The following is a 72,089-nucleotide window of genomic DNA, read 5'->3' on the forward strand; positions in this document are numbered from 1 at the left end:
ATTAACCATATTTTATTACCTGATCAGAATAGTTCTTCTTATAGACCACAGATGCATCAGAGAATGTATATTAAGACATGTTATAGAGTTCATGATCCAATAACATTCCATATCAAATCATAAAGTCGTAAGTGCAGGATATAATGTTCAGGGATTTTAGAAAAGCCTCAATATTTCAATAAACAAAAGTGATGCATGTAAGTAATTTATGCTTTTTCTATAAGGATGGAGATGAGCTCCTCTAAATGATGATTATGTTAGGATGAAATTTAATATTTAATTAGTTTTCACTCATCCTTTCAAAATATTTTAGCATTCACATCTTTGTACAAGATTTTATTTTGGAAAAATTTCTGTCAAAAATTCGGCAGCATGCCTTCTGTAAGTTGGACATTTTTCATACTTGAAAATCACACAAATCATAGAATATATGCACCAGTATCACGCAACACTACATCAGCCATGCAAGTGGCGTTCCAGATATAATCAGTAAAACAAAGATTGCAGTGATAGTAGATACATGATCAAGCAATATAGGCATAACTATCATTAGTCCAAGATAATTAGTAAACAACGCAGGATAGTAAAGATATTGTGATAGCTAATCATATAAAGACCTGCATTCAATATTGCTCCCTCTAGGCAGTAGTTGTCGATAATAAGTAGTGTGCAAAATGGATAGTGGGTGAATGTATAGAGGAGTGATGCAGTCAATGAAAAGATGTATGATGTATAGAGTTACAAACCCAGATGAAAAGTATGTAAGCAAATAAAAATAAAGCTAGTTTCTTCAAGATGTATTCCCTAGGCCCATGCTCCGTCTCCTTCATCAGAAGATTCTGCCCCATCTCTAGCGATGTCCATCTGCTCCTCATCTCCTTCATTGTTTAATTTATGAATACGATCATTACGCTCATTGAAGTTTATGATCATGAGCCTCTCCAGCTCTCTGTGCTTTGAGTTGATAACAAAATCTCTGAATTCATTTTGAAGAGTTGTATACTGAGCATTAGATGACGAAGCCAGCTCCTTTATATCTGTCTGTATGGACTGTGTGATCTGGAATTGGGATTCCCTGAACTCAGTGAAGGAACTAGTAAAACCTGTGATGGCTGCCATTAATTCAACATTAGATGGTTGCGAAGGCTGTGGTGGTTGTTCCTGTGGAACTTCTTGCTAGTCTGCCTATCTCCTACCAACCGTGGGCATCCACATATTGCCAACAAGCTTATATCCCATAAGCCTCAAGGTGACAGAGGAGAACATATCTGTGTTCCTCCTTCTCTTAAGTAGAACATAGTTAGATCTAGTTACTTTTGTATAAAACTGTTCAAAGATTAAACGCATAAATGAGATGTTGTGGTTTGTCATAATCAAAATAGGGATTGGACTCAAAAAGTCAACATAACCGTTGGGAGCAATTCCCAAATGAAACTTGCCATTTTCTGCCCGTTATTGCGCCATTCACGATGTCACTCGTCGACTAGTGCCCCCACTCGTCGACTAGTCACACTCTGCCAGCAATCGTTAACATTATGGGACACCAAGATAGTCATTTTTGGATTTTTCTAGTAAAAGTTATGCTCCAAATATCGAAATGTATTTAGGACTCAAGGCCGCACTACGTTAGTTGACGATTGCTCTGTTTTTCTTTGGCAAAAAGCCTTTTAATCGCTTAAAACATTCTTGGACAAAAGTATATGATATATATTAAGTCTAATGAAGATTAAAACTTATCCAAGTGAGTTTCCCTTGAAATATAAGATATCTTGATTAATGAAAACACATTTGAAAGCTTATTTCAATATCTTATAAGCTAGTATGTCCTCTTATAAGAATATACTTGACTTTCTTGAGGCTTTAGGACATAAAACATGTTTTGACATAATCAGGACCAAATATGAAAATGTTTATAAAACCAAGATTTTGAAAACTTGTCCCTTTGAAAACATATTTGAGTATAGGATTCATTTGACAAACTTTTTAAGTTTAACTTTGAAAACCATGAAAGTTGAGTTTATGATTTTAGTGCAATCTTATAAACTCATGTGTCCTAATATGCATGTGCAATTGCTCAACTCTTACTCATAAATCATGTAAGAAACAAAACGCAAGAGTTACAATATAAACTACTTCAAACACACATCCTATTACATATAATACAACACTAAGCTTCCTTCGGTGTGCTTGGGTTCTTCCGAGTATGTGTCCATTTGATCTTCCTACTCGACGTCAGCTCAGTCTGATCTTTGCCTTTGATCCAGTACTTCATGTACGAGTACCTGTACTAAACATGATCTACAAAGATAGGAAGAACACTATGAATGACATATAGGTTAATATCATCAAAACATATAAACTATGATAATGTAGCCACCAAGGCTAACATTTTCCCCCTTTTTAATGATGTCTAACCTATTAAGAATCTACTTAATCTTTGCATTTGTATTTATAATTACCATAACTTAACATGCAAAGATAAACTTACATAGAACTACTAATGGGTTGTTATCATCAAAACATAACAATTAAGCTGACGTAGTCACCAAGGCTAACAACTCCGATTAAACGATTGACTTATGTGATTTTGTAACTGTCCTCATCAATGTAGCACTTTAGTCTTCTTTTGGTTTATGGTAGGTGTTGATTTGATAGCCATTTTTCTTAATGGTAATATATTTGGAGTATATCAATGCTCAATATTTTCCAATAATTAATTTAAATTTTTGCATATCTTTGAATGCATATGCAATAGCATACATTTAGTCATGCTTTTTAAGTCTACAAATTAACATAATTTATTTGCAAATTATAGTTTGAAAAAATATTAGGCACTATAGCCCAACCGGATTGGCTCAAGTGACAAGGGCAACTTGTGACTTTGGTGACCCTAAGGTCATGAGTTCAATTCCCCTTTGAGAGTTTACCTCGGTGAATTACTAGGGGGTGCGTCAATGGACAGCTGATTTTCACCATCGCGGGTTTGGTGCCGCACCATAATGTCCAAAGTGGTCTGATGGTGGCTGGAGTTCCCGAGTTATCAATATATATATATATATATATATATATATATATATTAGGCACTATAAAAACTAGCCAGATTATTTATAATTTTCGTACTTTTGTTATGTTTAATCAGTTATATGCTAATTTAAATACTCCAATGAGAACAAAATGAGAGATGAAAGATTTTACCTTTAATACAACAACATACACAAATGCCTACAATAAGCATTGACTTTTCATTTTCATTTTCATGTGATCTTTTTGTTATTTTTACTTAAATATGTTCGTAGTTATATCAATTTTCCATTTAACCCAATGAATATAATTTGAGCTCGCTACCGCTACTTTCATTAAATTTTTAGGCCAATGCTACACTTGAGAATAAATAATCTTGGGGAGACATAGTGTGTGGATGGGGCCCACACCCAATGCAGGGTCCACCCATACTCCTTTATCTTTTCAATGTACTATTGGGATTGATTTTTGGGTTACTTGATTTTTTTTCAATTATTTTTTTCATTATTATGGTCGTAAAAGTTGTGAAATGAAGTATCGACAGGTTAACTCTTTATTTTTATGGAATGTTTTTAAGCATATATTTACATTAAAAAAAAAAAAAGGGAGCTTCATTAAAAACATTCTAATTCTTCCATGCAATATAATTTAAATAAAAAGTTTAAAAGAGAGGTAACTTAGTAAATCAAAATATTTATAAATAGTAAGATCAATACATATGCCTAGTATTGTTATTAATATTACTATTCAGAGAGGTCATTGAGATTTTTGAAACCTGAGGAGAGGTCAGTAATTTTTTTTTTGATAAGCTCGAGGTCAGTATTCTTTTACCTTAATTTTTATTTTTTAAATTCTTACTATTGTCACATATTTTCCAAAATTTCAACATTTATATAAGAAAGTTAGAAAATAATAAACAAATGGCTTGTTTTTATTTTCAACTTTTCTATACAAATGCTAAAGGTTTGTTTCATATTGTTTTTTATCTTCGATTTTCTATTTTCATTTTTTATACAATGAAGAAACAGGTTATGAAACACATGTTTGATTATGTTGTTGATTTTTTATTTCTGTCAACGGATTTCATTTGTTTGCGAAAAAAAATTGAAAACCAAATTTTATTATTTTCAGTTATTTTGACAAATAGTCAACATAATATTTTAGTATCCAAAATTAACTTTTTTGGATTAAATCATTCATTTTATCTATACTTTTTTAATTAAAGTTAAAATAAAATGATCATATGAATTTAATATTTGATTAAAACAAAAAAATTCCTATTAAATTTTAAGATTTAAAATAATTAGATGGAATAATCAAATGGATTTAAAATTTGATTTTAAAAAAATAAATTTTACGATTTAAAATAATTAAAAATATTTACAAAATATTTTTGCAATATTTCAATTGTCATGTACAGTATGACTGTTCTTGCAAAGGGAATTTTGAAAGATAATAATTAAGTAGAAAATTATTGTTGTTTATTTTTATTATAGTATTTTAATTTATTTAATTTGCAGTTTTATTATTTTAATCTTATTTTTTGTTATTATTATTTGTTTGAAGGACAAAAATGAGGATTTGTGTAATCAAAATTTAAACTTGTTTTAGTTATAAAATTATTAATATAAAAGTTGCTTGTTTTCATATTTTAGTTTTTATTTCAACATTTTTGTTTTTATTTTCATAATTTTTAACAGTGATACCAAACATTCCTAAAAAATGGGAAATATGATGATATTTTGTATTTTATTTTTTTAATAATAAAACTATTTTGCACAAGTGAATGCATTCATAGGATCTATTTAAAAATAAAAAAAATGATATATATTTTAATAATTATTCAAAAATTAGAAATAAAAAGTAAAATTATTTTTTACCAGCAAATAATCCTTAAATTAAATATTCCATTAATATGGGGTCATTCATGGAATTGGGCCCCCAAGCCGTTGATCCGATTCATTCCATAATGGGCCGAAATTTCCGTCGTAGCGTGTAAATGGAGGCCCATCATTTAGGCCCAAAAGATCTTAACCGACGACGCAACTGAGCCTCACCCGCTGCACGTGAACACGTCAGAACAGGATGATAAATATATATATATCATTAACCACATTTAATCTCATCTTTTATTTCCGCCTCTCTCTACTTTCTCTCGTTCTCGCTCACCTGCTCTTTCGACTTCGTTCCACTGCTAACCCTAGGGTTCCACTCTCTCTTTCTTCGCTTACGCTATATAGGGTTGCCTTTCTCTGTACTGTTTCTAGTTACTTCTGTAGCTGCTTTTAGCTTCTCTGTCCCTACCTCCTTTGGATCTCGATCTGTCGCGGTTTTAATCGATGGACTCTGGACTTGCTCGCAAGAGAGGAAGGCCTGAAGCTGCTTTCAATGGCAATGGTGGTCTTAAGAGATCCAAGCAAGGTTCGTTTTTATCTTCTTTATACTCTCTCTCTACCGAATCTAGGGTTTGGCTTTTCTTTTTCTTTTTCTTTTTCCGGGGATATTGTTTGAGATTCTGGTTGGAGATCTCGTAAATCCCGAACTTTTATAATTTTTTCGAATGTTGCATATAGGCGATTAAGACTGCTTCTTAGAATCTCTTTTTCTTATAGGATTTCTTCTCGTACTTCAAGTTATTTATTTATTTATTTTTTATTTTTTATTTTTTGGGTAATATTTTGGATTTGGTGAAGTTAGTAGTAATTATCCTTCAGGTGTTTACTTGCTAATTGTTTAATTTTTTCTCGTATTTCATTTGTTTATCTTTGTTATGAGTAGGTTTGTGACGACCTTAATCTTGAGGGTGGTGGTCGCCCACGTTTTTGCTCTCTTTCCCCACTCCCCTCTCTTTCTAACGCACACACGCATGCATTGTGAGCTCAATTGCGCGTGCCCACACACCCATAACGAGTTGAATTGTTATCCATGCGTAACATACTTCATTTTCAATAATTGATTTATACATCATTAATTAGTTGTTTTTTTTAATAAAACTTTTAATGATGCTTTTAATTTGTCTGGGTTAAATATGCTCTATCTCCCTCCAGTTTGGGTTCTTTTCAGTTTACGTCCCTGATTTTTCAAAAGTGTCAGTAGACTTCCCTGATTTAAAAAAAAATATATCACTAAACTTTCTTCATCACTATTAATGTTCAATTTTGGAAAATGCTGTCTTGACAAGCTCCCAAAGTTGCTGCAGTTTTTGGTGCCTTACTTGTTGATAAATTTTACATGCAGGCTTCTTCATTTTTATATGTTTCTATCATATTTATGCTGAACTGTTCGTGTTCAAAATTTAGCACAAAAAATTGCTTCATTTATAAAGTAAATCTGACAGCAGTATCATTTTTTCACTTTCAAATTAAGAATACTGCTTGAATGTTGGTTTGTGTCTTTTTCCACTTTCAAATTAGGAATACTGCTTGAATTTTGGTTTGTATCTTGTACCCACTGGTATTATAAAGCTGGTTTTAGTGGATTTCTTCTGGTATCAAGCTAATTTGACCTATGTTGATGGGAGGTGCTTCTATGTTTATGGTTTTATCCTTTACATTCATCTCTTAGAAGTTTGGCTTATTGTTGTTGAGGGTCTATGAAAAATATAGACACTAAGCAAGTGGTATAAGATGCAAGGTGGCTCATCTATTTTATTGTTTTTTCCAGTGTGTATTTCTCTCTGCGCGTATGTATTTTCTTCATTTAGCCTTTATGATGCTTCTATACTTTTTTTTTTTTCCTGTTCAACCATGATCCAAAATGGAGCCTTTCTTTTGGTAATTGACATTTTTATTGATAGTGATAAGAAATTATAACTTGACTATTATCATTTATTGAAGTTCAAAGATTAATAATAACTCACAGAAATTTTAACTGTGAAAAATTAATTAATGCTCTGCAACAGAAATGGAGAACTTTTCTACTGGTATTGGAAGCAAATCAAAGCCATGCACAAAGTTTTTCAGGTTCAAATCTTAACCTATCTAAAATAAATATGTTAAATGCAATTCTATCTTTTACTCATAAATCAAAATAAAACTTTTTTTGTACGATCTATTCAAGTAAAATTTTGTGATCCGGACTAATGAATTGAGCGTCTTAAGTTGTGGTACAGGTTTTACTTTGTTCTAATCATGATAACAAAGACACTAGAACTGAAATGGTTGATTCAAGAGACTACAGTTGGAATAGCTACTGGCTGGGTTAATGTAATACAAAAGCAATTGCATGGGTGAAAAACCTGGCCATTGTTTAATGGTTCTATGTAGTTCTTTATGTTAAGTTTTGCAAGGGAAGGCAGTATGACATGGACCAATGAAATTGGCATTTAAAGGTTGATTCATGTTGTTCAGGCTTATTTTTTTAAAGAAAAAAAATCATGTTAACATAGGCTGTGGAAGGAATCTGTTGATATACAAGACAACTGCGAGATTCACTTTTTTACTGGCTGTAAGTTGTGAATAAGAAAATCATGTGGATTCAGGTTTGTCCACCGTACAACTGTTGAAGGAACTGTTTGATTTACAAGGCACCTGTGAGATCCTTAAATTTCCAAATTTCCAAGCTATATTTGTGATAAAGAAAAAGTCATGCGGATTCATAATTACCCTGTTATGTAGCATGCGGGTCCAGTTCGTATGCAATATAATGGTTGCAAATAACATACAAACCTTGCAATGTAGTGTTTTCTGAGGGCTAAAAACTAAGTCTTAAAGTTGTGTGACGGTATATGCCCCAAATCATGTTATAAAAATGGAATTGGTTGTCTTTGGATTTATACCTGATTAAAAAGTGGTTGAATTGGGATTATGTAGCGTGTGGATCCAGTTCGTCTGCACTATTATGGTTGCAAATAGCGTACGAACTCTGCAATGTAGTGTTTTCTGAGGACTAAAAACTAGGTCTTAAAGTTGTGTGTCTGTATTTGTTCCAAATCATGTTATAAAAATGAAATTGGCTGAATTTGGATTTATACCTGATTAAAAAAATGTTTGAATGGGGATTTGGGGATCTGGTTAAGTGAAAAGCGAACTTCATGCAGTGAAAAACTTGTTCATCATGTAATGGTCACTTTTAGCTTATATTCTAGGAACTTAGTATGTAGTTTTTACCTTGAATTTTCTCTGAATTACCATGTTTGTGTTTGTATGTGCCTTTTCAGCTTTATGTTGCATCTGATGGTGTCTAGATCCCATCAAAATTATACAGTTTAAACTCTGTTATTTCTTTGGGGTGAATATTCTGAATAGTAATGCTTTAATATTTTGTTACTCTATGTATCAATATTATGTCATTGTGTGGAGGACACATCTATTTTCTCTTGATTTGAAGACTGAGGCATATATGATGCTGTGTCTGTCTATAGAATTTGTTTTGTTTTTTTTATTTTTTGTAATTTTCAATATGAAGAATTATTCCTATATATTGGTTCTTGACATGGAAAATGATATGATGTTATGTCGCTTTCTCTTGTTTGCTTACACTTGTTTTGGTGATAAGATATTCACTTTTAATGTTTTTGTTAGCAATTTTCAAACCTCTTCTACAATTTATTATTTTTGCTAATTTATTCTAAAACTTGTCCAAATCTTGTTGTCTCGAGGACCTAACAGTATTTCTAACTTTTTAATTATATATAGTTGGTATAAAAAATATGAAAGATCTTTAACTGTTAACAGCTTTGATCGCTGATTTTTTTATTAGTACACTAGTGCTTGAATTTTTCCCTTCCACAATTTATTTTCTCCTATTTTCTTTGGAAAACTATGTCTATGATATAATATCCTCTATCTTGTCTTTTCATTATCTTCTGCTCTTTCCTTTTGTTAATTGTTAAGGATGTCAGTGAGGTTGGTCATGGATGCTATTTTTGGTGGCTAAAAGAAGTATTTATTTGAACAGTATAAACTCTTTGTGTGCAATTCATTTATTTTATGAGAAAAAGAATCTGATAGGGACCTCCATTAATGAGGAGGGACATTAAAGATGATGTTACTGACATTTCGCAATAAAAACTATGTATGCAATTCATTTATTTTATAAGAAAAATTAAGAATCTGATAGGGACCTTAATCACTGAGGGACATTAAAGAATGATGTTTTTACCATTGCTAGAGTAGGATGGATGAAGTGGTAGTTGCCTTGGAGCATTATATGCTTATAAATTATTATCAAGTTGAAAGTTCTTCATAAATTAGTTAGAAGGGCAGCTGTGTTGACAAATGTCTGGTAGTTGAAAAAATTTCTTTCTTAGCTTGCGTGAACAATTATTGCAAGGCTGCTTTCTTTACTTGGGGGGATGTCTTGTGGCGATATTAATATGCTAGAACGTATCTAAGAACTGTATATGATTATTTTAGAAATGCATTTTTAACCAGTTAGTGGTGGCAGCAAATTGAGGAGGAGGTGAGATACATTCAACTAAGATGTATTGGTTTAATGTGGTGAATATAACTGCAGAATTGATTTATTTTCTGATGGTACTATTAAAATTCAGTTGGAAGCTTAAAAGGATAAAATAGGAATTCGGTTCTTGATTGAGCATGCAGCAGACTGCTGACGAGGTATTTGAGGAAAAGTGGAGAACCATGGTGGATTTCATGTTGTTAACAAGTTTTTGGGACCTATTGTGCATAATTTTTTCCCTTCTACTTTTACCTACATATGAATATTTTGCGATGTGATGGATTGACATTTGAAATATTGATAAAGGGGAATTTGCAATTATCGTGCTAAATGTTTTGGGAGAAGTACATGTTTGTGTGCTCGGGTCTTTGGAGCTGGTACTTTGTTCTAAAATGCTGAAGGTTAGGGATGCACATGGACCACCCCTCCTAATTGTGTTTGGTAGGATGAACATAGTCTAGTTGGTTAAGGGTATTGAATAGGGTGCCAATGAGTTGATAGTTTGAGTTTTTGTCATAGGAATCTAAGCTAGACTCACTTTTATTGAGCTTTTAGCTTCTATTGGATGGGTTTGAAAAAAGAGTTTTTTAGTAACCCATTTTTCGTATTTGCATGTTTTAGGGAAAAGTGGATGTTATAATAGAGGGGATGGGTTAGATGCATTATGGTACTTAATTCTCTCATAATGCTCTCGTATTAGTAGGGACCCCACCCCAGTGAAAAATGGGGTATTAGAAAGCTTAGAAATGTGTTTGGGAGCTTGTAGTTTGGATCTTGGCTTTGATTTGTGTGGATTTGGACAAAATGCAGTACAAAATTGCACGGACTTCTGTCCAAATCCAAGTGGAAAATCAATAACAATCAAGTCTCAAATCCCACCAGGTGTACATGAAATCTCTTCTGCCATTCTAGCAATATAGTCATCTAGAGCTATATCCTTTGACAAACTGGACGGTTGTAAAATCCTTACTAACCACCCCCGCCCCCCTGGCCCCCCCCCCTCAAAAAAAAGAAAAGAAAAACTAGCTCATTCCTCCTTTGTTCATGAAATCAAGCCTCAAATCCCACCAGGCATACAATAAATATCTTCTGCCATTCTTGCGGTATCTAAAGCAATATTATGAAGTGGAGGGCTGTGAAATCCTGACTCATCCCCACAAACTTCTACATCTTTGGAGTTTGGATATTTGCCCCATGCAGCATAGCTGGTCTTACAGCTGTTCTACAAAGCTTCCCTTTTAATTTCTAGGGTATTAATCTGCCCAAAGCATTTCTTCAATTTATTAGCGTGTATAATGGATCCAAGTTATCAAAATCTATTGGTGCTAATATTGTTCTGGGATAGGAAATTAAGAACAAAGAATGCAGTAATACTATGATAAATCTTTGAAGTGCATGAAAGAAATAGAAAAAAACTAATATAAAATGAAAACCAACACTAGGTTAAAAGGGTCATCTACTTGCGATGAATATGAGCAAAAACCGCATTTCCGAGACAATTATTCAACATCCACAAGGAAGTTAAACAATCCTCCTAAATTATGTCTACAGAAGACGCATGATATAAAAAAATCCAAGCATCTCTCTCTCCAACAAAATAGAAGCAAAAATAGAACACTGCTGTAACATCCTGACACCCCCCCCTATTTTGCACCTTCCTTGACATCTAAAATCAACCGTCAAGAAAGGCTCCAAGGAATAAGGGTACATCCAACACCCTCTCAACAAGACAAAACATTTGTTCTTTTGACATCAAGGTAAATGGCAATGCAAGAATAAATGGACTTCATCCTCCTTACTACCATAAGGTCTATAACATACATCTAGCGTTGAGGCCTTGGATGGTCTTGAGGCCTGCAAGCAACAACTAATTGATGTTAACTTTTTGACATTTATATACTTACTACAAGCACTTTTTGTTTTGGAAACTACCTTAGAAGGCTTTCTCTAGGTAAAAAAAATGATGTTCAAGTCTCTCTTCTTTTGTTTAAACTTTTTCATTATTTTTGTTAATAGATATATGGATTCTGTAATTGATTGCCTGAGAATAAAACCAAATTGAATTTTTATCACCTAGGCATTTCTATAGTTATATTGGGATGCCATCTAGTCCTAGAGCAATTTTTCCCTTCCTATTTTTTATTTTCTTTAAAGAAAGTTTAACTTTTTTGACCACTAATTTTGTGAATAAATCTCAAATTTTTAGCCTTTTCCTCATTTGTCAAGTTCACCATCTTTCTATTATATCATCTTGTTTAATTGAGCATTACCTTTTTTTTTAATTTATTTTTTATAAATTTGATAGTGCTTATGTTGCTGCCCTTTAATTCTCTAGCTCTAGAAAATTTAAATGACTCTTCCTTCCCTTGTTTCTATTTAATCACCGTAGTATATGAACTATTATATGGTCTACGTTTTGCTCTACTAACAACTTTTTTTGTACGTTTTCTTAACTATTTGTACTTTTCAAAGTTTTCCACATTTCTACATTTTCCATGTCTTTAACCGCATTCTTTTTCTCTTAATGTCTTTTTGAACATCTTGATCTCACTACCAACTCTCTTTACTAGTCAGGCATCTTCCTTTAGATTAACTTAAAATCTCCTTTTCCATTTCATTAATAGAACTAGGTATCCTACTCCAAAGTGTCCGTGTCTACATTATCTCCTATTGTTGAATCACCATCTTATATAATGTTATCTTTTAATTTTATTTAACACCCCCCCCCCCCCCAAAAAAAAAAGAGGTTCTACAGTCTGGTACTCTTACATTCATCTATGCTATCTGTTTTCATCTTTTTTTAATGCATCATATATCTAGCACAGGCACCATGTAGTCTGTTTTTAGTTAAAAGTTTCACTTGGAATAACTTCAGAGTAACTTTTCTGGCCTTGTACAATGTTCTATCCCCCTTTCTAGTTAAGAAAAAATCTATTCATTATATTTTGCCCCCTCTTGAAGGTTAAGTGTTATTATATTTTCTTAAAGCACATATTCCTTGCCCTATGACCTTATTATCGTTTCCAATGTGACCAATTAAATCCACACCAATGAATATTTTCATTCAAATCTGCATCAATGAATATTTTCCAACTCCATAATATCTCTTCTATATGATATTGTATCTTCTCAAAATTTCCTTCAGTAGTTGTCCTCTAAGCCTATTTAGGGACCATAGACACTGGTTGATATTTTCGTCTTAAGGCCATCTTTATTTATTTATTTATTTATTTTTTATTCTACCCCTGTAATTTTAACATTTACAGCGCTTTCTTTTACGTCTTGGTCTATGATGATTCCTACCCCATTCTTTTATTTATTTTTTCTCAATGTGCCATAATTTAAATTATGATTTTCAATTTTTTAGCCTTTTCCTATACCTCCATGCCTTTACCAGTTAGCATCCTGTAAAGTTGCGTATCTAATACGTGAGTATGCTCACGAATCCCAACTGACTGTAGTCTACTTACATATAAACTTGTTTAAACTTACTCATTTAGAAGAAGTTTTCAAAAATAGGGATAGAATTTACAAAAAGTAGGATAGGACATCTCTCAAGAAAAATGTGGAGCTGAACAGAGGGAAAAAACTCAAGACAAAGAAAAAAACAAACATCAAGCCAGCATATTCCTCGAATCTTACTGAAAATCTAGAAAGTTAATGCCCCTAAAAAACCCAAACCCAACACACCACAAAGAGGCCATATTACAACTCTTTTTCCAAGCACAGCACCCAATTCAACTTCCTGGAAAGATCCATGCATTGAGCTCTAACCAAAACCCCCCAAAAAACTGTGAAGATACCATATTTCCACAACATTGCCCTATCTTTCCTCCTCCCAAAACCTGTGAATGAATTGGTTAATGGTCCCAATATTAAAATTAGACAAGCCGAGCTCACCCAAAACACCAAATAACCTGAACCAAATCCTCCAAACAAAGTTGCAATGCAAGAAAAGATGAAAAGTTGTGTCGGAATTCTTATAATAGAGCACCCAAACATCTGGTGAAAGAGCTTAATAAATGAGTGTACAGTAGTCTTAGCAGAGGCTCTCAAGCTTTTCTACTAAAGCATTGGTTTGCTATGTTGTGGGTATTATTATTATCTCTGGTTTGAGCTGGTTTCTATTTTGTCTTGTTTGTGGATGTTGGCATGTATAGCAAAGTAAGGGTTGGATTGAGTGGTTTTTGATGTGGGAGAAAGCTGGAAGATTGTCGAATATTAAGCATTTGTATTTTTCTATAAATGCTGACAAAATTCATTGAATCTTACCCAGATTTTTTTACAGAACTGTTATTGAATCAAATGACAAGTGACAAGATTTGGATGATTTTGCTGGTGTCATTATGTTGTAATTGTTGATTGGGTCTTTGTTTGATGATCCTTATTCTCTGGCATGCCTTGTGTTGATCACACATTTTGTGATCATGTTTTTGGTTTAACAGCCACTAATTCAATTGCTTGTAGGTTGATTTTTTTGATTCTATAGAAAATAAGAAGACTATTTAGTTAAAATCTACCTTCTGTTGTTTAACTCAATGGACCTGTGTTCTTGCCATGTTCAGTATGCTAGTTCTCTTCCTTGAGCAGGTTTCATGTTGTAAATTTGATTTTCTTTTCTCTGGAGCATAGGCTATGTTTTTAGGAGTTATAGAAGATAAAAAAAGAGTTAACACTGTTGTATATTGTTCTCATTGTTCAGCATGGAAGTGTAGTTCTTTGTGAATGGGGTGCCTTCACCCCTCTTAATTTTTTTATTTAAAAAATTTTTTTTTGGGGGGGGGGGGGGGAGGTTGTGTTTGCCATCACTTTAAAATGCTAATGTGTTTACATGGGAATTCAATGCATTAGAAGGCATGCGGTTTTGTACGTCTGGTTATTGAACTCTATATATATTTTTAATGTGACAGAAGGAAGTTTGGTGCTTCTATTCCTTTTGTATTTTTTTAGAATTTCCTTTCTTTATAAATGTCAAGTGAATCATTCAATATTTATTTTATTCACTATATATAAAACTAGGGGTTGGTTATTGTGGATGCTGTGTTCTCAGGCTGTTTGTTTTTAACCTTAAAACCGACCCTCATGCTTTAATGGGTTGCTCTGCATGATTTTGAAGAAACATCATGTGTGGTTAATAAAATGATCTAAATACATTCTGTGGTTAATAAAAGGATCTATATGCAATCCTCTTCTTGACCAGGCATGACCAAAAGAACAAAGAAATGCTGGGAAAAAAAAATACACCAATCATGTTTTTTCCTCTCTTTTTTGCTCAAGAGGGATGGAGTGGATCAGGCTCCACTTTGACTATCAGCGACAGTGAGCTGATAAACTCTCTTGATTATGTATTTTTTGTGTTAAAGATTCTTTCTCACTGTGTGTTTCTGATTGGCTAGAAGCTCTGTTTTTAAATAGATAACACGAGCTTGGTTTGCTAGTAAGAGCAATTTTTTTCTCAGTTTTCTGATTGTTTTGTACCTTAAGTCAACCATGCAAGATGTGTATTTAACGGCATTTTGTTTTACTCATTTAATTTGAGAATAGTGAAAACTGTCATGTGATCCCCTTAATCATGGTTAGGAATTGGATCATACATCCCCCCCCCCCCCCACCCCAAACAAAAAAAAAGGAAAAAAGAAAAAATTCATACTTTTTGGTAGGGAGGCTGCTCATTTTCCAATTCTTCATTTCTAAAATTCCAAGTACACGGAGCATATGATGATCTGTTTATTACTCTTGGTAGGGTGGCTTAGATTTTAGTTCATTTTAATTGCCTTTATTACAAAATTGTTTGATTGTGCTTTCAATTTTCATAGAAGGTATAATAGGATCTTTGTTAATTTCATTCTTTTTTTGTCATGAATATTTTAATATTAGAATAACTTTTTTGTTAGTTTTTAAAAATTTCAGTTTAGGTTACAGATTTTGTTGATCTTCAGTGAGAATTGGAAATAAGTAGGGTATGTGTGTTTGATGTCGATTGCTTATATCATAAGAGTAAAATTGTTATGTAAAACAAATAACAGTCACCAACTCCACGAATACAATAATTTCTCGGACCCAAAAATATTTTATATTTTTATATTTATATATTTTTTTCTTCACTGATTTATGATTTTTTTGATATACGAAAATCCTGCTTAAGCTGTCAGTTATTGGTTGCTAATTGATCTGTCATGTGGTATTCATGCCATTTGGTTTGGTTGTGCAGCACTTCTGGGTGCCCATTTGGTGAAGGTTGTCACTTTCTGCACTATGTTCCTGGCGGAATTAAAGCTGTGGCTCAGATGACTAATCTTGGTGGCAGCCCAGCTGTCCCGCCCCCTGCTAGAAGCCAGGTGGTTCCACCATCTTTCCCAGATGGTTCATCTCCACCAGTTGTCAAAACTCGATTGTGCAACAAGTACAACACAGCTGAAGGTTGCAAATTCGGTGACAAATGCCACTTTGCTCATGGTGAGTGGGAACTCGGCAAGCCAACCCTTCCATTACATGATGATCCTCGTGGCATGGGGGCTGTTCCTGGCAGATTACCTGGCAGGATTGAGCAACCTCCAACGGGGCTTGCTGCTGCTGCCAGCTTTGGAGCCTCTGCTACTGCAAAGATCAGTGTTGATGCTTCGTTGGCTGGAGCAATCATTGGGAAAGGCGGGGTGAACTCGAAGCAGATCTGTCGTGTGACTGGAGCTAAGTTGTCCATAAGGGAGCATGAATCAGATTCGAACTTGAGGAACATTGAGCTGGAGGGTACTTTTGATCAGATCAAGCAAGCCAGTGCAATGGTAAGTGAGCTTATTTTCAATCTTGGTTCTGCTTCTGGTGGTGGGCATCCCATGAAGAACCAGACTTTTTCGAACTCTGCTCCAGCGACCCACTTCAAGACGAAGCTGTGCGACAATTTTGCAAAGGGGTCCTGTACATTTGGGGAAAAGTGCCACTTTGCCCACGGAGCTGATGAAATGCGCAAGCCTGGGATGTGAGTGAAAAAAGGATCCTCTGCTTCTTCAACTGTGTTAATTCTATTTCTTTTTTAGGACAAAGTTCTTGTTAATGATCTTCAGCTGTTGCATGTGTTGTCCTGGAATTTGATTTTTGTTTTTTTTAGATGTGAAGTTATTGCAGTTATCAACAGCTCTAGATTTTTCCCCACTTATCTTGGTATTTACTAGTCTTGGCTCCTCTTGTTTTGTTTTTTAGTTTTTTTTGGTTATTGAGTTTGTATTCATGATACTGTGTTTTAACACACTGCATTTCCTGTTGGCATGTTGTTGTGTTCATGCCTACTCCAAACTTTTACGAGAGTTGTAGTGTTGACGAGGGGATGCCTTAGGTTGCCTCTAATAGAAGGATGCTGCTGCTTTTTAAATTTCTAGTTTTTATTTTCATTATTTATGGTGGGTTGTATCCCTGTTTATTGAATAATGATGCGTTACTCCATATTTATATGTTATAGTTTGAATATTTGAATTTGATCTACCAAGCAAAGATGATGTGGCTTATTTTATTCTAATAAGTGGTGTTTGTTCTCTCCTTATTCCTGACTTTTATATCACTAGACCAGCAGATGAATTTGTGTTTGAAATTAATGTTAATAGACTTATTTTTATTATGTTCTGAGCCTTTGTGAATCACATTTATAAAAATTTTCTTCACTTTGTAATATCTCTATATTATAATCAAATTTAATGGATTTTTAAAATATAAAAAGGATGACCTTGAATTTTTTAGTTTATATTTAAGTAACTTCATTATTGAATTTTATGATTTTTTGAAATTTCTTGTTATTTTTATATGGTTAATGCCAAATCGTACGGATTATTTTTATATGATGTTAAATAGCGCTTATATTTACTTGAACATCACAGTTGAATTTTATTTTTTCTTCTAGTATGCATATACGAATGTGGGGAAAGATTTCCTTACTTCCGTGTTTAATTTTGCATTACTTAGCTTGCATTTCATACATTCAACAAATATTTGCACAGAACTTACATTTATTCATATCACATAATTTAGTAACAAAATTCATATATTGCCTATAAAATAAGTCAACTAACATTTAACGTTTATATGTCGAAAATATCTTTCATTTTTTACATAATTATCCTGAAAATATTTTTCACTTTCAACAGTTCATTTTCGCATATACGTATCTAATAAATAATCCTAAGTTTGGAAAACATAATTTAAATGATTGATATTTTAAACTCATATCGAAATATATATATATATATATATATATATATGTGTGTGTATATATAACACAATTCATTTTTTATTAAATTCATAAGAATTCTGGTTTAATATATATATTTTCCCTTACCTGGTTTTTTGAATTATACCAACAGGGACCTCGAAAAATATTTGTGGTGCTTATCCGGACCTTGAATTAAAAATCCTAATTCTATTAAATTAATCATAAATAAAATACTATTTAAACATTTTTTAAGTCCATAATTTTTAAATAAATAATTATACCCTCAAATATAATTAATTTACCTAATTTTTCAAATCTCACTCTCACTTTGGAGTGGGGTCTAAAAAACCCCAATTGAAGATTTACTCACGCCAAAATGACGACGATCGCCACTAGGATCCCGTAGTGGTGCCTGATCATCGATTTAATGGCAGATTTAAGGAGAAATTAAGGATTTAGAGGAAATATATCTTTCCCTAGGAGTGGTGCCTACGCCACTCCCATGATAAATCCATTCCAATAGAAATATCAATGGCGAAATTAGGAATCCAACGGTACCATCCATTTCCTGACTGGCGCTCGTTAGACCGAAGAAATCGAGAAGAGAGAGAAGGAGGACGAAGGAGTGAGACAGAGACAGAGAGAAGTTGAGAGAAGTGCAGAGAGCTTTTTGGGCGCATACTGAGAATCCAATTGAAATTGGATTCAAATGGCCTAAAGAAGTTTTACATATATATATATATATATATATATATATATATATATATATATCTTTATTCCAATTAATTTTTTTTCTTTTCATACTATTCATTTTTATTTGTTTATTTAATATATTAATTTAATAATGTTTAACTAATTAAATGATTAATAATATTAATTAATTAATTTCTTTTTCGAGATATTACACATCATTTCTCAGAAGATATACATTTTTCAATACATTTCACTTTCATCATTCTTCTATCATTTCAAATCTTATATCTCATTTCACATTTCATAATCTCATATTTCTCAAGGTAAATCATTTAACCCACTTTAAACATTTCTCAATATAAATCATATACCACACAAATTTCATATAATATTTATATCATAATAAATTTCAAATAAAATATCATAATTTCAGTTATCATATTTCTCAACCCATAATTTTCAGAAAAATACTATTATAATTTATTCCCTTTACCTAATTGAGATTTTATTAAAACACCCAATTTCTACACCCTTTGGCGTTCGCAGCCCAAAAACCTGAAATTCACATTTACCCCAAATTATTCAACACAACTCCCAAAATAATTTCCATTTAACATTTCTTAGGTTTCGTATACTCCAAATTAGCTTAAAAACCCTGAAATACACCATTTACCCTAGTTTTGGGATGGTGCCCTGGAACCCCAAATTAAAAATCTGTTCCACGAAGGTTGCAGAGAATCTTTCCAGGAACTCTGTGGTGGTTCCTGATTGTCAATTCGCACTTTAATAGAGTTGGAATCGAAGAGAGAAAGAGAGAGCTTCGTAGGGTTTGGGAGAGAGAGAGAGTGAGTGATTTTATTTTGTTTTACAAAACACTCGTAGGATCCTTTTTAATACACTCACTGTAGAAAAAATCGTCGATGATTTTCTCTGATCCTTAGAAAATCCTCGACGATTTTCTATTTAATCGGCCTGTTTTTATTGTTTACCCGTTACCGTTCCGCGGTAATTTCTCATAATCGTCGATGATTTTCTATTCACTCTAGAAAACCGTCGCCAGTTTTCTATTATCGGCTTTCTTTCCAAAACCGTCGCCAATTTTCTCCCTTACCAGCCAAAAACCTCCTTTTTCTCATTTATTTTTATTATTTATTTTCCTGGGTCTCTACATGCATTGTTTGATATTGTTTTTGAGAGTTAGCTAAAGTTTTCCTATTGTATTTCATTCATAAATATTTTGGGAAAACTCTACATTTGCTATCTATTGTGCTTAATATTTGAAAAATACTGTTGAGATATTTGCTTAGGGTTGTAGAGATTCTTTGAATATTCATATTGCAAATATATTATCTTGAAATCAAAGTTCCCACTCTCACATATACATATTAATACACATATTGTTGAGAGTTAACACATTGGTTAACGAAATCTCACTTGAGCTTAAGATTACATCATTTGTTGAGTGCATTGATTACGTTGTGCTTATTGTGGTACATATCTTATTAGTATAAGAAGTATCTGTATTGTACACAAATATTTGATTATTTGTTGTATTTCCGACGGGTGGTCGGAAGAGGGAGACTAGCCCTGTGAATAGTCCTAAATTACTTAGACTCGGTTAGGAGAGCACAGGATTGGTTCAGATCCGGTTAGGAGAACTAGGTGCACCATACTGTAAGGTGTTGTAATCGGTGTCGGTCCACCCGCAAGTGAGCATTAGTGGAATCCTCGGGCTTGCAAGCTAGAGGCGGGGATGTAGACAGTATTGGCCGAACCTCGATAATAAATTTTGTGTTGACCCTCTATTTTATTTTTCGCTCGTTCAATTTCAGCGCATGTATGTTTTATGTTTGATTTATTATATGCTATACATGTGTTTAATTGTTTGAATATTTGATTGAGTTTTTGATTATATAGAAAGACCCTAAGTTTGTGTAATACTGTTTGTGAAATTTGAATTGATTTAGGAGAAAATTTTTAAATATCCAATTCACCCCCTCTTGGGATTACATCAAAGTCAACAACCCCACTTGTAGACTTGTAATTAAACCTATTAAAATCTAAAGTTCCAAATGAAATCAAATTTTGTATTAAATCCAGTATATGCCTAACATTACATAACATTCTAACAACACGATCAAATATTTTTATTATGATATTCCCTATTCCAACGACTTTGCATGATGCATCTTTACCCATCAGAACAGAACCATAATTTATTAACCTGTAGGCGTCAAAACAATCGTTATTGGGTATCATGTGATAGGAGCATGCCGAATCTAGAATTCAATAATCTGTGAGATGATTTGAACCGGATGAAACAGAAAGCATATCTCCGTCACTGCTCTCTAAACCTTCTTCTTCCACTACATTCGCAGACTTTGATGGACCCTCGATCTTTATTCTTTGTATTCCCCTACTTTCTCTCTGGACAATCTTGTTTCACATACCCCTTTTTCTCGCAGTTAAAACACCCTATGTCCTTCCTCTTCCTAGAATTGGATCGAGATTTATTGTTATTCTGTTCGCTTTAGGACTTGCTTCTCCCATGTTCCTGGTTACCCCTCACCACAAGCATTTCACCTTGTAAATTCTCATCGTTGGCCTTCTTTCTCTGATGAAAACATAAAAGAGCACTTGTGATCTTCTCTAATTCGAGAGTTTCTTTTTCCCACATCAGAGTACATTGTAACTAAATTTTCGACCATAGGAGACGCAAGTAGGGAATTTAGTAACATCAATGCCTTATCTTCATCTTCGAATTTCACATAAACTCATTACAGATCACTGATGATTTCGTTGAACACGTTGATGTGATGGTTCAAATCTGAATCCTATGATATCTTAAGACCATATAGTTTCTCCTTAAGATAAAGCTTGTTCGTCAATGGCTTGGACATATACCAACTTTCCAATTTTAGCCAAACTGTCGCCGGTGATTCCTTATTCATGACGTGATATATCACGTCATCAGCCAAATAAAGCCTGATAGTTGCCACAACCTTTGCTTCCAGTTTCTTCCAATTCATGTCGTCCATGCCTTTCGATTACTTTCTGTATAGTGCCTTCACCATGCCCTACTGGATTAACAAATCCTTGACCCTCCTATGCCATAGTCCGAAATTTCCAGATCTGTCGAATTTGACCATGTTGAACTTCGCAGAAGAAATCCCAGCCATCGTAACTTGGGCTTTGATACCAATTGTTGTGATGAAGCGGAACGATCGTGCGACAATTACGATGAATAATATAGAAACAATCACAAAGATAAGGAAAGCAAGAAACACACACACACACACACACAAAAACAAATTTAACGTGATTCGGCAGAATGCTTACGTCCACGGGAGTAAGAAGCTGCTGAAATTCACTATCATTCAAAATAGGGTTACATCATATGTATTTATAGGAACCCTAGACGTACAAAGGTGTTATAAAATTCCTTAAATACCCCTATACCGTTCCCCGGAGGATTTGCCCCCGCACTCCCAACCTATTGATCGTCCTAGTTTAAATTTCAAAACCGATGCCGAATAAAATCGCAAACGATTTTTCTTCTTTGGAAGAAACCGTCGATGTACCTATGTCACACGGTCGACGATTTTCTTCTTAATTGGCTACTGGAAGAAACCATTGATGTAACCATTGATGTGTTTATAAAAACTGTCAATGATTTTTCTTCAGACCAACTTCCTTGTTTTCTTCAACCTACTTTCTCTGTACATGTGTTCCACTCGATATGAGCCACACACTACAAAAATAACATACAAAGCTCTTTAGGGTAAGTCGGTTATTTATCGATCTTGTAAAACTCATTAACATTTATTAAATGTATTTAGCCTATAAGGTGTTGTTAATGAATTACATTGTTTCAATGTTTATCGTGTGCTTGTTATTTGCTTTCATGAAAAGCTTAATTAATGCTTTAGCTTACTTTTTATTCAACCGATGCAAATCTTTTCTTGTGGTAAACCGTGGTATGTATACATACTTTGACCAGCCAGTTAAGTATGAGTGTTTTAACTAGTGTCACACGACCCTTCACAAGGTATGAAGCGTTCGATATGTGACAAGTAGGGAATCACATTTAATTTAATTTTTTTTTTGAAAATAATACTTATATTGGGAATCATATATATTTTTTTTTCAAAAAAAATTGTTATGGAAAACCCTTTTCATTGAAAGCTAGCAACCACCAATAGTCAAACATAGTAGGAGTCCTAACCTATTTAAGATTTGTAACCACTCTATGGTCTAGTTCTCTACTATTGAACTGTACAATACATATATATGGTTTACTGGTCTTTCAAATTTTGGCCTTTACCTAGTTAATTAGAAAAACAAAATGAGAGGAGGCGATATACTAAGGCATAGCATTTTTTGGTCTGCTCTTCTTTTGGTTAGAGAGCTCAGGGGCGGCCTTTCTTTGGAGGACGTTGGCTGTTGAGTTTTTGGTCTCCCTTCTTTCCTTCATCCTCCCTTTTCAATGCTCTTATATGTCGCAGTCCACAAGCATTGCAAAGAGTCTAAACACATAACAAATAATAACAAACATAAAAAAATAGAGAGAGAGAGAGAGAGAGAGAGAGAGAGAGAGAGAGAGAGAGAGAGAGAGAGAGAGAGAGAGAGAGAGAGAGAGAGAGAGAGAGAGAGAGATCCTATTTTTGTGTCCATTTTGCTTATCTTTGTTAAGTATCAAAGATACTATGTATTTTACTTATTGGCTCAAGTACTCTTATAAAAAGTGCTTTTTAAAAAAAGTACTTATTTTTTAAGACGTTCCAAACAGGGCTTAATAATGTATATTCTTACCCTAACTTTAAAAATTATTGTCTATATTCTCACAATGCGTTGAGTTAAAATCGAGTTAGTGAATTCAATTAGTCAGGAAATAAACAAAATATCATTGCTTATGCTTTAGTGCTTTTCTTCTATCTTTTTTTATGTTTTAAAATATTTATTATCAAAGATATCAGATTTAGTTGATGCCATCAAAGCACGATGAACGTAGCAAAGTAATGTAATTCACGCAACTTATTTTAACTCTGTTTCCAATTATAGCATGATATTATTAATTACTCTCAATTCTTTGAAGATTTTTTTTTATATCTATATAACTTCTCTCTTTTTATCATTCTTTATTACTTGAAAATATTCAATTTCCTATTTAAAAATAATATTTATTAAAACCATTTATTGTTACTTGGCTATATTAATTTGCATAATTACTTGGAATTATAGGAATTAATTTACTAAAAAAATAAAAAAATAATATATAAAACTAATTAATTTAAAAAAAAAATTCAAATCCTATATATATATATATATATATATATATATATATATATATATATGTGAAAGACTAATGAAAATAATTAACTTAGAAATGTTATGTGAAAAAATAGGAGTGGGAAAGGAAGGAAAGACTCACTCTAGGGCCAGCAGGTCCCTTGCGCCACAAGGGGGTCTTGTGTCCTTCACATTGGGCACATCTCTTCCCTGAGGAATTGCCAGCCTCATTTGGTGCTTGGAAATTAGGCTGCGTTTGGCATGTGAAGTCTTCCATATTATTGGGATTAATCTGATTATCGACATACCCTCCCATTGCCACTCCCCCATAAGTCTCCAATCCCTGTGATATTTCATGTCTTTAATTATAACTCACAAAAGAGAAATACAATATAACATTTTAGTAAAATTATATAAATTTACTTCATAATTTCTACTATATATATATATATATATATATATATATATATATATATATATATATTTGCTTTTTGTTGAATCAAATTAAAAATTGGAAATGCGAGCATATTCTTTATGGATTATGAGTATTTTGTATCAATAAATTAAGATTTCTATCGTTTATAAAATTATATTTTCAAAATTTTGTGTGGGCGTTGTAAAATTATTAATTGCTCACTTTCATTTATTTGGAAAAGTAATGAAAAATTATTAAAAAGTAAATTAAAACTATATTAATTATGCTTATTTAACGAATAAAATAATAGCAATTAACTATATTTATTAAACACACTCATTACCTTCATCTATTACACGCCGTATAGAGTACTTTTTAAATTCATTAATTTTTCTTCATTTTACAATATATATTTCATCCTTGAGTTAATTTTATTATCTTATTATTTAGTATTAAATTTTATAATATATATATTGAGTGATAAGTTTTTTGATGTCCTTCAAAGTTTCTTTAAACTCGTTTATCCAATTAAAGTGTTCTATGTTAGCAACTTATATCTTGTAATAAAATTTAATGAATTATTATAATTTTCTTCTTTGTAAATGTTTTTATCTAAGAATTCATATGATTCTTTTCTTCTCATGTAAAATTTTTTAAATTTGATATAGTTACCATACACACACACACACACACATAACCTTTAATTAAAAAATATCAGCATACCCATATAATTATCTACTACTAAATACATTTAAAAAATACTTCATCCATCCATTGAAAACTTGTATCAAGAAAATAGGAATTTTTTACTTACTTTTTGTGATATTTTTTTCAAAAAATTTCTTCTAATATTAGTTTTGATTTGTTATTTATATATTCATAGGAATAGTTTGCTCTTCCATAGTTCTTATTTTAGTTGTTTAGAAATAAACGATCCATTTCAAGCTTACTTTAGTGATAATTCTTTATGCTAATTTTAATTCATTAATACAAATAAATTTGAAAAAGGATCATTCATCTCCATCGTTTTGTATAAGTTCTTGTCTTAATGTAGAAGTCTAGTTTGTAGTTATCTTAAAATGACGTATAGATCGATGATCCCATTATAACCCTTTTTATATCAGTAAATAAATAGTATTTTTAAAGTTAAGAGTTAGTACGAGGTTAAATACCATAAATTAGTAAATAATAGTATCTATTAACCAAACCCATCATAAAATATCAAAACACATTATGAAAAAAGTATAATTATATTATATATTTTATTTTTTGCAAAATAGGTAATAGCAATTAGATATAATTATATATTAAATCAATAAAGTTTTAAATATTTAGTAGACTTTTTTGAACTAGGTAAAAGTTAGTGGAATGAGTTAGAACATATAAAAAAATTAGTGGTCCTTTATATCAAGTCAAGTTAGTAGAGCAACTTTAGTAGAAGCTTTCGTTTTTTGAGTTGAGCTATCTGATGTGTATAGTGTGATTTCAAGCATATCTCAAAACTCTTAAATGCCATTTTAATTGCTTGCCAAAACAAGGGTATCATATCGCTCTCAAATTCATGATAAAAAAAGAGCAATTTACTTTAACATATTTCAAAAATAGTGTACCAAATTTTTAAAAAAAAGGTAAAATAGTGTAATGCATTAATTCTACGCAAGTTGATCTTATATGTGTATGTTCATACCTTTTTGGTATGTTCTTTATAGTTTATTTTATTAAGAAAGAAAATGTACCTTTTATTATGTTACCAACTATAATTTTGGATGATATTTTCTTATTTACATATTTAGTACAATAGCCAAATAATAATCTCCCTATTCGTTTATAGTTTGACACTTTAAATAATCTACATTAGTTTTATTTTTCAAATAAAAAACAATAATTCTATTTACTATTGTTTCTATTATTTCCTATTTATTATTACAAGGCTTGAGGAATTCTTGGGCTAGGCATGGGCTCTTTTTTTTTTTTGATAACTCGGGTACTTTAGCCACTATCGCGCCATATTGGACACAATGGTGCAACACTAAACTCGTGAGTGTCATCTACAAGTTAATGGTGGGCCTTTGGGGTTCATATAGGTAGTATGCCCTAAAAGCAATCAAATCTTTGGGATATTTTGTATTTTTTATGTTTTAATAAATCAATAAAACAAGTTAATTATTCATCTAATGCAAGCATAATCTCTAAACGAATACATCGAATGGTGACCATGTTAAACATATGTAAAATCAAATTGTACATGATGTGTGACCCAACTGGGCCCAGACTTGAGGATTCATAGCTATCTTGTTTTAGTTTCTAAATTTGACTTTGCAGTGTGTTTATATTTTCACCAAAAAACTTAATTTGACACACAAGGAGGATTAATTGATTTAGTAATCTAACTATGTACAAAAGCATATGAGAGAACGTCATACGTCACTGGTTCCGATTCAACTTAAAGAAATGTTTGGTTGAGCTGAAGCGAAGATTAAAAAAGAGTTCTAATCTTATTTATGAAGTAATAGTCATAACAATGTGACATATGATCAGATTAATGTGTCATGAGTTTGATAGTAATTTTGCATTCTAATAGTTTAATTAAGGGACACTAGAAATTGTTTATGAAGTGAGGTAAGTCATCGTAACTATAATAAAATGGGTTCGATCACATAATTTACTCTATTTTGACTTGTCAACATTCACTACTAGGGTTTTTAGATAGTGAGAGAAATTATATACTCCTATTAAAGTTTTTGAGGGCCACACTAGGAGGCATGGCCTTATCTTGATGATAACCTAAACTATATGAGCTTGATTATTTATTAAGTAATCGATTATCATCTAAGACAAATATTGACTTCACTAAAGCAAAATACTTTTTATTAACTATTAGTTATTAAAATAAACAAATTAACTAAATAGTTTTGATCATGAATGTAGAAGAAGCTAATTAAGAAGATCCAAACTGAGAGAAATACCTGAGAATAGATCAAGGGGTCAGAGTTCATCATGTTGGAAAAATAGCCTTGCATAGGGCTGGACTGGGAAGCAGTTCTTCCACAGTGATGGTTCTCCGGCAGCCCGAGCTTTAGCGTCGTGTCGATTTCGCAATCCATATTGTCCATTTTACTTAGGGTTTCTTCTATGAAGCAACTAGCTGCAACCTATACATGCACAATCTAAAATACTCAAGAACAAAAAATAAAAATAAAAAAATAAAAAAAATTAAGCACCCATACAGACAAAAGTTCATCTTGCTTTCTTATTCTTAATTATCATTGAATAAAGACACCCACTGGGAAGATACTACTTTTGGAAAAGTTGATTTTAAGACCTGCTATTGCCTCAAAACAAAATAGGATTGCCCGTAAATTCCTGAATTCAGATGAAGAATTGCTACAAAAAATCAATGTGTCATCTACAAATAAAAGGTGAGATAAGGTGGTGAATGAGATGGACTGTATATATTTACTCCGCTCAATAAATTCTTGTCAAAACCCCTGATTATCATTTGCGAGAGAGCTTCCATCACAATAATGAAAAGGAAGGGAGAGAGTGGGTCTCCTTGTCTTAAGCCTTTGGTGCTATTAAAGAATCCAGTTGCCTCTCCGTTAACCAACACTGAGAAGGAAGTCGTTGAGATGCACCATTTCATCTAATGCCTCCATTTCTCTCCAAAACCCATAATTCTTAGAATGTTAATTAGGCCATTTTAATTTACATGATCAAAAGTCTTTTCCAGATCAAGTTTGCCCACAAAACTTTTACCCTTTTTTCTCCTAAAACAATCCATGCCTTCATTAGCTATCAGGACTGCATCTAAGATTTGTCTTCCTCTCTGTCATCTTAGACTTGGAAGAGTTTTCATATATTTTTTCTGATATGTGAGGGTGATTTTATTGACAGCTCCATCCTTTGAATTTCGGATCTTCTTTAAGAATTCAAGATGCTTGCTTGTATTTTGTTTTCTTTAATGAAATCACTTTCTTTAAAAAATTACCATAGAATAAAATTCAAGGAGAAAGAATTTTGGATTTGCATACAAAGCTAAATCATTTAATTGAATGGTATGCACACCAAGCTGGCTAGATCATTTAAAGTGTTGAACGGTTCATAGAAATCAACATATATAAATGATTGATCTGCATATATACATATATTGGTTTAATGAATTTCTTTGCAAGCTGATCATAACAAAAATTAAACAAAAAGGATAAAAAAGCATGCACAGACTCATCCATGCACGTAAAACACATGCAGATTTATATATATACACAGAGGAAAAACAATAGATTCAGACTCCATGAATATCATATACTGACCTAGCTAGCTCGTGAGGAAGACAAGCTGGCTTACTGTCCTCTGTGTGTGAGAGAGAGAGAGAGCAGAGAGATGATCAACTTTTATAGAATAGAAAAAGTACGTATAGGAACTCAGAGAGAGAGAGAGAGAGAGAGAGAGAGAGAGAGAGAGAGAGAGAGAGAGTCAACGGCATGCAGAGCTACTCAGAAATGGAGTCTGAATTTTTACCAAAATTAAATTAAACTAAAGTAGTAAAAAAGGCTGGTGGTGAATTCAAGAGGGGTGATGATCCTGTGGGCTGACGGTTAAAATTTATGAAGTAACGTATGCTTTGTTACTAAATTGCATTTATCGATTGGAAAGGAAATTGAATTGTATGGGAATTTTGGCAGGCTATTAAATTCGAACACACATTCTTCATGGGAATATTTTGACTCCAATTAATCACGAAGACATCACAATCTCGTGAGGGTCTCAATGCCTCATTTCCCATCCAATAATTGACTTATATTTCTTCTACTAGTTGTGCTTTTCTACTGCAGTTTCCTAATTAGCGAATCCCACAATTACTAAACCAACCCTAGCTGCCTATACAATTAATTAATTTTGCCTTTTAAAACATGGGAATGGTTTAATTCATAACCCCCTTTTTCCTTTCAGGGTTGTCCCCCATCAGACGAATAATGGGAAATTGACACGTGGCGAAGCTGGAAAAGAAAACTATTACACAGTTTTTTAACCGTTGGAGGAAATCAAAGAACAGTGTATTAATTTGAAGTGAAGTGGGCACCGGCAACATCTAATGTCACATATATAACTCGAGTACATAAGAGATAAAGTAGTGTATAGTTGCCCCCAGGGCATTGGCTCGGTGGATTTCAGCTGGCATATAAGAAGGAAAATTTGGGGTTCGAGCCACGGTTGATGCATTGGTGGCATGAAAGCGTGATTATTCACGGTGGATACCACCGCATGTGTCCCTTGGCTGGATTGGCCAAAATGTCCAACTGGCTGATTTGAACCCATGACCGCATTCGATAAACTTGGCCGGCGAACTAGGGGGGAAGGCCGCCGACCCGTGAGGTTGGTGCTGCATCGGGTGGTCCAAAGAGTGGCTCATCGATGGTTGGAGTCCTCACGATAATAAAAAAATTAGTGTATAGTTTGTGACGCCCCGATTTTCGTACAATTTTTTTTTTACAATAATAAATAAATATTCACTCGTCATCAACAACATTCACAATTCGACTACGTCAACAACCCTATTACCATTCATATGATTTGACTCGTATTAGGTACCGGGTAAAAAGTCATTTTATTTATACAACCTAACAGCGGAAGGTAGTACATACTTCACAACCAGAATACAATACTCAGAGTATCAACATACATATATATATATATATATATATATATATATATACACACACACACACACACACACATTACTATCACATATCCAATAACAACTCAACTGTAGGAGAATTACCCCTCCCCTAGTCCAAAAACTCACCCTGTATGTCAGGGTCTTAGCTCCCTAAGGTCTCGGAGCTTTATTGTCTGGCCTATCTCTGTTCTCTGAAAAAATTAGATAATTTTGGGTGAAACACATCTCAGTAAGAAGGAATAAATTATTTACATTGTGTGGCCATATGAGTTCAGTTATAACACACTTTACTTTTCAAATCATAATTTCATCTGAGAAAAATACACTGATAAACATATTTTCATAATCATATAGATATACAATACAAGCTTTTATAAGCTTTAAAATCATCTCTCAAATTCAATAATTTCGAACACATATTTACCCGCGAAGTTCCTGAGAATAGGGAAGATTAACCGTCCATACAGGTAACTTCCCTCTGCCCTAACACGTTATGCTGTCAGAAATGGTCACATCTGATACCTATCAGGACACTCACCTTACTCAATAAGTCCTCAATCGGAGAGTTTCACTTCGCCTTAATTATTTATATTATTAACTCACACATAATCATTTCTCAATTTTATCATTCTCTATTTCTTATTTTCCATTATTTCTTTCATTTCTCATTTTAACTCATTTTATCATTGTTTCACTTTCCGTTTCCATTTTACTATCCGACTCATGAGTATCCTTGATATCTAGTACCAACATCGCGTCTGTAACTCATGGCTACCCTGAGGATCTTTCTTTCCACGCCATGCTTCCTCCCATGGTCAAGGTTGTGCGGCCCGAAGGCTGGATCTAACCATGTTGGTCGACTCGGTTAGATCAAAATATCATATCACATATCTCGCGTCTGTAGTACGATTGGCTGGCTTATAGCCCTGATCCGGACTCAGGGAGTACAACAACTCTACTAAATAGCTCAGTCGACTGTCATGCTACACGCTCCAAGAGTCTGTGTGGTTGCATTACACCACAAGCAACGGTACTGTACTCAATATCACAACCTATCATTAGGGTTTCCATAACCATCCATCAAGGTTATCATTACCACATACTCACAATCATTATACGGTATTGACATTTCATCAATCACATTTCAATTCCATATTATAGTATTCATATTTTCCATTTTCACATTTTAGTATATACGTTTCAGAATTCATGTTCTCATTTTCACATTTCAATATTTTCATATCAATATACATCATTAATCTCATATCAGTATATCTCAATTCATCTCAATATAAATGTTCTCTTCATTTTTTGTGCACATTTCATCATCTCATAATAGTATATATTGTGTTTCACGTATTTCAACATTTCTCAAAATACCCATATCAGTAATTTGCAAAATCTCATTTTTCATGCAAATCATTTCTACTCACATATAAATACTATATTTCATTATTTTTTACTAATCACATCAATAATTCTCATTTCAATATTTTCTCATAAATTACTCATCATTATATTTCACATTTTTCAATATACATCATATGCGACGCAGTTTTCATCTAATATTCATAATATATTAATTTCACACTCCAAAATATTACAGTTTAATATTACTCAAATGTCACACAATTTATCAGATATTTATATCATAATAATTTCCAGAAAAAATACCATATGCTTATTTTCACATGTTATATCAAATAGTAGCTCTAAAACTACCGTTATAATTTATTCCTCTTACTTGGCTTATTGAGAGTCTCGTCAAAACTCAGATCCTACACCCTTGGCACCCGAAACTCAAATCTTGCAATTTGCATTTTTTCCCAGATTAATTAACTAATTTCCCCAAAATAGTACCCATATAACCTTCCCTAAGCTCCATATACCCCAAATTAACATTTAAACTAATATTTAATACCCTCACTTAATTTTCTGAACTATGCCTGCAGGTCCCGAAATTACACCCATAGTGCTCACCCAGACCCTAAATTTCAAAAATTCTACTTCAACCCCAAATGCTCAATATTCTAACATTTCTAAATCAAGCACACATGCTTGCAGCATATCCTCTAGAATCTGTATTGTCCTCTCTGTCTGCCCATCTGTTTGAGGATGAAAAGCTGTGCTGAACGACAACTGAGAACCCATGGCCCCTTGTAGACTCTTCCAAAAACGGGATGTGAATCGTGGGTGTTTGTATGAAACTATGGACATTGGGATGCCATGGAGCCTAACTATCTCCTAGATATATAACTCAGCCAATCTATCCATGGAGTAGCTAACTTTAATCGAAAAAAAGTGGGCAGTCTTTGTTAGTCGATCCACCACTACCCAGATAACATCTTGTCCTTGCAAGCCGGTAGTAATCTTGTGACGAAATCCATCGCTATATGCTCCCACTTCCACTCAGGAATGTGGAGTGGTTGCAATGATCCTACCGGTCTCTAGTGCTCAGCCTTCACTTGCTAGCACGTCAAACACTGATCCATATACCGGGCTATCTCCCTTTTCATGTTGCTCCACCAGAAGGACTCTCAAAGATCCCTGTACATTTTAGTGCTACCTAGATGTACAGTATACAGGGACCGATGTGCTTCCTCCAGAATAACCTTCTTGATCTCAAGGTCAGAAGGAACACATAACCTGGTAGGGAACCTCAAGGCTCAATCATCTGAGATGCTGAACTCTATTTCCTGACCATCTTATACCTTTCCCATAAGCTTTACTAGTTCTGCATCATTCCTCTAAGCTACTTTAATTCTCCCCTGTAGAGTTGGCTGCAAAACCAAGTTAACAATAAACACCCGGTGATCGTCCTCTACCAGTTCTACACCGAGCCTCTATAGATCCATTTGGATCGGATACTGAATCTCCACTACAGATATAGATGAATCCACTGATTTCCAGCTCAAAGCATCAGTGACCACTTTAGCCTTTCCCGGGTGGTAGCTGATAATGCAGTTGTAATTCTTTATTAGCTCCAACCATCTATTCTGCCTCATATTTAATTCATTCTACATGAAGAAATACTTTAAGCTCTTATGGTCAGTAAATATCTCACACCTACCCCTATATAGATAGTGCCTCCAAATCTTCAACGCATAAACTACCGCTGCCAATTCCAGATCGTGGGTAGGTTAGTTCTTCTCATATTCTTTCAACTGTCGCGAGGCATAGGCTATCACTCTCCTTTGCTGCATCAATATGCATTCAATCCCTTTATGGGATGCATCACTATAAATTACGAACCCTTCTTCTCCAGAAGGAATTGTCAACATAGGCGCAGTGATGAGTCGCTATTTCAATTCCTGGACGCTTTGTTCACATTCATCTGACCACTCAAACTTCACTTCCTTCCTGGTCAATCTGGTTAGTGGACCTGATAGTTTAGAGAAGCCCTCAACAAACCTGCGGTAGTACCTAGCCAATCTGAGGAAACTCCTGATCTCGTGCACATTCTTTGGTTGTACCCAGTCTACTACTGCCTCAATCTTACTCGTATCAATAGAAATACCACCCTTGGATATAACGTGCCCAAGGAAGGTAACCTGTTCCAACCAGAACTCACACTTCTTGAGCTTCGCATATAGCTTCTTCTTTCGCAACACCTGAAGCATTATACTCAGATGCTCCTCATGCTCCTCTGGGATCTTCGAATATACTAGTATATCATCAATAAATACTACCAAAAACTGATCCAAATACTGGTGAAAGATCCTATTCATCAAATCCATAAACACTATAGGAGCATTCGTCAAAACAAACGACATAACCAGAAATTTATAGCGACCATACTGTGTTCTAAATGTCGTTTTCGGAACATCTTCTGCTCTGACTTTCACCTGATGGTACCCGGAGCGTAAGTCTATCTTTGAAAATATTTGTGTCCCCTGTAACTGGTCAAACAAATCATTGATGCGTGGGAGCGAGTATTTATTCTTGATAGTTACTTTATTTATTTCTCGGTAGTCAATGCACAACCTCATCAACCCATCCTTCTTTCTCACAAACAAAACCGGTGCTCCCCGGGGCGACACACTAGGCCGAATAAACCCCTTATCTAACAATTCCTGCAACTGTTCTCTTAATTTTTTCAGCTCTGCTGGTGCCATTCTATACGGCGCATTCGAAATCGGCGCTGTCCTTGGAACCAAATTAATAACGAACTCTACCTCACAATCAGGAGGTAGTTCCGACAAATTCTCGGGGAATGCATCAGAAAAATCCTTTACCACTGGGATATTCTCCACTTTCAGCTCCCTTTTTGATACTATCTTCACACAGGTTAAATATCCCTAACGCCTTCTAATAGCAATATATGTGCCTGAATTGCAGATAGTAATGAGGTGGGGTGTGCACACGTGATCTTAGGAATTTGTACTCCTGTCCCTCTGGAGGTTTGAACACTACCTCTCTCTGATGGCAATCAATGCTGGCATAGTGGGTAGTTAGCCAGTCTATTCCCAAGATTACCTTAAACCCATGCATGTCTAAAACTGTGATGACCTGCTTAATTTCCACATTTTTTTTCATATTACAAAATCGTAAAACACAACTCAGCAATCATAATCCACCTGGACCCGTGGGTACCACGGATACATCAGCACACATTACGGAAGCCTAAGCAGCAGGAAACATACAATCACAATATTATAAATACGAAAACAACCATCACATTACCATAAATACTAGAGTCACTATCTCCACTGTATTTCAGTATATACATCCCAAAACAAAATCTAGGGACATTTCCCACAAAATCCAACTGTCCCTACTAAAACTTACCCTTCAAAGAGGGTAGACAAACAACACTAGATCAGCGGGGCTTTTCCCGCTCTCCTATCTAGGGCTTCTGAAAAGTTTATAAAATTTTGGGGTGAGACATCTCTCAGTAAGGGAAATAAACTAATACCATTATGTGGCAACATGAGTATTCCGTGTCATACATATACCATATAGAACATATTTAGTAACTGTTTTGTCAAATCTAGGAAAACATATATATCATCAAAACATGGCAGAACATACTGCATTTTCATAAACATATTTCATCCCATATAATAATAATACAAAAACATTCCTGGTAGTTTAGCTGGCTGTTGTCATGTATTACCCCCACATGACTGGGTTGTGTGGCCCGAAGGCAGGACCTGACAATGGTTGGCCGAGCACCGCCAAGTCAAAAGTACAGTCTGTAAGTCTGATGAGTCTACCTGACCTGGTCCGTACACTATGGGCGCTCACACACTTCTTAAAAACCACATCGACCATCCAATCTCACACCATTCTGTACAGTGGCGTTAACACAAATGTCATGATCATGAAGACCATGGACACATAGCAACAATATTGTGCAAAACTAGCCTAGACCAAGCCAACTAGGTTCTGATACCATATAACATATACTGAAATTGTGTGACATGGATATTTCATGTCATTAATTATCAAACCAATCATATCATTTTGCATATATATGTATATCATAAAAATCATAGGCCCGTACACCGGTATTTCACATTTTATCATAGCTCGGCCCATATGCTGACAAATCATATCATAGCACAGCACATATTCTGGCAAATCACATTCATAGCACGACCCGTACGCCGAAAAAACATATAAAAATCTCGGCTCGTACGTCGGTTTTCCATTATAAAAATCTGTATCATAATCACATTTTTAGAAAACAGTATTTCATAACAATTTCTACTCATGCCACACTGAACAGGTTTTTTATATATTCAACATACCATCATTTTCAACAGTATTTTCTCAAATATAAATCATATATATAAACATATTTACTTTCCTGAAATCAAATGCTATATATATATACATTTTCTTAAAACGAACTAGCTTAGTTTATCCCCTTACCTGATTTTTGAAAAGCCCCTAAGAAAATCTATCTCGCACCCGCAGCGTTCCCAACTCAACACCCTAGAAACAATATTCCCCAGAACTAAAGTTCAATATTTCTACGCGTATATCACTTCCTACAACTGTTAATTAACCAAATACTAAGTAGAAAGCCTTACCCTAGATTTGGGATGGTTTCCAACTCAGCCCCACCGATGATTCGCTCAGGCAGACTTGCAGAGAACTTTCCTAGGAGCGTCGTGGTGGCTTCATATCATCGAACCGATGAAAATCCAGCTCGAAATCAAAGAGAGAAGGATGAGAAACTGTGTGAGGAGAGAGAGAGATTCGGCACAGGAAAATGATTGAAAAATCACGTTTAACCCTATTTATCCTACGGGATTCGTCGACGAGTCACGTCACCTTGTCGATGAACTCCAACCCTCGTCGACGAATTTCAGGCTTCCAAAAATCCTCTCTAGGTATTTTCTCGTCGATGAATCCTATCCTCTTCGACGAGCTCCTGATATACCCTCGTCGATGAGTCCCCTGTATTCGTCGACGAGGAGTTGAAAAATTCCTCGAGATTATCCTTTCCAAAATGCAACGTCGTCGAATGCCTTCTTCTGTTTTTGATTTCCATTGCCCTTTCTTTTTATTATTTAAATAGCATTATTCTTCAGGTCGTTACAAAAACCACCAGATTAGTTGACAAAGACCTCCCCTGTATACCCGCTAGACAATCTCTGAGTACCATTATGCATATACCTGTAGCCCAGTTGGTGTAGCAAAAAACAAACTAATGTCTAACTGCTGAGGTTCAAACCCACACAACTTCACATATTCTTGGGCGATAAAAGAATGAGTCGCCCCAGAATCAAAAAAGACAGTAGTTTTAAATGAGAGTATTGAAACAATACCCATCACCACATCTCTTGGCACCTCAGCATCTCCCTGCGTCAGTGCATAAACTAGTGCCGGAGCAGTATTCCTCTGCTGTCCACCTCAAGGCGCCTGATAGCCTCCTCTATATGGTCGAGGAGCAGCCATTACCACTGGCAATGCCTGACAGTTTCTCGCGATATGTCCAGGTTGGTGGCACTGATAGTAGACAACCTCCCGCGCTAGGCACTCTTCTAGGTGCCTCCTCAAACATTTGGGACAAGGAGGGGGCATTTTTCTGCCCTATACTGCTTAATCTCCTCCTCTGCTATCATATCTCCTCCATGGCTCTCGACTGGACCCTGCCTGAAATTCAGAAGGCGCAGGCTTCTTCTTCTAGCTTTGTGCTGCTGCGCCTCTCTGTAGGCTGCTCTTAATCACTGTAGCCCTGTCCATTATCTCTGAGAAGGTCTGAGCTCGGAAACCTATCACCTGCTCATATAAGTTCTACCTCAGGCCCTCCTCAAACTTCCTTGCCTTCCTTTCCTCATCTGGCACAAGATACGGGGCGAACCGGGACAACTCAATAAATCTCGATGCATACTGTTGCACCGTCAAAGGCCCTTGTGTTAGATACAAAAACTCTAATGCCTTTGCACTCCTGACTGTAGTGGGAAAGTACCACTTGAAGAAAATCTCCCCAAAGTGACTCCACGTCATCGCTATAGGGTCAGGCCTCTGCTCCTCCAGTAATCTCATTGACCTCCACCAACGCTTTGCTTCCCTAGTCAACTTAAATGTGGCAAATATCACCCTCTGCTCATTTGTACATGAGAGAACTTCTAGTATGTCCTCTATGTCTTGAACCTAGTTCTTTGCTACCAATGGGTCTGTTCCTCCAGCAAAAGATAGGGGTTGCATACGCGTGAACTACTCGATCATGCAGCTCCGCTCCCCCGAGCTCTTGGCCATCTCAGCCATCACCTATTAGGTGACGCTACGCAACACTGTGTCAGGGTCTCCACCACCCATACTGGAAGGTCCTACTCCATCACCTCCCACATTCGTGTTACTATTCCCTGGATCCATCCTGCAAAGGAAGCAACTAATCTCAGCATACAATTACTATCACACAACCAATACACTGCTATAATTTATAAATTACTCTTCTACGACCATTTATCTTCACATCCTTAATCCCCATTTAAGATTCAGTCCTACCACTGACTCGTTCTGAGTTGTGCTTCCAAGTGCAGAAGTGTCAAGTTGTATCAAGGATAAGTGTAAGATCGTATTCCACAGGGACCACTGAGTATCAAAGTATTTATGCAAGTTTAGTGAAATCCTGTTGCTGAAAAAATAGGGTTTGAAAATCTTTTTGGTCTTTTACGATTTTGAAAACAATAAACAAAGTGAGAAAAGCTTGAGTAAACTATCAAAATGAAACTGAAATTTTATCAATTCTCCAAAAATGTAAATCTAATAACGCAACCAAAACTAAACAGATTAACTTAAACAATTTTACCAAACACTCGGGTTACGGGTTCAATGTAACACCCCGACCCCGAGGGGCCTGGGATATTAACTTTTTACTACTAATTTACAGCGGAAGCAAATAAACTCAATTTTTATTAAACCAGAGCGCTAATTATTCATGTTACAATCATTTATTTCAAAAGAAGGAAAATTACACAAATATAAATATCTGAAACCATACTAATATTTTTAATCAATCTTTATTTTTCTAATCCCCACCCGCATGCTTGCTAAGCCTGATTTCCGACATGTCCTTCAGAGTTATCTGAAATAAAATATGATTGGGGTGAGACGACGCTCAGTAAGTAAATAAGATTATTATTAGTGTGTGGCCAAAATGAGCTTTTAAAGAATTTCGTAAAATAATATTTAATACTATAACTTCAATACTGCTTTTAGAATAAACATAAATTTAAAAATTTCTGCATAAAACTTTTGTCATCAATTTCAACAGTAAATTTTTACAATCATATACTATAACTGCTAAATTAAACTTTTAACTTTAAAACTGTAAAAATATTTAATGATAAACATACATATACTTTTCCTTATAAGTTTTCCTTAGATCGTCATTTAAGTACCAAAATGATCCTTTTCACGTAAACTTACACTTTTCCTTCAAATCATCAGTAACTTTGTACATATAATTAAATATGTATAAACATATATTATAAAAACCACCCTTAGGCCTGTTTGCCGTAAGTCATGTTTACCCCCATGACTGGGTTGTGCGGTCCGAAGACTGGACTTAGTTGGCTGGCCGACCAAACTAAATCAACGTACGTAAACTTTAAGTGAGATTTTCCTTATTAAGTCCTGGACTTAAACCAGGTGTGCACTCAGGAGAAATCCACTAACATAAATAACCACTCTGTAAACAGTGTGGGTGCACTCTGATCCGTATAAACTTTAAGCTGCGGTACCGAGCATCTGTAACTTTGAACTTTCGTTGCCATAAGGGGTTTGAAAATCATCTTATTATCATTTATGAAATTTAAAATAATATCGTGAAAATCTTATCTTTACTCATATTTACATAAAAAATGTAACGTAGAAATAAACTCATGCCACACAATTTTTGTGTTAAAAATATATATATAATTTTATTTTTGAATAGAAAGAAATGCTGAAAATTTACCCAAGGGGATTGGAACATTTCTTAACCCAAAAATAGATGCAAGTATATTAAAGATAGAACTGGTATAATTAAATATGCGTGAAAATAAACTCATGAAAATTTTGTGGAACTAATTGACATAATTAAAATTTACGTACAAAATAAGCTCGGGTATGAATTTAAAATAAAAAGAAACTAACATAATCAAAATTTACTTACAAATAAACTCGGGTATAAATTTTGAATAAAAATACTAACATAATCAAATTTACTTACAAATAAACTCGGGTATAAATTTTGAATAAAAATACTAACATAATCAAATTTACTTACAAATAAACTCGGGTATAAATTTTGAATAAAAATACTAACATAATCAAATTTACTTACCTTCTTCTTTTACCGTGTGCTACGAACACAATAATTATCTTTAAGAAATGAGATCGGAAAAAGTGGGTGATTAAGAATTTATTCAAAAATTCTCTCTCCACCACAAATTCTTTCACTCACTAATCCTTCTCTTCCTTGGAAAATTGTTGTGAAAAATGAAGGTTGAGAGCTCCCTATTTATAGGAAAATTTTGGGGAAGAAATAGAATTTATAAAAGTGTGGGGAGATAGGTGAAATTATAATTTTAAAAATTAAAGAATGGGCAAGGTATGGGTTGAGTGGAGGCTATTTAGGAGTGCTTGCCACCATTCCCACTAAATAAATTTTTAATTAATTACTTTCCTAATTAATTAATCCATTACCTAACTAATTATTTTATTATTTTATTATTTTTCTTAATCATTATTATTATCATTGTTATTAATTTTAAACTTGAGTGGAGGCCATTTGGGAGTGCTTGCCACCATTCTCACTAAATAAATTTTTAATTAATTACTTACCTTATTAATTAATCCATTACCTAACTAATTATTTTATTATTTTATTATTTTTCTTAATCATTATTATTATCATTGTTATTAATTTTAAACTATATTTAGTATTTATTTTATTTTATTTTATTTTTGAACAAGAATTAAATTTAAATTTTAAAAACTCATGTGGGCCCCACATGGTCTTGTGGGCCCCATGTAGTCTTGTGGGCCCCACACAATTTCGAGACCCAAATGGATCGTACGTAATTTCAATAACTCTTATACGATTTTATGCATCCTGCATAGTTTTGAGACTTGTGAAAACCTTCATACGGTTTCGGGACTCATGTGGGCCCCACACAGTCTTGTGGGCCCCGCATAGGATACCTATATTATTATTATTTTATCATATATCTCTACAAATTATATCAGTTAAAACATTATTTTATGTACTTATTTACGTATATAAACAGTGTCTTGTGGCTCCGGGACTCATGTGGACCCCACATAGTCTTGTGGGCCCCACATATGATACCTATATTATTATCATCTTATTATATATTTCTACAAATTATGTCTGTCAAAACACTATTTTATGTATATATACTTATTTACGTATACAAACAGTATCTATCCTGTTTATCCTATGAAATTCCATTTTGACCAGGCCGACCTCCAGGGAGCGACTGAGCCGCAATGGTCTCTGAGCACTCGCTAAGACAAGGTCTTTCTTAGGCATCAAACATGGAATCAAGGATCCTACAGAAAAACACTTCCGTATTGATATTAACTTAATGACTATTTTTATTATTTTATTATTATTGTACTTTAATCATATATATATATATATATATATATATATTTATTTTTTTGGGTCATCACATTCAACGTCTGTTTGCTTCCACCGTTTACTAATTTCCTAGGCTTTACTCCTCTTCTTGTTAATCCAATCAAGGCATTAATAAGATGAAATTTTATTACTAAAGATCGAGTAAATTGGCCACATCCAAACGGAAGAAAATAAAAACTCTTATTAAGCATCAACCGAATGTCATGTAAACTAGTTGATGAAAATTCTAGATTAAATCAAGGTTTTGATGTGCCTAACGTCAACAACAAAACAAGAAGCAAGAGCTAGCGATTTATCAACGATACCTTAAATTTTTGGTTTCAACCAAATAAAAGTTTATCAATAATTTCTTAGGAGAACTAATAAACCATGGAAAGCAAACGACATCGACCCACAACCCGAGTTACTGAACTTAGCCGCTCATGCTTGTAATCCACAATTTTTGAGTCAAATCAATTCCATGGTAGCTCATTGCATCAATGAAACGAAAGATAACAAATTAAAACAACCCTAACACTTGAACGATAATGAAACACAAGAAAAATACGAACTTTGATAAAACTAACCCTAACTAAATTGAGCTTCAACAAACAGAAAAATTAAATCTTGAAAAACCTCAAAACAAAAACACCTTTTTCATTTTTTTTCTTTTTATTTTTTTATTTTTTTAGAATAAAATCGGGCTTTACCAAACTAATTAAATAATTCAAATATTAATTAAATCGATAGAAAAATTCAACTAAGATCGATTAAATAAACAATTAAAGTTCAAAAAATAATAAAACACCCTAACTAATGTTCAAAATCCAAAATTTCACTAGTTAATTAATAATAAATAATGAGAGGGAGAGAGAGAACAGAGAAAGGCAGAGAGTAACTCATAATAAATAAAGATAGAAGGAAAAGGTGAAAATTAGAGATAAAGCTGTGCTTGGTGATCTTCGGGTGTTTGTAGAGGAGCTGGGCAAGGGCTGTGCTCGGTTGGCAGTGGTGGAGTGGCTAGTCCTGCTGCGGAGTGGTGGAGATGTTGCCGGAGTTGATGCAGCAGAGGAGGGCCTTGGCTGGCTTGGTTTTGTTCACGGCAGCTGCAGGTGCTCGGGTGGATGTCCAGAAGGTGGAGTTGCAGAGGTGGCTGCTGGTGTGGTCGGGTTCCAGCAGGAGCTGCTATGGCTCACAGAGTGGTCTGTGCAGAGGAGGCACCAGAACAGGAGTTGCAGCAGAGGGGTTGCAGAGGGGAGGCTGTGAAGGTGCTGGGCTTAGGGAAAGAAAAATAAAAATAGAAAGAGAGAGGGAGAGGATGAGAATAAAGCAAAGTAAAGAGAAAGAGAAGGAGAAGAAGAAGAAGAAGAAGAAGAAGAAGAAGAAGAATAAGAAGAATAAGAAGAAGAGATGAAGAAGGGGAAGAAGGAGAGCAGCCCGCAGGGCTGTCTAAGAAAGAAGGGAGAGAAGAAGAAGAATTTAAAAGATATTGGGGGAAGCCCTAGACCCGGTTTAGCCAACCCGACCCGACAACTTGACCCGACCCGGCTTGCTTGGCCGGGTCACATTTTTTCTCTTTGTTCACCGCAATATTTGACCCTTATGAAGCCAGTTTCTCACAAAACTCAAAACACAAAACTTGTATATATTCCTTTCCTATTTCTCTAAAAATTTGAATCGCCTCAATCGGAGTTCGAACGGAAAAGTTATGCATAAAATACGGACAGGTATCAGTTTTGGTTCCTGGGACTTTTCCTGCGACAAAAAATTACCAAAAATTCATAAATTGTGCAATGACACTCAAGAATACTAAATTCGACACTTTGTTAAAATATTAGACATAATTGGACATTTAATTAAAAATATAATCCGTAAAGACTGGATTAAAGTGCCCAATTACGCAGTTTTGACGTGTAATCACACCCCCCAACTAACGTTTTGGTAGTCTCTAGCAAATTACGTGAATGAATCTTAGGGTGGTGTCTACAACTACATACTCCGGTGATCATGAAATCAATGCAAATGCAACATAACTATACCACTTCACATACAAGAATGAAGAAAATGAAAAAAAAATATAACAATCCGAGTCGGGTCTCCCATCCGGGTCAATCCTCTCCATCCGGGTCTAGGGCAGCCCCTCCTATTTAAGCTCCCTTCTTCTCCTGCGCAGGGTGTGCCTCTGGCACCCTTCTCTCTCCCTCAAACTCTCCTCTCTTCTTCTCCTTTTCTTCTTCTTCTTCTCTTCTCTTTATTTTGATTTATTCTCGTCTTCTCGCTCTTTCTCTGTTTTTATTTGTTTTCTTTTTCTTCCCCTAAGCTCTGCAAACCCGAGACTCAGTCCTCCCTTCTCTTTCAGTCCTCTTCTTCTTCCTTTAGTCAACAATTGCAGCCGTGGCAGCCCCTATTCCAGCACCTACGACTCCATCACAGCAGCCACGGTCGAACACAACACCAGTAGCTCCTCTGCTCAGCCTGCAGCAGACCACCCCGACCCCCTGCTGCTGCCATCAACAGCAACACCACAGCAGCAGCTTCTCCCCTTCTCCTCCTCGTCCAGCTCTCCATGCACCAGCCCAGCCTTCACTCCAACTCTCCACCACACAGCAGTCCTAGCAGCTCCAGCAGATCAGCAAATCTCCCACGGCCTAAAACTTTCATGGCTTTTCTTTTTTTCTCTCTCTCTCATCTTTTCTTTCTTTTTATATAATTTTTGGTTAGTCGAATAAGTGTTAAATGTTATCTTTTGAAGATTATTTAAAGTTTTGAATTTGAATATTGTGTTAATCGGCTAATTGTTAAGTATTAATTTTTTTTTGGGTTATTTGAAATTTTGAATTGCGAATGTTATTTAAAGTGCTTTTATTATGGTAGTATTCATTTATTTTCTTAGATAAAAATTAGTGGTATATTTAGCTAGCAGTAGTTAATTTTTGGTTCTTTTTGAAGCTCAGCTTAATTAGGGTCAGATTTATCAAAGTTTGCATTTTTATTGTGTTTCGATAGCATTTAAATTTAGGTTTTTGTTTGTGTTTTTATTATTATTTTGGTTCGAGTTCTTGATTTTTGTTAAAGTTTCGATTTTTAATATGTGTGTGTGTGATTAAGTTTCCATTATGTGCTTTAATTCCATGATCAATGTTAACATTTTTAGTCAATGCGTGTCCCAATGTTTCCTTGAGTAGATTAGAGTTTCCGTTTTTGCTCTCAATTTCAGTGCATGTTAGGTTTAGAGTTTTGTTTGTTTCGTGTTTAAATTGTGATTGTGGTTGCGTATTTTTAATTCCATGTTTAAAGTTTCCATTTTTAGTTAGTATGCTCTAGTGTTTCCTTAAGTAGATTAGGGTTTTCATTATTGTTATTTAATTCCGTGCGTGCTAGTTTTAGGACTTTAATTTGTGTTTTCATTTAAGTCTCCACAATTTTGAAGATCTGAATCTGAACTAAGTTCAGTGCAATTTAATTTTGATTGGAAGAACGTTAAATCTGAGATTAAACGCATTCCCTGAGGAGACGATCTAGCTCTTGGGTTTAATATTACACGATAGAACTCCTATACTTGGGATAGCTTCCGAACTGCTCATTTTTCGAGTGAGTCAGCAATACAGAACCCTAAATTCTCACCTCATCCTCTAACAATCACTAACTCATATTTCAATCTACCAATCACCTATTTCCTTCAAAATCCACTCCTATACTTTGGTATTGTATTCCGCTGTTTACTAAAGTCTACAGAACCTAACAACCTAGGCTCTGATACCAAACTGTGACGCCTCGATTTTTGTACAAATTTTTTTACAATAATAAATAAATATTCACTCGTCATCAATAACATTCACAAATCGGCCATGTCAAAAAACCTATTACCATTCATATGACTCGACTCGCATTGGGTACCAGGTAAAAAGTCATTTTATTTATACAACCTAACAGCGGAAGGTAGTACATACTTAACAATCAGAATACAATACCCAGAGTATCAACATACATATATATATATACACACACACATTACCATCACATACCCAATAACAACTTAACTCTAGGGGAATTACACCTCCCCTAGTCCAAAAACTCACCCTGTGTGTCAGGGTCTCAGCTCCCTAAGGTTTCGGAGCTCTATAGCCTGGCCTATCTCTGTTCCTTGAAAAATTTAGATAATTTTGCGTGAGACGCATCTCAGTAATGAGGAATAAATTATTTACAATGTGTGGCCATATGAGATCAATTATAACAAACTTTACTTTTCAAATCATCATTTCTTCTGAGAAAACTACACTGATAAACATATTTTTATAATCATATAGATATACAACACAAGCTTTTATAAGCTTTAAAATCATTTCTCAAATTCAATCATTTCCAACACATATTTACCCGCGAAGTTCCTGAGAATAGGGAAGATTACTAGCCCATAGAGGTAGCTTGCCTCTGCCTTAACACGTTATGTTGTCAGGAATAGCCACATCTGATACCTATCAGGGCACTCACCTTACTTAGTAAGCCCTTAGGCAGAGAGTTTCACTTCGCCTCAATTATTTATATTATTAACTCACATAGAATCATTTCTCAATTTTACCATTCTTTATTTCTCATTTTCCATTATTTCTTTCATTTCTCATTTTAGCCTATTTTATCATTTTTTTCACTTTCCATTTCCATTTTACTATCTCGCTCATGAGTATCCTTGGTATCTAGTACCAACATTGCGTCTGTAACTCATGACTACCTTGAGGATCTTTCTTTCCATGCCATGCTTCCTCCCATGGTCAAGGTTGTGTGGCTCGAAGGTTGGATCTAACCGGGTCGGCCAACTGCGATTGATTATCAGTATAACTCTTCTGTCGGCTTTGAACTGCACTGATCCTGTCTCTGATGAGTCAAAATTTATCACATGCTTGCAGTACCAGCTCTGGTCCCACAACTCGCCGCTCACCCATCTCATCCCAAAATAAAGGAGAATGACATATCCTACCATACAGTGCTTCAAAATGTGTCATGCCAATGTTGGTTTGATAATTGTTATTATACGCAAATTCCACCAGCGGCATGAATTGAGTCCAACTACCCTCGAAATCTAATACATATGCTCGAAGCATATCTTCTAGTATCTGTATTGTCCTCTCAGTCTGCCCGTTTGACTGAGGATGGAATGCCGTGCTAAAAGACAACTGAGACCCTAATGCTTCCTATAAACTCTTCCAAAAACATGACGTGAAATACGGGTCTCGATATAATACAATAGATATTGGCACCCCATGAGAACAAACTATCTACTGAATGTAAATCTCTGCCAAACGTTTAAGGTAGTAGCTGATCTTAATAGGTAAAAAATGGGCGGTCTTAGTCAACCGATCTACAATCACCCAAATCGCATTTTGGCCATGCGATGCTGATGGCAGCCCTAAAACGAAGTCCATGGATATATGACCCCACTTCCACTCTGGAATAAATAATGGCTGCAATTGACCCGCTGGCCTCTGGTGCTCATATTTTATCTGCTGACACGTCAAACACTGGGCTACATACTCAATAATTTCTTTCTTCATACCACTCCACCAATAAGACTCTTATAGATCTCTATACATCTTCGTACTGTCAGGATGAACTGTGTACAAAGATCTATGAGCTTCCTCTAAGATAGTTTTCCTAATATCAGCATTGGCAGGGACACATAACCTGGAACGGAACCATAACGCTCCATCATCTGTAATACAGAACTCCTCCCCCTGACCATTCTACACCCTGAGTAATACCTCTACTAATTCTAGATCATCTTTTTGAACAACTTTAATCCTTTCCTGCAGAGTAGAATGCACCACTAGACTGACAATACATACATGAGGACCACCCTCTACCAACTCTATACCAAGTCTCTCCAGATCCATCATGATCGGATACTGGATCTCCATAGCCGCCAACACTAATTCCCTGGACTTCCTGCTCAACGCATTAGCTATCACGTTCATCTTCCCTGAGTGGTAACTAATAGTGCAATCAAAATATTTAATGAGCTCTAACCACCGTCTCTGCCTCATATTCAATTCCTTTTGAGTGAAAAAGTACTTCAAACTTTTGTGATCAGAGAAAATCTCACACCGCTCGCCATACAAGTAATGTCTCCAAATTTTCAATGTGTGTACTACTGCAACCAATTCAAGATCATGAGTAGGGTAGTTTTTTTCATATTATTTCAATTGCCTAGAAGCATACTCTACCACCCTGCCATGCTGCATCAATACACAACCAAGTCCTTTCAAGGACACATCACTGTAAATGACATAACCCTCACCCCCTGACGGGATGATCAGCACTGGCGCCGTAACAAGCCTCTGCTTCAACATCTAAAAACTCTGTTCACAGCTATCGTCCCACGCAAATCTTACATTCTTCCTAGTCAATCATATCAGAGGCCCCGATAACGCTGAGAATCCCTCGACGAAACAATGTTAGTACCCAACTAGCCCCAAGAAACTCTTGATCTCCTGAACGTTCCTTGGTTTAGCCCAATTCACAACTGCCTCAATTTTACTAGGATCCACAGAAATACCATATCCTGAAATAACATGTCCCAAAAACACGGTTTTCTCAAGCCAGAATTCACATTTAATGAACTTGGCGTACAACTTCTTTTCTCTAAGCTTCTGTAGAACTCGCCTCAAGTGTATCTCATGCTTCTCATAATTCCTCAAATAGACCAGTATATCGTCAATAAAAACAACAACAAACTGATCTAAATATTAGTGACAAACTTTGTTCATCAAGTCTATAAATACCGCAGGAGCATTCGTCAAACCAAACGGCATAACGAGGAATTCATAATGCCCGTATCTGGTCCTAAAGGCTGTCTTCGACACGTCTTCTGCTTTCACTCTCACCTGATGATAGCCTGATCTAAGGTCAATCTTCGAATACACCCGTGTACGCTGGAGCTGGTAAAAAAAATCATCTATACGGGGTAGAGGATACTTATTTTTGATTGTCACTTTATTAATCTCCCTATAATCGATACACATCCTCATAGTCTTGCCTTTCTTCTTTACAAACAAAATTGGAGCTCTTTATGGCGATACATTAGGTCGTATAAAGCCTTTATCAGGCAAATCTTGCAATTGATTCTTGAATTCTGCCAACTCTACTGGCGCCATTCGGCAAGGTACTTTAGAAATTGGCGCTGTACCTGGAAGTAGATCACTAGGAAAATCTACCTCCCAATCAGGTGGTAATCCTGGTAACTCATCAGGGAACACATCTGTAAATTATTTCACTACTAGTGTACTGGTGAGTTTCAATTCATTCACTGACATTTTATTCACAAAAGCCAAAGATCCCTGACAACCCCCAGTAGTAGTCTTTTCGCCTGAATAGCTGAAACTAACTGGGGCGGGGACTGCACTCGCGACCCTACGAACCTGAATTCTGCTATTCCCGGAGGTCAGAATAACACTTCTCGTGAATGGCAGTTTATACTAGTAAAATTAGTTTCTAACCAATCCATGCCGAAGATTACATCAAATCCATGTATGTTTAGCACTATCAGATCGGTAGACAGAACTTCCCCTTGAATATCAACTGGGCAGTCTCGGAGTACCCTACTACACCTTACTACTGACCTAGTCGGTGTAGACACTAACAATTCGGTATCTAACAACTGTGTTTCTGCCTTACACATTTTAATACACCTCGTAGCTACGAACGAATGCGTGGCTTCTGAATCAAATAATGCAATAACTTTAAAAGAAAGCATACTAACCATACCTGTCACCACGTCATCGGCAATCTTAGCATCACTCGACATCAGAGCGAACACTCTGGCTGGAGCCATATTCCTCTGCTAGCCCCCTTGTGGCGCCTGATAGCCTCCCCGGTATGGTTTGGGAGCAGGCGTTGCATCTGGTGGTGTAGGGTAGTCTCGCACCATATGCCTCTATCTACCGTAGCGATAGCAAACAGCCCCACCTACTCGGCACTCTTCCCAGTGTCTCCTCTCACAAATATGACAAGCGGGAGGACTCTGCACTGTTTGGACCTCACGACCTCAAGTCTCCTGCCTCTGTCCCTTGCCATGGTTTCCTCTCCTCCATTGACCCAGGTTATGACTTTGCTGATAGCCTGTAGATGCAGATGTCTTCTTCTGTCTCTGCTCCTCTACATCCATACGCTCACTAACCTCTGCCAAGGCTGCTCTGTCAACTAGCTCAGAAAAATCCTAGATTCTAAGCACTACCACCTGCTTAAATATGCTTCACCTCAAACCTCTTTCAAACTGTCTCGCCTTTTTCACCTCAGCAGGCACAATATACGAAGTGAAGCAAGAAAGCTCTATAAACCGCGCGCATATTGCTGAACCGATAATTGTCCCTGCTTCAAACTCAGGAACTTCTCCACTTTAGCCTCCCTAACAGTAGCTAGAAAATATCTTTCGAAGAACAACTCTTTAAACCGATCCCAAGTCATGGCTATCGGCGTCGTCCTCTGCTGTTCCAATAGTCTCGCAGCAGTCCATCACCTCTCGGCCTCCCCCGTCAGTTTATAAGTGGTGAAGAGGACCCTCCGTTCTTCCGTACACTGCAATACAACTAAAACTTTCTCCATCTCCTGCATCCAAATCTCGGCAGCTGCAGGATCGACTCCTCCTAAAAATGCCGAAGGATTCATCTTCGTAAACTTCTCTATGGTACACCCATAGCCTGTAGATGGACCACCCTGTTCTCTAGAACTCCTAGCGATCTCAGCCATAACCTGCTAAGCCACACTATGTAGTACTGTGTCAAAGTCAGTCCCACTTGTACCCGAGGGCCCTGCCCTATCACTGCCACTTGCATTGGCACGACCTCCTCCTGGATCCATCCTGAAAAACAACAAACATAACTTAGAAATCCTATCCTTATAATTCACCCATCAAATCTAACCTCTTATATTAACATCCTTAGCTTATTCCTAACCCCAGTCCTACATCCTAGGAACACAACCCGATAATAGTTTACTGTGGTTTTCTTGAAATCATCACTCCAATAAAAACACAGAAACCACCACAGAAGTCCTGCCTCTAGACTATAGAACAACACCTCAAATTCTTTACCTATACTCTGGTATCATTTCCACTGCATTCTAAAGTCTACAAAACCTAGCAACCTAGGCTCTGATATCAAACTGTGACGACCTACTTAATTACCACATTTTTTTTCCATAATAGTAAAAATTGATATATTAAACCTGATAGATCATAATCAACCTGAACCTATGGGTACCATGGATACATCAGAATACAATACGGAAGCCTAAGCAGCAGGAAACATAAATCATAAAAACCTTACAATACCATATACACAACACCATACATCACAATACTAGAGTTACTACATCCATTGTAATTATATTTACAACCCAAAAGGAGTCCTGGGGCGGGGATTACACTTGTGACCCTACGAACCTGAATTTTGCTCTTCCTGGAGGTCTGAATAACACTTCTCATGATTGGAAATCTATACTGGCAAAATTAGTTGCTAGCCAATCCATGACGAAGATTACATCAAATCCATGCATGTCTAGCACTATTAGATCGATAGACAGAACTTCCCCTTGAATATCAAATGGGCAATCCCAGAGTACTCTACTACACCTTACTATTAACTCTGTCGGTGTAGACACTAACAATTCAGTATTCAACAACTGTGTTTTTGCCTCGCACAATTTAACACACCCCATAGCTACGAACGAATGCGTGGCTCCTGAATCAAATAATGCAATAACTTTAAAAGAAAGCATGCTAACCATACCTGTCACCACTTCATCGGCTGTCTCAGCATCACCCGGCATCAAAGCGAACACTATGGTTGGAACCATATTCCTCTATTGGCCCCCTCATGGCGCCTGATAGCCTTCCCGGTAAGGTCTGGGAGCAGGAGTTACATTTGGTGGTGTAGGGCAATCTCGCACCGTATGCCCTTGTCTACCGCAGCGATAGCAGAAAGCTCCACCTACTCGACACTCTCCCCAGTTCCTCCTCCCACAAATCTGATAGACTAGTGGACTTTGCACTATTTGAACCCCACAACCTCCAGTCTCCTATCTCCATCCTCTGCCATGGTTTCCTCTCCTCCACTAACCCAGCCTATGACTCTGTTGATACCCAGTAGATGCAGATCTCTTCTTCTGTCCCTACTCCTCTGCATCCATATGCTCATTGATCTCCACCAAGGCTGATCTGTCAACTAGCTTAGCAAAATCCTGGATTCTTAGCACTACCACCTGCTTAAATATGCTTCGCCTCAGACCTCCTTCAAATTGTCTCGCCTTTTTCACCTCATCAGGCACAATATATGGAGTGAAGCGAGAAAGCTCTATAAACCGCATTGCATACTGCTGGACCGATAACTGTCCTGCTTCAAACTTAGGAACTCCTCCACTTTAGCCTCCCTAAAAGTAGATGGAAAATATCTATTAATATCTATTGAAGAACAACTCTTTAAACCGGTCCTATGTCATGGCTATCGGCGTCATCCTTTGTTGCTCTAGAAGTCTCATAGTAGTCCACCATCTCTCGGCCTCTCCTGTTAATTTATAAGTGGAAAAGAGGACCTTCTGCTCTTCCGTACACTGCAACACAACTAAAAATTTCTCAATCTCCTGCATCCAATTCTCGGCGGCTGCAGGATCGACTCCTCTTGAAAATACCGGAGGATTCATCTTCGTAAACTTCTCTATGGTACACCCATCGCCTGCAGATGGACCACCCTATTCCCTAGAACTCCTAGCAATCTTAGCCATAACCTGCTGAGCCACGCTACATAGTACTACGTCAGAGTCAGTCCCACCTGCTCCCAAGGGCCTTGCCATCACTGCCACTCGCATGAGCACTACCTCCTCCTAGATCCATCCCAAAAAACAACAAACGTAACTTAGAAATCCTATCCTTATAATTCACCTGCCAAGTCTAATCTCTCATCTTAACGTCCTTAGCTTATTCCTAACCCCAGTCCTACATTCCAGGAACACCACTTGACAATAGTTTACTATGGTTTTCTTAAAATCGTCACCCTAAGAAAAACAAAAAAACCACCACGTAAGTCCTGCTTCTAGACTGTAAAACAAAACCTTAAATTCTTTACGTATACTCTGATATCATTTTCGTTGCATTCTAAAGTCTATAGAACCTAGCAACCCAGGCTCTGATACCAAAGTGTAACAACTTGCTTCATTTACCATTTTTTTTCTTAATAATAAAAATTGATATAATAATCCCGATAGATCATTATCAACTTTAACCCGTGGATACTAGAGATACATCAGAATATAATACGGAAGCCTAAGCAGTAGGAAACATAAATCATAAACACCTCATAATACCATATACACAACACCATACCACAATACTAGAGTTACTACATCCATTCTAATTATATTTACAACCCAAAAGGAGCCCTAGGGTCATTTCCCACAAAATACATCCGACCTTACCAAAACACTTACCCTTTAGAAAGGGTATACCAACTATAACTACCTCAGCGGAGCTTTATCCGCTCTCCTATCAAGGGCTCTTGAAAAGTTCATATAATTCGGGGTGAGACACCTCTTAGTAAGGGAAATAAACTAATACTAGTGTGTGGCAACATGAATATTTCCGTGTTATACATAAAACCATACATAAACATATTAATATAACTATTTGGTATTATATTTGCGAAAAACATATATACTCATATTAAAGCAGAAAGTACTGGATTTTCTTAAGAATAATTCATCTCATATAATAATAATAATAATAATAATAATAATAATAATAATAATAATAATAATAATAATAATAATAATAATAATAATAATAACAACAACCTTGGTAGGTTAGCTGGCTGTTGTCACATATTACCCCCACATGACTGGGTTGCGTGACCCGAAGGTGGGACCTGACAATGGTTGGCCGACCACTGCCAAGTCAAAAGTACATTATGTAAGTTCGATGGGTCCGCCAGACTTGGTTCGTACACTTAGGGCGGTCACACTTCTTAAAACCACATCGATTATCCATCCTCACGCCGCCCTATATAACAATGTTAACACAATATCATGATGATCATGAACACATAGCTCTGGAAAGGGTGTATTCTCTTACTCTAACAAATGCGAAACATGCAGGAAATGTGGTGATAGGTACCATGTTATTGCTTTCGAATAAAGTTGTTGTCTTATTTAATTCGAGAGCAACCCATTCTTTTATATTTGTAAGTTTTGTGAAATGGTGTGGGGTTGAAACCCAAGTGATGGATGGGTGGTTGTCTGTGGCTACACTGACTGGGAGTGTAACGATCTGTAGTAAGATATTAGGAAATTGCCTAGTGATTATTCAGGGAAGGCTGCTAACAAGGAACCTACTAGTGTATGACATGTGCGAATTTGAAGTCATATTGGATATGGATTGGCTATTCTCTAGTTATGCGGTGATTGATTGTCATAGGAAGGTAGTAGTGTTCAGACCTCCTAGGGAGCAGGAGTATGAGTTTGTAGGATCGTGTGTGTGTTTGATGCCACATATTCTGTTAGCTATGAAGGCAAAGAGGTTACTCTTGGATGGTTGTCAGGGGTACCTAGCTTTTGTGAAGGAACCACCTTGGGATGATCTGAAACTTGAAGATATCCTAGTGGTTAACGAATTTTCGGATGTATTCCCGGAAGACTTACTCGATTTACCTCCTGATCGGGAGGTGGAGTTCGTTATTGATCTGCTGCCAGGCAAGGCGTCTATTTCTAAAGCTCCATACAGGATGGCCCCAGCTGAACTTAGAGAGTTGAAGGAGCAATTGCAGGAACTATTGGACAAGGGTTTTATTTGACCTAGTGTTTCGCCCTAGGGAGCTCCAGTGTTGTTCGTGAAGAAGAAGGACGGTTCGATGTGAATGTGCATTGATTACCACGAGATCAACAAGGTAACAGTGAAGAACCGATACCCGTTGCCTCGTATAGATGATCTGTTTGACCAACTGCAGGAAACATAGGTCTTTTCGAAGATCGATCTACGATCACAGTATCATCAAATGAAAGTTAGGACTGAGAATGTTGCGAAGACTACTTTCCGAACCAGATACAGTCATTACGAGTTTCTGGTCATGGCATTTGGGTTGACTAATGCCCCATCAATATTTATGGACCTAATAAACAAGATTTTCCATAAATACCTGGATTAGTTTGTAGTGATGTTCATCGATGATATTCTGGTATATTCTAAAAGTTCGAAGGAGCACAAAAACCATCTGAGGTTGGTACTTCAGGTTCTATGGGAGAAGAAGTTGTATGCTAAGCTGAAGAAATGTGAGTTTTGGCTGAATCAGCTCGCGTTTCTAGGCCATGTCGTGTCGAAGGGTGGTATCTCAGTTGATCCTGGTAAGATAGAAGCAGTGATTGACTGGGTGAAATTGAAGAGCGTGCAGGATGTTCGGAGTTTCCTAGGATTGGATGGGTATTACTAGTGGTTCATGGAGGGATTATCTAAGTTACCTGATCCTCTAACACGGTTTACAAGGAAGGGTGTGAGATTTTATTGGAACGATGAGTGTGAGGAGAGTTTCCAGGAGTTAAAACATTGAATGGTCATTGCTCCTGTTTTAGCCATCCTATCTGGGGATGGTGGTTTTGTGATTTACAGTAATGCATCACTGAAGGGTTTGTGATGTGTGCTGATGCAATAGGAGAAAGTAATTGCTTATGCTTCTTGCCAACTCAAGGAGTACGAGAAGAATTACCCTATGAATGATCTACAATTGGCGGTAGTAGTATATGCGCTGAAGATCTAGAGACGCTACTTATACGGTAAGCAGTGTGAGATTTTTACGGACCATAAGAGCCTCAAATACTTTTTCATATAGAAGGAGTTGAACATGAGGCAGAGAAGGTGGCTGGAATTGATCAAGGACTACAATTGCACCATTAGCTATCATCTTGGGAAAGCTAATGTGGTAGCTGATGCGTTGAGTCGGAAGTCAGAGCACGTGTCAGTATCTGCAGTAGTAGGTCAGCATCATTTCAGATGGGATCTGGAGAGTCTTGGTATAGAGTTGGTGGACGGTAATCATCAGGATTTCATAGCTAGCTTGGTGATCCAGCCGACGTTATTTGAGAGGATCAAAGCCGCGTAGGCTAGTGATGTGAAGTTAATTGAGACCATGGAGAAAGTGCAGCAAGGGTTGGCTACAAATTTTAACATCTCCGAGGGAGGTGTGTTGATATTTGGGACTAGGCTGTGCGTTCCAAATGAAGGTATAAAAAGGACGATCCTGGAGGAGGCACATCGTTCTTTGTATACGGTACATCCGAGTAGTACGAAGGTGTATCGAAATTTGTGCGAATCTTTCTGGTGGAGTGGCATGAAAAACGAGATTGCTCAATTTATGGAGCAATGTCTGTTGTGTCAGTAGGTGAAAGCTGAACATGAGAGGCTGGCAGGGCCGTTGCAGCCATTGAGTATTCTAGAGTGGAAATGAGAGCATATTTCTATGGACTTTGTCACCGGATTGCCACTAGCGTTTCATGGGCAGAATGCAATTTGGGTGATCGTGGACAGGTTGACAAAATCTGCTCACTTTGTACCAATGAAGGTTAGCTACTCCTTGAGTAGGCTAGCATATTTGTGCGTGTAAGAGATAGTTAGAATGCACGGGGTACCAGTGTCTATTGTTTTAGATCGAGACCTAAGGTTCACTTCTCAATTCTGGAAGAGCTTATAGGAAGCATTGGGGACAAAGCTTACTTTCAGTACAACATTCCACCCCCATACTGATGGACAGTTAGAGAGGATGATACAGATCTTGGAAGATACGTTATAGGCTTGTGTATTATACTTCGATGGTAGTTGGATTCAGTTTCTACCATTGGTGGAGTTTGCATATAACAATAGCTTCTAAGCTAGTATTGGTATGACACCGCTCGAAGTATTATATGGTCGGAGATGTAGGTCTCCTCTATATTGGGATGAGGTCGGTGAATGGCATAAGAGTCGACAGAAGAGTTACACGGATTTTCGCCGTCGTGAGTTGGGATTTGAGGTGGTGGGGGGGGGGGGGGTAAGATATTCCTGAGGATTGCTCTGATGAAAGGGTTGATGAGATTCGGGAAGAAGGGTAAGCTTAGCTCAAGGTATATCAGACCATTCGAGGTACTGGAAAGAGTGGGTTCGGTGGCCTACAGGATTTTACTACCCCCAGCGCTCTCGAAGATCCATGATGTGTTCCACGTATCCATGTTGAGGAGGTACATGCCAGATCCGTCGCATGTGAGTAGTTACGAATCTTTAGAGATTGGGGATGCTTTGGTGTATGAGGAGATACCCGTTCAGATTCTGGACCAGAAAGTTTAGAAGCAGCGTACCAAGGAGATACCGTTAGTGAAGGTACTGTGGCGGAATCATGCGATTGAGGAAGCTTCTTCGGAGTTAGAGACAGAAATACGCCGAAAATATCCACAGTTGTTCTGGGTTGTAGTTTCGATAGTAGGATCGGTATGGGTATATAAGTATGTAATATTTTACTATTGTAGTAATGTTGTGTGGTTAGTCTCTGGGGGAGTGTGTGATATTGTGAGCTCCCGAGACAGGGTATGTATGTAACCACAGTATTCCTTTGCCATAAGTGAGGGTATGTATGTATATGGGACAAGGCTGCTATGTAGGTGGCCGCCGGCTCTTTCTAGGAATCAAGTGTGCATTTGGGTATGTAGTTGAGTTGGTAAATGAGAGATTACAAATTTCGAGGACACAATTTTTGTAAGGAAGGGAGGTTGTAAGAACCCGACCCGAGATAGGGTATTAAATAAATAAGAAAAGAGATAAAAAATTTAAAAGGTAAAAATCAGCATGGCTCATCGATGAGGCTTCCTTTCTTGTTGATGAGGTCTCTTCTTTAGCTCGGCGACGAGATTCAATAGCTCATCGACGAGGAGATACCGAGAGATTTTGGGAAATCCTAAAATCTTAGGCTCGTCGACGAGTTCACCGAGACGACGACGAGTTTCCTTCTATTCTTGTTGACAAGTATGGCTAGGTCAACTTGCTTATAAATATCTTTTAGCTTTACTTAATGAAGAAGAAACCAAAAACCTCTCTCTCTCTAGAGCTCGAACACACACACCCTCTCTCTTTCTCAAGAATTTCGGGCCGTCTATTGCCAAAATCTACGATCCGACGTCACCATGTGGATCAGGAGGAGAATCTCTACGTTTATAGCAGATCGAAATTTTGTTTCGAGGATTTTCGGGTTTTGACCCAAAATCGAGGTAAGGGTTCGATTTCATTTTGTTTATGTAGATCTATAGAGAATAGTATTTTAAGGAAGTATTGTTCTTCGTTATTTAGGTTTTGGTACCTCGGTTCGTAGTTTTGGAGCCGTAGAGTTTGTGTTTTGGTTTTCGGGTTAAGGTAAGGGGATTATGTTTATATCAATTATTTTTGAAATCAAAATTGGTAAACATGTAGTTTACTATTGTATGTATGTTTTGGCTACTTATTTGGGAAAATTTGTCAGGTGAAAACACAGGATTTTCGAGCTACAGTTTTGGGAAAAATTAGGGGTTTCAGGTATCATCTCTATTTTGTTGGAAAATCGTATGTTGTATAAAATTGTAGTAATGATATGACCGTACTTGTATTTTATTAAACTATATTTTTGAATTGAAAACGATATGATTGTTGTATACTCAAAGAAGTGTGGAATGAACGATTGTATGTAAAATTTTTTAGGTTTTATAAAACAGCTGTGACGACTAATTACCGTAAGCTGAGGGGTATAGGAACATGAGTTCCAAAATTGTTTCAGGTTATGTGAAATTTGCCACGTCTCAGCTAATTATCGCGGGCAAATGGTGTTCCTTAGTTGAAAATTATGCACCTAGAAGCGAACTTAATAAACCTTGTTAATTTTTAGCACCTAGGTGTCCAAGTCTAGCATAAGAGATCCAAACCAAGTAGGGTCAGTCCTGACATGTCTGTGACATTGAGCTAGATATATCGGAGCTAACGGTACCCAAAAACTCCTCCCTAGTTAAAAATTATGCGCTTAGAGGCGAACTTAGTAATGTTACTTTATTTTAAGCACTCAAGTATCTAAGTCGGGCATACGAGATCCCGACTGAGTGGGGTCAGTCCCGACACGTCCATGACATTGAGTTGGTTATGCTAGAGCTGACGGTGTCCAAAAACTCCTCCCTAAAAGCTTTTTACACACTTAGAAGTAAAGTTAGAATACAGACAAACTTGGCAAACTTAGTTGATTTAAGCACTTAGTTGTCTAAGTCAGGTATACGAGGTCCAAATAGAGTGGGGTCAATCCTGACATGTTTGTGACATTGATTTGGAGGCGCCGAAGTTGATAGTACCTAAAAATTCCTCACTGGTTGAAAATTATGCGCTTAGAAGCGAACTTAGTAAACTTAATTGATTTTAAGCACTCAGGTGTCCAACTCAACCATACGAGATCCAAACCAAGTGAGGTCAGTCCCAACATGGTCGTGACATTGAGCTGGACTCACCAAAGTTGATGGTACCTAAAACCTCCTTCCTAGTTGAAAATTACACACTTAGAAACTAACATAGCAAACTGAGTTGATTTTAAGCACTCAAGCGTCCAAGTGGGGCATATGAGGTCCAAATCGAGTAGGGTTAGTTCCAACACATTTGCGACATTAAGTTGGATGTGTTGAAGTTGATTAAGCGCTTAGAAGCGAACTTAGTAAACTTAGTTAATTTTAAGCACTTGGGTGTCTAAGTCAAGAGTATGAGATCTAAACCAAGTGCGGTTAGTCCATACACATCTGTGATATTGAGTTGGACGTGTTGGAACTGATGGTAACCAAAAACTCCTTCTCGATTGAAAATTATGCACTTAGAGGCAAACTTAGTAAACTTACTTGATTTTAAACACTCATGTGTCCAAGTTGGGCATACGAGAGGTCTAAACCAAGTGGGGTTAGTCCCGACATATCTGTGACATTGTGTTGGACGTCCTAATGGTGCCCAAAAACTTATCCCCGAGAGCTTTTTACGCACCTAGAAGTAAAGTTAGAATACAAACAAACCTAACAAACTTTGTAAATTTAAGCACTTAAGTGTCCAAGTTAGGCATACAAGGTCCAAATCAAGTGGGGTCAGTCCCGACACGTCTGTGACATCGAGATGGACATATAGGAGCTTAGGGTACCCAAAAACTTTTCTTTGGTTGAAAATTATGCGCTTAGAGGCAAACTTAATAAACTCACTTAATTTTAAGCACTCAAGTGTCCAAGTCGAGCATACGAAGTCAAAAATAAAAATAAAAATGGGGCCAGTCCCGACACATCTGTGACATTAAGCTAGATGTGTCGGAGCTAACAGTACCCAAAAACTCCTTCCCGGTTGAAAATTATGCGCTTAGAAGCAAACTTAGTAAATTTTAAGTACTCACTAAAAGTTGATATAGTAACTAGTAGTAACGGTTTTCTAAACCGTCACTAAAAGTCATACTAGTGACAGTTCAGAAAACATCATCACTTATAGTATGACTTTTAGTGACAGTTTGTAAATTTATCACTAATAGTATGTCTTTAGTGACGATTTTTAACCGAGAAAATATACCAATTATAGTGACGGTCGTAGGCTTTTAGTGACGAAATGGAACTGTCACTAATAGTTAGTTGAGACCTCTGTTATAGTCACCACTGTGACACCCCGATTTTTGTATAATTTTTTTTAATAATAAATAAATAATCAAACGTCATCCATAACATTCACAAATCAGTCACATCAACAACCTTACTAACATTCGTACGACTCGACCCACATTGAGTACCGGGTAAAAAGTCATTTTATTTATAAAACCTAATAGCGGAAGACAGTGTATTTATATCATACAGAATACAATATCCAGAGTGTCTACATACACACATATACGTCATTATCACAAACTCAAAAACTACTCAACACTAGGGGAATTACACCTCCCTTAGTCCAGAAACTCACCCTGTGTATCAGGGTCTCAGCTCCCAATGGTCACGGAGCTCTATCGCCTGATCTATCCCTGTTCCCTGAAAAATTTAGATAATTTGGGTGAGACACATCTCAGTAAGAAGGAATAAATTATTTACAGTGTGTGGTCATATGAGTACAATTATAATACACTTTACTTTTCAAATCATCATTTCATCTGAGAAAATACACTGATATACACATTCTCATAATCGTATAGATATAAAACACAAGATTTTATAAGCTTTAAAATCATTTATCAAATTCAATGATATCCAGCACATATTTACCCGCGAAGTTCTTGAGAATAGGGAAGATCACCCGCGCATACAAGTAACTTCCCTCTGCCCTAACATGTTATGCAGCCGGGTATGACCACATTTGATACCTATCAGGGCACTCACCATACTCAGTAAGCCCTCAGGCGGAGAGTTTCACTTCGCTTCAATTATTTATATTATTAACTCACGGTTCCACCACATACCCACATTCATTATGCGTTATTGACATTTCATCAATTATAATCCAGTATATCACAATTCAGTTCAATATAAATATTCTCATCATTTTCTGTGCACATTTCATCATCTTGTAATATCATATATCATATTTCATGTATTTTTCACGTTTTTCCAAAATACTCATATCAACAATTTGTACAAACTCATTTCTCATGCAAATAATTTCCACTCACAAATAAATACCACATTTCATTATTTTCCAATATCAGTAATTCATAAAATCTCATTTTTCAGGAAAAACATTTCTACTCACATATAAATACCATATTTCATTATTTTTCACTAATCACATCAATAATTCTCATTTCAATATTTTCTCAGAAATTACTCATCGTTATATTTTACACTCCAAAATATCACAATTTACAATTACTCAAATGCCACACAATTTATCTGATATTTATATCATAATAATTTTCAGACAAAATATCATATGCTCATTTTCACATATTAATTCAAATAATAATCTTAAAAACACTGCTATAATTTATTCCCCTTACTTGACTTACTGAGAGTCTCGCTAGATCCCAAATCCTATGCCCTTAGTGCCCAAAATTCAACTCCTGCATTTTGCATTTTTCCTAGATTAATTAATCTATTTCTCCAAAATAATACCCATCTAACCTTCCCTAGGCTTCATATACTTCAAATTAATTTTCAAACTAACATTTAATAGCCCCACTTAATTTTTAGAATTTTACCTGCGAGTCCCAAAATTACACCTGCGGTGCTCACCAGAGTCCTAAATTCATGAAATCTTACTTCAACTCCAGATGCTTAACATTTTAGCATTTTTAAATTAATCATAATTAATTAAAAATAAGCCCCTTAATAACCCCCGTACCCGAAATTTGAGGTTTTGCCCACGATGACCCCACGAGAATTCTGTCCCGCTGGACTTGTAGAGAATCATCCCTAGATTCTCGTGGTGGTGTTCGTTCGTCGATTGAGCTTATAATTTGCAAGAAATTAAAGAAAAAAGAGAAATTGGCTTGCCCCAGGAGATACGTTTACGCCGCTCCTACCACCGATCCGCTCCTGTAGAAATGACGGCAGCGGAGAATGGAGTCCAGCAGCATCTTCTAGTTTACGATCAGGAGAAAATTCGTCACGAAATCGAGGAGAGAGGGAGAGAGAATGAGAGGAGAGAGAGGTAGAGTTCAAGGGGGCAATCTGGCGCAGAGATGCCTCTCTGCATCTTTTTTTTTTTTTTGTTGTTGTTTAGTATCCTCCTGAACCTTCAGGAGGATAGTTTATAATAATAATAATAATAATAATAATAATAATAATAATAATAATAATAATAATAATAAATTTAATTAATATTAATAATAATATATTGTATTAATAAAAATAAAAATAAATTTTAATTATTTTTATTTATTTATTTTTTAAATTCGATTAATTAATTAATTATTTTTTGGAATCATTCCACTAATCTTCTATATTCCTTTTTGGGGTTATTACAACCACTAAGTAGGCATCACTAAACCGTCACTAATAAGTATTAGTGATGGTTTTATATTATTAGTAACGGCTTGAAACTGTCACTAAAAGCCTTCTTTTTTGTAGTGAATGAATCAGTTTTGGTAGATCCCCATACATTTGTGTGGATGTAGTCTAAAATACCTTTAGTTCAGTGGGTTGCAATATCAAATTTCACTTTTACCTGTTTTCCCAAAATACAATGTTCACAAAACTCAAGCTTACATATTTTGTACCCTTCAATAAACCTCGCTTAACCAATTGTTGCAAAGATTTTTCACTCGTATAGGCCAATCCCATATGTCTTGTATTTGAACCTACATCTTTATCAGAAATAACAGCTAATGAGCCAATAATTGTACTACCTTGAAAATAATATAAGTTATTTTTCCTCATACCTTTCATCACCACAAGCACATCTTATTTAACCTTTAAGGTTTCATCTTTCAAAGTAATAGTGAACCCTTTAGATTCTAAGACACTCAATGAGATCATATTTTTCTTTAGGCTTGGAATATATCTTACATCAGTCAAGGTTTTAACAGTTCCATCTTGACATTTCAATTGTATTGAACCTATTCAAGTTGTTTTACATGCTATCATTTCCCATAAAAACAATCCCACTATCTAAGTTTTCAAAATTAGAAAATCATTCCCTATTGGGACACATGCAATCTTTCTTCCAATTTCCTTTCTCATGACAAAAGGCACATTCATCTTTAGCAAGTCTTCCTCAAAATTTATTTCTTCTTATAAATTTATGATGTGATGCCCAAACCCGCCATGTGGGACCTGAGTGCCACACTATTTATTCCTCCATCTCTGATAACATAATTAACATACACGCAGTGGAACATAAATAAATAACCTCAAATAAATACCAGAGTTCTATATAACATCCCAAAAATGAACACTATAACATCCAAATATTCGTAACTACAACCAGCATTTAAAACATAACCCCGTACAAATAAATCTGTATATTTACCAGTATCTCACAATACCCCAAAAGGAAAACTATCAAAAATAGTCCTAGCCTAGGCCTTCAAGCCCGATCTCTAGATGAACTTGAAAAGTTGATAATCCACTAGGGTGAGACACTTCTCAGTAAGGGGGGAATAAATTATAATAGTGTGTGGTAGATGAATTTTAATAATACATATAGGTAGAATAAATTATAACAGTGTGTAACAGATAAGTTTTAATATATATATATATATATATATATATATATATATATATATATCAAAATAAACCGTTTCTCATATAATATCTATAACAACTAAGAAAACGCGTCATTAATAACATCACTGACATCTGATATCATACATACATCTAATATGCACAAGTACATAATTTTTATATAGGCGCAAGTCCCCGAGGATAGGGAAGATTACCCGTCCATACAAGTAGTTTTCCTCTGCTCTGGTACCTAAAAGATACCTACTAGAGCACTCACCTTACTCAGTAAGTCCTCAGGTAAATAATTACCTCGTTGCCAGTATACACATCTTTATTTTTATTTTTAAGGGTAAAGGTTTCCGAGGATCAGGATGATTACCCACCCATACAAGTAGCATCCCTTAGCACTGATACCAAGAAACTACCTATCAGAGGACTCGCCTTTCTCAGCAAGCCCCTGGCGGTACATTTACCTCGTCGCATACACACACATGCATTCACAATATGCTATACCATTATTATTATGCTATAATTAAATTTACATGCGCACAACATATCCACACAGGAATCATGCATCTCATACTTCATCTTCCAATGTCCTCAGCACATTACCCGCACAGAGAAACTGCATACATATCAGTACATGGCCCACACAGGCACCTACGTACTTCTTATCTACACGTAGCCCACATAGGCACCACTAACTGAAATTAGGATAACTTCCCAAGAGGGGGGTGAATTGGGATTTAACAATAATCACACCTCAACCAAAATCACAAAATTGATTTAGAGTAATCACAACCAAAACAAAATAATCAAACACTTAATAATAGCCCTACAGTAATGAGTAAAGCTTGCTGAATTTGTATAAGCCCCGTTGTTAAATTCCATAAACAACCTTCTTCCCAATGTTCAGCTTTTAAATCAACTTTCAGTTTAATAAGTTAAGGATGATCAACCAACATAGTCCTTTTCGATTTCCGCAATCAATGCTGATCAAACCAAAATAAATTTCCTTCCGGTCTATTTAACAACCAAACACTTAGAATTCAGAGTTTGATAAAGCATTCACGCAATTTATAAATTTCGCTGAAAAGTAAAGAGTAGGGAAGAAAGAAGAACACAAGATTTTATGAGATTCGACTTCAACACAGCCTATGTCCTTGCCTTTGGAAAAACCACCAAAGGATTCATTATCACCGTTTCTTTACCAGGTGGAATAATACCGATTACAACACTCCTTGGTTAAGCCTGAGTCTGCCTTCTCCAAATAATATTCCCTTGTTTGGTCCAATGATTCAACACTTGAACCGTCTATCAATCTGCTACAAAGATTTAAAACAAAATGTACAATAATTGCTCCTCAAAGAGCTGATTAATACAGCTTAAAAACTATATACTTCAGTAAATTCACAATACAAAATTCAGATTGAAGCTTTAGAGATTTATCACTGTAGGAATCTTCAATAGATGAAAGGATTAGTATTTGAAGCACAATCTTAGTGACAAAACCAGCAAGACTTTAGAGAACTTCGTGGATGTTGTGAGCAACAAAGAACTTTTAGAATTTCAGAATGCTTGAGAGAGAGTTTGATTGCTGATTTGAAATCTTGGTCTATAAATCAATGTAAATTGAGGGTATTTATAGAGATAGAAAGGTTTCTAACTTGTTCCCTAAGTTTACTTGGAGTAGTGTCCAAGTTTTAGATTAATTAGGACTTCAAGTAATTGAAATTTTAAAAATATGCTCGTTGAGTATTTTGAAATTTGCCGCGAGCCAGACTACCGTGTGCTCTCTGAAAGTCGTATGTCCATGTATTTCAAAGACAATTTTCACAAACAAGAAGGTGGCAGTCGTCTATCACTAAACAACTCAATTTTTAAAACATACAGAAGAGTGGTAGTTGGCTGACAAAACCCACACAAACATCTCATTTTGCACTAATAGTCGTCTGTCAAGTGCTTGTCAGTCGTCTGTCATGTTTCTGTTACCTGTTTAAGATCCTTTAAAAATATGCCAGTCGTTTGTCCATAGACAGACAGTCGTCTGTCAAGCAAATTTTCCTTCTTTTAAAATCAACTTTATCTTTCTCATCTTTGCTTAATTAATCTTGGAATACTAACTTGTTTAACTTTGAAAAACATGTTCTAAGACTTTAAAACTTCAGGTTTCTAAGTATGTCTTTGCCTAATGAGCTTCAAAATGAAAATTCATACTTGAATTAACTTGAAGTACTTACAAAACTTGTTCTATAAACAAATTTGACACTTCTTTGCTTTGAGTTCTTTTGTTGCTAATCTTTCAAACTTCCTTGAGCTTTTATTATGGATCACTTGTATTAATGTAAGGCTTTCCTAGTTCATTGATTCTTATGAGCTTTCAAGATAGGGTATTTGAAGTTTGAGCAAATCATCTTTGCCTGAAATAATATCACTTGAAAACAATATTAGATAACCTTACTTTGTTATCATCAAAATCAAGAGTTTTAAGCCTAGCTAGGCCAACAATCTCCCCCTTTTTGATGATGACAAAGAAAGAGCAAAGATACAAAAATAATACTCCCCTTATCAATAAGCATAGACTTAAATAATTTCATTAAGACATAATTTCAGAAGGTTCAAAGTTTCAGAATTAACATTGAAGCATATACATAGAAGCAAATACACAGAACTTATAGTATATAGAACTCATAGTTCATCAAACTAAACATAGACTCCTAAACTTTGCGCGCATACATACTTCCCCTTTTGACATCAACAAAAAGGCATAATACATCCATAAACTGAGCATGTGTAGCATACAAAACAACAAAAAGTTCAAATATCATCAAAAGTCTTTAGTTTAGTATTAGAATCTGTGTCACTATCTGCAGCAATTTGTTTTCCTTTAGATTGTTGTGATTCTTCTTCTTCAGCTTTAGCAGAGTCTTCATCTGATTTTTCTTGAGAGTCTTCATCATTATTTTCATTACTTTCTTTATCTAAATCAGTGTCATTTTGTGTGATACGTTGCTCGATTTTGTCAAGACGTTTATCTAGTAAAGTGTATTTATCATCAATATTTGTGATCTTGTCTTGAAGAGAAGCAAAACCATCCCTCATATCAGAACTAAAGATGGAATAATGCTGATAAAAAGGAAGAAACCATGTAGGCATATTAGCTTCTTCAGGAGCTGGATTACTTTCTTCTGGTGCTGGTCGTGCAGGTCTATTTCCCCTAAACATCCATCCCTCGGTATACTTCTTGTAACCCATCCTTTTTAAAGTAGTGGAGGAGAATATGTTGTAATGGGTTCGCTTCACTATTTTAGAAGATGGAGTGAGGACTTGAAAGTGAGGAAAAACTAAGGAAAGAATGCCACCATATGGAAGCCCAATTCTAGGAGATTTGAGCTTCATGACCATCCATTTGAGTATGAGGCTAGCTAAATCTAATTTCTTTCCTTTAAGTATGCACCACATAACAAAGCAATCAAAGAAGGAGATATGATCAAAGGATCCTGATCTAGGAATTATATTATAAGCAATGATCTTGTGAAGAATCTGTGCTTGCAAATTGAGCTGTTTGTATTGTGGAGGATTTCCAAAATAGACTGGTTGATCATTCATCACAAGAGGCAGAAATTCTTGTGGTGAAAAACCCTGCTCCATTGTCCACTATTTTTTGGATTGCACTCAACATCACCATGCTTTTTACGAAGTATTTTCCTTAGTGAATGTGAAGTAAGTGTGATCTTTTGGCCAAATACTTCGGTGGCAAATCCAACATCTTTCTTTACCAAGTTGGAATAAAAAAGTTTGATTTGATCAGGATAATATCCCTTAACTTGGTGAAGAATAAACTTATCTCATCCTATATTTTGAATAATTCAAGAATCTCAGGGAAATTTTCTTCAAAGAAAGAGACATCGATTACCTTACCAAATATGGGATCGATAGTTAAGATGTGATTTTGGTACAAGGCTTTTGCGTGAGATGAGACTAACCACTTTTCAATTTCATTGTTGCTAGCTGGCCTTGACGAAGAGGATGCTTTGTCCTTTTTCTCAACAAATTTAGTTCATGGCATTTTGATGAAGCAAAAGTTTGAGGAACCCTAGATCTGAAGGATTGAGGGATTTGATGGAGTGACATTGGGAAAGGGTTTGGAGAGGAGAAACTTAGAAGAGAGATGAAGAGGAGCTGGTTTAGTGAAGGGTAGACGAATGGATAGGAGTCTGGGGCTTTAAAAAGAGTGTTTTACATGTTAAATGAATGTGAACCGCTCGTCTGTCAACTATCTTTCCAGGTAGACAGTAGTCTGTCAGGCGCCTGCCTGGTGTCTAGCAGTCGTCTGCCCTGAAGAAAAATTCTTTTCTCTCATAGTTAACCTCTCGTATATGTAACATTCCCAATACCCGTCGGATAAATACAAATTGATCTTCAGCTAGTGGTTTTGTGAATATATCAGCTAATTGATCGTGAGTGTTAACAAATTCAAGAACTATTTCTTTCTTATCTACATTATCTCTTAAGAAATGATGACTTATATCAATATGTTTGGTTCTTGAATGTGATACTGGATTCTTTGAAATGTTTATAGCACTTGTATTGTCACACTTTATAGGGATTGTTTGATATTGAATTTTGAAGTCCCTTAATTGTTTTTTCATATATAAAGTTTGAGCACAACAGCTCCCAGCTGCTATGTATTCTGTTTCAATTGCAGATAATGTTACGGAATTTTGTTTCTTTCAAAACCAAGAAATTAGTGAGTGTCCTAGAAAGTGACAAGTCCCACTAATGCTCTTTCTATCTATTTTTTACCTTGCATAATCCGCATCTAAATAACTTATCATTTTGAAATCAGTTCCCTTTGGATACCATAAACCTAGATCAAGTGTGCCTAGTAAATATCTAAGGATTCGTTTAACTGCGATTTGATGTGATTGCTTAGGAGCCGATTGAAACCTAGCACATATACATACACTAAACATGATATTCGGTCTACTTGCTATTAAATAAAGTAAGCTTCCTATCATTCCTCAGCAATGTTTGGTATCTACTTGTTTTCCTTGTTCATCCTTGTCAAGACTTGTTGAAGTGCTCATGGAAGTTCCTATGGGTTTGCTTTCTTTCATATCAAACGTTTTTAACATGTCTTTGATATATTTAGTTTGATTTATGAATGTTCCATTTTTAGCTTGTTTAATTTGTAACCCTAGGAAGTAATTTAATTCTCTCATCATGCTCATTTCAAACTCTCTTTGCATAGTTGTAGCAAATTCATTACATAAATTTTCATGAGTTGCTCCAAATATGATATCGTCAACATAAATTTGTACTATAAGCATATCATTATTTTTGGTTTTTATAAATAGAGTGCACTTGAATACATGATTTGGGTTTTCAGAATCTTCAAATCCTGGAAGTTGTTTAACGTAAAATTCTTCATTTATATAACCGTTTAAAAATGCACTTTTTACATCCATTTGGTATAATTTAAAATCTTTATGTGTTGTATAGGCAAGAAGCATCCTTATAGCTTCCATTCTTGCTACGGGAGTAAAGGTTTCTTCATAATCGATACCTTATTCTCGATTATAATCTTGTGCTACTAACCTAACTTTGTTTCTAATAACTACTCCATTTTCATCCTTTTTATTTCTAAATACCCATTTGGTTCCTATGATTGATTTATCTTTGGGTTTAAGTATAAGTTCCCATACTTGACTCCTTTCAAATTGATTTGGTTCCTCCTATATAGCTATAATCCAAGAAGCATCTTTTAAGGCTTCTTCTATATTGTTGGGTTCATCTTGAGACAAAAAAACATAATGGTTATAAATATTTTTTAGTGAGGCTCTAGTGGTTATTCCTTTTGATGGTTCACCAAGAATTTGATCTTTTGGGTGACTTTTAGCATATCTCCATTCTTTAGGTAGTTCTAGATTTTCTATGATGTTTTCGTTTGAAACTTCATTATTATTTTCTTCTTTTATTTCAAGATCTTCTTCTTTTTGTGAGATATCTTCTTTTTCATCATTCTTAACTTTATTGTCATAATTATTTGATTCATCAAACGTTATGCGTATTGATTCAATAAAAGTAAGAGTCCTTTTATTATAAACCCCATAAGTTTTACTATTTGTAGAATAACCTAAGAAGATACCTTCATCAGATTTTGCATCGAACTTTCCTAAATCATCTTTAGTATTAAGAATAAAGCATTTGCACCCAAATACAAAGTAAGAAATGTTGGGTTTTCTACCTTTCCATAGTTCATACGGTGTTTTGTCTATACTTGATCTTATGGATACCCTATTTATAATGTAACAAGCTGTATTCACAGCTTCTACCCAAAAGTATTTAGGTAGATTATTTTTGTTTATCATGGTTCTTGCCATTTCTTGGAGGGTTCTATTTTTTCTTTCTACAACTCCATTTTGTTGTGGAGTCCTAGGTGCTGAAAAATTATGGTTTATTCCATATTCATTACAGAATTTATCAACATCTTTTTTAAAAAAAAATTCCCTACCTTGATCACTTCTAAAATTAGTTATATTATAACTTTTTTCATTTTGTAATTTCTTGCATAAGGTGATTAGCATGTCACAAGTTTCGTCTTTGTTTGTTAAGAATAATACCCAAGTAAATCTTGAATTGTCATCTACAATTACAAAAGCATATTGATTGCCTCTTAAGCTTAAGGTTCTAGTTGGACCAAATAAGTCTAAGTGTAAGAGTTCTAGGGGTCTTTTAGTAGATATGTATTTTTTCTTTTTGAAACTTGTTTTTATTTGCTTTCCTTTTTGGCTTGCATCACACAACTTGTTTTTTATGAATTTAGTATTTGGTAATCCTTTTACAAGATTTTTCTTAGATAATTTGGATAAAAGATCCATACTAGCATGTCTTAGTTTCCTTTGCCAGAACCAACTCATTTCATTCATTACAACTAAACAAGTTACATTTTGATTTACTATGTTCTTAAGGTTTATACAATATACATTATTTATCCTATGAGCTATAAATAAAGTTTCATTGTTCTTAGGGTTTTGAATAACACATTTTTCTTTCTTAAAAGTTACTTCGAACCCTTTGTCACTTAATTGGCTTATGCTTAAAAGATTGTGTTTTAATCCTTCTACCAATAGAACATTATCAATAGTAAGAGAAGGTTCTTTACCTATTTTTTCAATGCCAATATTTTTACCTTTGGCATTGTTGCCGAAGGTGACGTATCCCCCATCTTTTTGTTTTAATGTGGTGAACTTGGTCCTATCACCAGTCATGTGCCTTGAACACCCGCTGTCCAAGTACCATTTATCCGTTGATGGTGTTGTCCTAAAGCATACCTACAATAAGGAATTTATTGTGTTAGTCTTTGGAACCCAAATTCTCTTAACTTTCTTTGAACTGTTTTTAGTTCCATTATTTACTTTCCTTTTTCCTTGTACTTTAACATATTTTCTTTTTAGTGGACAATTGAACATTGCATGACCTTTATTCTTGCACATGTGGCAAGTGGTGTGTTCATGTTTGTTATTTGAAGAAGTACTAGCATAGTGCTTGGCTTCTTTGACAAAATATCCCATGTATAATTTTTTACTTCTTTTATTTGTTTTTCCATTATAACCTATCCCTTCTTTATTTCCGTGTAGTCTTTGTTGTCCAATCATTTTTTCAAAATTTTCTTTTCCTTTGGTAAAGTTATATATAATTTTCTCCTTACCTTCTACTGATTTTTTAAGTTCAATTATCTCTGACTCTTTTTTATTTAAATTATCTTCTTTAATTTTTCCTATCTCTTGAGTAATTTCTTTTATTTCATCTTCTAATTTTTCAATACAAGAATCTTTCTCCTTTTCATTGGTTTTAGATGTTTCAAGTTACTTCATTAATTCTTTATTTAGATCTTTCAAAGTTATGTTTCTCTTGGAAATTTTTATGAATCTTTTATGTAAAGAAAACAACTCAGCTTGTAATTCCTTATAGGAGGGCATGCTATTGCAAGACTCATCACAAGACTGATTGTAAGATTCTGTTGAGGAGTAGTAGGAATTTACCTCTTCGTCATTCGCCATGAAGCATATATTTGTCATCTCTTGTCCACTTGACTCATTTTCCGTCTCGCTGGAGCTTGAATCATCCCAAGTGGCCTTCATAGCTTCTTTCTTTTTCTTCTTGTCTTTTTTGAGTAACGGGCAGTTCGGCTTGATGTGCCCTGGTTTCTTGCAATGATAGCATATAGGAGGTTCATTTTTACTTTTATTTTCTTTTCTATTTGTCTCTCCTTTTTCCGGTTTCTTTTTATTAAACTTTCTAGGAAACCTTTTATTTTTCCTATAGAATTTGCCTAATCTTTTAGTGATGGATGCTAATTCATCCTAATCTAAGTCGCTTGATTCACTTTCCTCTTCACTTGAGCTGTTACTAGAAGCTTTTAATGCATTGTACCTTTATGCTTGGGTTCAGGATTTCTTTCCTTTAAAGCCATTTCATAGGTAAGTAGTGAATGTATGAGTTCATCTAGAGAGGTGGTCTTAAGATTTCTACCTTCAGTGATAGCAGTAGCCTTTGGTTCCCATATGGAGGGAAGGTCTCTTAGAATTTTTCTAATCATTTCGTAGGTAGTATAAATCTTTCCTAAGGCACTTAAGGAATTGATTATGTGGGTAAATATGGTATACATACTAGAGATTGTTTCATCCGAATTCATTTTGAATACTTCATACTCACTCGTTAACATATCTATCTTGTTGTCCCTAACATCTACGGTTCCTTCATATGTTACTTCTAATTTGTCCCATATTTCTTTAGCCCTCTTGCAAGCCATGACCCTATTGAATTCATTAGCATCTAAAGCACAATATAAGACATTTATAGCACTTGAATTTACTTGGAGCATCTTATAGTCTATATCGGTCATATCCTTTTTCTCCTTAGGAATTTGTTTTCCATCTACTATCTTAGTGGGAATAAGGTCTCCATCCATAACTACTTCCCAAGCTTTCCAATCCATGTGTTGGAGATTGGTGGACGGGTTGAGGATTGACCCTCACCGAAGGGAGCTACTCCTATATTTGTCATTTGATCTTTTTATAGTTTCTTGTTAGGAATTACTATAACTAGGCTCTGATACCAATTGAAATTAGGA

At 35.6% G+C, this 72,089-nt stretch overlaps 2 protein-coding genes across 2 annotated transcripts; one reads left to right on the top strand and one right to left on the bottom strand.

The window, feature by feature from the left end:
• Nucleotides 1-5,139: 5,139 nt before the first annotated feature.
• LOC131147951 (zinc finger CCCH domain-containing protein 14-like) lies at nucleotides 5,140-16,789 on the top strand. The gene is made up of 3 exons (XM_058097628.1): nucleotides 5,140-5,442; nucleotides 6,923-6,983; nucleotides 15,635-16,789. Exons 1-3 carry the CDS (start codon nucleotides 5,361-5,363, stop codon nucleotides 16,401-16,403), a joined length of 912 nt encoding a protein of 303 aa, XP_057953611.1. The 5' UTR covers nucleotides 5,140-5,360; the 3' UTR covers nucleotides 16,404-16,789.
• A 5,933-nt stretch (nucleotides 16,790-22,722) lies between these two features.
• LOC131148451 (pre-rRNA-processing protein SRD1-like) lies at nucleotides 22,723-37,155 on the bottom strand. Its single transcript, XM_058098149.1, has 5 exons — nucleotides 36,947-37,155; nucleotides 36,273-36,321; nucleotides 26,984-27,169; nucleotides 23,745-23,945; nucleotides 22,723-22,839 (listed from the first exon to the last, which is right to left on the bottom strand). The coding sequence occupies exons 1-5, from the start codon at nucleotides 37,153-37,155 to the stop codon at nucleotides 22,723-22,725; spliced, it is 762 nt and encodes a 253-aa protein (XP_057954132.1).
• Between the last annotated feature and the right edge of the window lie 34,934 nt (nucleotides 37,156-72,089).

Source organism: Malania oleifera, chromosome 2 (genome assembly GCF_029873635.1).
Source record: "Malania oleifera isolate guangnan ecotype guangnan chromosome 2, ASM2987363v1, whole genome shotgun sequence".
Classification (NCBI taxonomy): Eukaryota; Viridiplantae; Streptophyta; class Magnoliopsida; order Santalales; family Ximeniaceae; genus Malania; species Malania oleifera.

Excerpts from the sequence above, each read along its gene's own strand:
- LOC131147951 (XM_058097628.1), top strand. The coding sequence starts at position 5,361 with ATGGACTCTGGACTTGCTCGCAAGAGAGGAAGGCCTGAAGCTGCTTTC. Across the intron at positions 5,443-6,922 it reads TCTTAAGAGATCCAAGCAAG|AAATGGAGAACTTTTCTACT; the intron begins GTTCGTTTTTAT and ends GCTCTGCAACAG. Across the intron at positions 6,984-15,634 it reads CCATGCACAAAGTTTTTCAG|CACTTCTGGGTGCCCATTTG; the intron begins GTTCAAATCTTA and ends TTGGTTGTGCAG.
- LOC131148451 (XM_058098149.1), bottom strand. The coding sequence starts at position 37,155 with ATGACGTGGAGTCACTTTGGGGAGATTTTCTTCAAGTGGTACTTTCCC. Across the intron at positions 27,170-36,272 it reads CTAGCGGGTATACAGGGGAG|GTTGCAGCTAGTTGCTTCAT; the intron begins GTCTTTGTCAAC and ends GTGCATGTATAG. Across the intron at positions 23,946-26,983 it reads ACCCCTTGATCTATTCTCAG|GGATTGGAGACTTATGGGGG; the intron begins GTATTTCTCTCA and ends GAAATATCACAG.